We start from the raw sequence: 72,089 nt of genomic DNA, 5'->3' as shown, positions 1-72,089 counted from the left end.
GCAAAAGCTAAGAGAATTCAGCACCACCAAGCCAGCTCTACAACAAATGCTAAAGGAACTTCTCTAAGTGGGAAACACAAGAAAAGTAAAGGACCTACAAAAACAAACCCAAAACAATTAAGAAAATGGTCATAGGTACATACATATCAATAATTACCTTAAATGTGCATGGATTAAATGCTCCAACCAAAAGACACAGGCTTGCTGAATGGATACAAAAACAAGACCCATATAAATGCTGTCTACAAGAGACCCACTTCAGACTTAGGGACACATACAGACTGAAAGTGAAGGGATGGAAAAAGATACTCCATGCAAATGGAAATCAAAAGAAAGCTGGAGTAGCAATACTCATATCAGATAAAATAGACTTTAAAATAAAGAATGTTACAAGAGACAGGAAGGACACTACATAATGATCAAGGGATCAATCCAAGAAGAGGACATAACAATTATAAATATATATGCACCCAACATAGGAGCACCTCAGTACATAAGGCAACTGCTAACAGCTATAGAAGAGGAAATCGACAGTAACACAAAAATAGTGGGGGACATTAACACCTCACTTACACCAATGGACAGGTCATCCAAAATGAAAATAAATAAGGAAACAGAAGCTTTAAATGATGCAATGGACCAGATAGATTTAATTGATATTTATAGGACATTCCATCCAAAAACAGCAGATTACACTTTCTTCTCAAGTGCGCACGGAACATTCTCCAGGATAGATCACATCTTGGGTCACAAATCAAGCCTCAGTAAATTTAAGAAAATTGAAATCATATCAAGCATCTTTTCTGACCACAACACTATGAGATTAGAAATCAATTACAGGGAAAACAATGTAAAAAACACAAACACATGGAGGCTAAACAATACGTTATTAAATAACCAAGAGGTCACTGAAGAAATCAAAGGGGAAATCAGAAAATACCTGGAGACAAATGACAATGAAAACACGATGATCCAAAACCTACGGAATGCAGCAAAAGCAGTTCTAAGAGGGAAGTTTATAGCTATAAAAGCCTACCTCAAGAAACAAGAAAAATCTCAAATAAACAATTTAACATTACACCTAAAGGAACTAGAGAAAGAAGAACAAACAAAACCCAAAGTTAGCAGAAGGAAAGAAATCATAAAGATCAGAGCAACAATAAATGAATTAGAAACAAAGAAAACAATAGCAAAGATCAATAAAACTAAAAGCTGGTTCTTTGAGAAGATAAACAAAATTGATAAACCATTAGGCAGACTCATAAGAAAAAGAGGGAGAGGACTCAACTCAATAAAATTAGAAATAAAAAAGAAGAAGTTACAACAGTCACCGCAGAAATACAAGGCATCCTAAGAGACTACTACAAGCAACTCTATGCCAATAAAATGGACAACCTGGAAGAAATGGACAAATTCTTAGAAAGGTATAACCTTCCAAGACTGAGCCAGGAAGAAACAGAAAATATGAACAGACCAATCACAAGTAATGAAATTGAAACTGTGACTAAAAATCTTCCAACAAACAAAAGTCCAGGACCAGATGGCTTCACAGGTGAATTCTATCAAACAATTATAGAAGAGCTAACACCCATCCTTCTCAAACTCTTCCAAAAAATTGCAGAGGAAGGAACACTCCCAAACTCATTCTATGAGGCCACCATCACCCTGATACCACAACCAGACAAAGATACTATAAAAAAAGAAAATTACAGACCAATATCACTAATAAATAGAGATGCAAAAATCCTCAACAAAATACTAGCAAACAGAATGCAGCAACACATTAAAAGGATCATACACCATGATTAAGTGGGATTTATCCCAGGGATGCAAGGATTCTTCAATATACACAAATCAATCAGTGTGATACACCATATTAACAAACTGAAGAATAAAAGCCATATGATCATCTCAGTAGATGCAGAAAAAGCTCTTGACAAAATTCAACACCAATTTATGATAAAAACTGTCCAGAAAGTGGGCATAGAGGGAATCTACCTCAACATAATAAAAGCCATATATGACAAACCCACAGCAAACATCATTCTCAATGGTGAAAAACTGAAAGCATTTCCTCTAAGATCAGGAACAAGACAAGGATGTCCACTCTCACCACTATTATTCAACATAGCTTTGGAAGTCCTAGCCATGGCAATCAGAGAAGAAAAAGAAATACAAGGAATCCAAATCGGGAAAGAAGAAGTAAAACTGTCACTGTTTGCAGATGACATGATACTATACATACAGAATCCTAAAAATGCCAGCAGAAAACTACTAGAGCTAATCAATGAATTTGATAAAATTGCAGGATACAAAATTAATGCACAGAAATCTCTTGCATTCCTATACACTAATGATGAAAAATCTGAAGGAGAACTTAAGGAAACACTCCCATTTACCATTGCAACAAAAAGAATAAAATACCTAGGAATAATCCTTCCTAGGGAGACAAAAGACCTGTATGCAGAAAACTATAAGATACTGATGAAAGAAATTAAAGATGATAGCAACAGATGGAAAGATATACCATGTTCTTGGATTGGAAGAATCAACACTGTGAAAATGACTATACTACCCAAAGCAATCTACAGATTCAATGCAATCCCTATGAAATTACCAATGGCATTTTTTATGGAACTAGAACAAAAAATCTTAAAATTTGTATGGAGACAGAAAAGACCCCGAGTAGCCAAAGCAGTCTTGAGGGAAAAAAACGGAGCTGAAGGAATCAGACTCCTTGACTTCAGACAATACTACAAAGCTACAGTAATCAAGACAATATGGCACTGGCACAAAAACAGAAGCATAGATCAATGGAACAAGATAGAAAACCCAGAGATAAACCCACGCACCTATGGTCAACTAATTTATGACAAAGAAGGCAAGGATATACAATGGAGAAAAGACAGTCTCTTCATCAAGTGGTGCTGGGAAAGCTGAACAGCTACATGTAAAAGAATGAAATTAGAACGATCCCTAACACCATACACAAAAATAAACTCAAAATGGATTCGAGACCTAAACGTAAGACTGAACACTATAAAACTCTTAGAGGAAAACATAGGAAGAACAGTATTTGACATAAATCACAGCAAGATTTTTTTGATCCACCTCCTAGAGTAATGGAAATAAAAACAAAAATAAACAAATGGGACCTAAGGAAACTTCAAAGCTTTTGCACAGCAAATGAAACCATAAACAAGACGAAAAGACAACCCTCAGAATGGGAGAAAATATTTGCAAACGAATCAATGGACAAAGGATTAATCTCCAAAATATATAAACAGCTCATGCAGCTCAATATTAAAGAAACAAACAACCCAATCCAAAAATGGGCAAAAGACTTAAATAGACATTTCTCCAAAGATGACATACAAATGGCCAAAAGCACATGAAAAGCTGCTCAACATCACTAATTATTAGAGAAATGCAAATCAAAACTACAATGAGGCATCACCTCACACCACTTAGAATGGGCCTCATCAGAAAATCTACAAACAACAAATGCTGGAGAGGGTGTGGAGAAAAGGGAACCCTCTTGCACTGTTGGCAGGAATGTAAATTGATACAGCCACTATGGAGAACAGTATGGAGCTTCCTTAAAAAACTAAAAATAGAATTACCATATGGTCCAACAATCCCACTACTGGTCATATACCCAGAGAAATCCATAATTCAAAAAGACACATGCACCCCAATGTTCATTGCAGCACTATTTACAATAGCCAGGTCATGGAAGCAACCTAAATGTCCATTGACAGATGAATGGATAAAGAAGATGTGGTACATGTATATAGTGGAGTGTTACTCAGCCATAAAAAGGAACAAAATTGAGTCATTTGTAGAGACGTGGATGGATCTAGAGACTGTCATACAGAGTGAAGTAAATCAGAAAGAGAAAAACAAATATCGTATATTAATGCATGTATGTGGAACCTAGAAAAATGGTACAGATGAAATGGTTTGCAGGGCAGAAGCTGAGACACAGATGTAGAGAACAAACATATGGACACCAAGTGGGGAAAACCACAGGTGGTTGGGGATGGTGGTGGGCTGAATTACGTGATTGGGATTGACATGTATACACTGATGTGTATAAAATTGATGACTAATAAGAACATGCTGTATAAAAAAATAAATAAAATTAAATTTAAAAATTTAAAAAAATAGCAAAGAGGACAAAGCAGGGAAGTAAAAGCATCTCTTCTTACCAAAATAAATAAATAAATAAATATACTCAGTGTAGACAGGACACCTTCAGATAAATGTTCCAATGTTCCAGTGCAGAAAGAACATAGCCAGGTATAAATGTACTTAGTGTAGACAGATCACTCTTGGGTCTTAATATCACAGTGTAGACAGGATATGGTCAGGTCTAAACATACTCGGTGTAGACAGAATATGGGAGATCTAAATCTACTGTGCAGACAGAACTTGGTCAGGTTTAAACTACCTTAGGGCTGCTCTCCTAGGAGGACAGGTCATACAAGTGGGGTCTCTCATCTCTGGACAGGGGGCTCACTCTCATGGTACATTGCTTGGAGACTAAATCAACATTGGGCTCCACACTTCACCCACATCAGGAAATGGAACAAAATCTCTCTGTCATTAAACATTTTGGCATGCAAAACAAAAATGTTACCAGTTTCTCTGGCCACATTATGGTTGGGATCCAGGGAAGAGTAAAATATGACTCCATGTTGGATCTGCTTCTTTTACTTTAACTTTTGCTCTCCGTTGCTTTTTGTTACTATAATCACTAAAAGGATGTTGACTATAGCCATTGGCATACATAATGGCCTACTTTGGGTAATCCTGCCCCTCTGCCTGAATGTTAAAGTGCCTTTGTTCCACTCACAGGGAGACATTCTGACCTTACCCACCTGTGAATAGCTGCAGAAAAGAAGAAATTAAGACATCCCCTCCCCGAGGCTGACCAAAACCAGGAGATATTTTGCAAGACTTATGGCCTTTTTACTTTACTTCCACATATCCTCCCCCTCTCTGTTCTATAAAATAAACTGGCATCCAGACCCCAATAAGATGATACTCTAGGACATTAGTCCACCATCTTCTCAGATGCCTGGCTTTCCAAATAAGTCACTGTTCCTTGCCTTAACACCTCATCTCCTGATTTATTGGCCTGTTGTGTGGTGAGCAGAGTGAGCTTGGACTCGGTAACAAATTTGGCTTAGCCAGCCAGGAGCCTTCCTGCTCGTGGCTAGCCAGTCCTGGTCAGGGAATTTTAGGGCAAGGCCCTAGCAGCTGCTGGGACCATTTGTCCTGAAGATCTTCTCTTCAAACTCCATGAAGCAGCACCTGCTACCCCAGCGCTTGGCAGTTGAAGCAAGGAAACTACAAACTTATGCTAGTTGATGGACTCGATTTTGGAGGGTAAGTCACTCTGGTGTGCACCCCAGGAGCATATTCCCCCCTCAATTTTGGCTTTCCCTTTATGGGACAAGCCAATTTGTTTGGTCAGGGTACCTGTTGGAGAGGAGAATTTTTGTTGGACTCTACCTGATTTGGGAAGCGGTTTGTTGGTTTTGGTTTTGGTTTTGTGTGCATCAATGCTGGAATTTATTTTTGGCTTTTGTGTTGGAATTTGTTTGCGTCTTTTGTGTTTTGGTGTTATCAAACTTATAAAAATGGGAAATACTCCATCTATCCTGAAGGAGAGCCCTTTGGGGCATATATTAGATAAATGGGCAAAACATAGCTGTGATGGTGGACTAAGAAAGACATGATGTACTATTGTAATAGGGTGTGGACTGAATATATGTTAGGATAGAAGAATGATGGCTCCTGAATGGCTCACTCAATTATTATATGATCTTGCAATTGGAAGTGTTTTGCAAAAGAGCAGGGAAAAGAGATGAGATTCCATGTGTAGAAGCTTTTATGCTATTGCATCAGGAGGAAAAGGAATCAGAGGGCTGCCGCTTTATGGTGCAGTGGTCTGAAAGAAAATCCAAGAGGGGACCTAGACAAAAGAGCTTAAAGAAAATTCAGGAGATAAAACAAAAACCAAATGAGGATCCATCCTCATTTGGATTTCTACAGTTTCTAGAAAGGATTTACCAAGATAGAGTTTCTAGAAAGGATTTATCAAGCTTATAGGCAGTATACAGATACAGACCCTGAAGCCCCTGAGAACTTAAGGATGGTAAATATGACCTTCATCGGGCAAAGCACCCCAGATATAAACAGAAAATTATAGAATTTAGATGGTGCATTTGGAATGAACACTTCTCAATTAGTAGATGTTGCTTTTAAAGTATTCAACAACAGAGAACAATGACAGAAGCAAGAAGATGCAAAATGAAATGCAGCCTTTCTGGCAGTAGCATTGAATTCCCAGAAGGGGGGTAACCTAAAGGAAGGTAAGCCAACACTGGGGAAGGAACAATGTACTTACTGCAAGGAGGAAGGGCACTGGAAAAAAGATTGTCCTAGACTAAAGAATAATAGAAGGAGGACAGGAGCCTCTCATATGTTAAAAAGAGAGGAACACTCTGTTAATGAATGAAGAGGCCAGGGGACTCCCTTGGGCTTGACACATCTGATTCTAATTTCCCCACAGGAGTCCTGGGTAACTCTGACAGTGGGGAACAAGTTGATTGACTTTCTAATAGATACGGGTGTCACATATTCTGTGGTAAACACCAAGGTGGCACAGAAAACATCCCAGTCTAACCTGGTCAAGGGAGTTTCTGGAGAAGTACAAAACCATTCGTTCTTACAATCTCTAGAATGCCAACTAGGGGACCTCACCCTGAAACATCCAGTGTTCAATCCCCCTTTTAGGGTGAGATCTCCTTTGTAAAAGGAATGCTGGAACACCTAATCTAAAACAATATCCTGAGACAAGAGTCCCAAAAGGGAATTCAGCCAATTTTGGAAAAGTTTTTGAAAACAGGACTGATTAAACTTTGAAGGTCCCCATATAACACCCCTATCCTACTGGTCAAAAGGCCAAACTCAGCAGAATATCGCTTTGTCCAAGATTTGAGGGCTATAAATCAAGTAGTCCAAGACTTAAACCCTGTGGTGCCTAATCAACACACTCTGCTCACAACTATTCTGGGAGAATACGGCTGGTTCTCAGTCCTGGACTTAAAAGATGCCTTTTTTCTGCATTCCTATTGCAGAAGAATCACAGCAGCTAAGAGTAAAACGTTCCAAAGTAGGTAAATGGGTATGTCAGTCCTTCAATATCATTGAGGTAGCCACCTAATTCTTTGAAAAAACTGTTCTTGTTTTACAAATCTAGTCTTTACAGGGCCAGAGGTGTGGCTCCAAAAATAATCCGAAACCCACCAATCCTTTTACCACTCCCCAAACCTTCCCTATTTATCTTAACAGGCTTGTAAGTATTAAACAAAGGGGAAACAAAGTCATCCTAGGGGAAACTTGCCTATATCTTTAAGATGCAAATGTCCTACCTGGTCTTCTCAGGAACCCTTTACCTCTGCCATCTTTTTAAAACGCAAATTTTGAAAAGAGGGTAAAGTAATTTAGAAATTGACTTGTCAAGGATAAATAGAAATCCTAAGTGTCTTTTCCATAAACATTAGTAAAAAGATTTAGCCATCTAGACAAGTGAGCTTGATTTGTTCCATTGCCAGGAACCCAATTTTAATCCAACCGCTTTTGTAAACTGATGGATTTTACATGCTGTACCTGACTCAGGGCTGAAATTTTGAAACGAGAACTATGTCTCTCTGTTTGTGTGTTTGTATGTGTCTATGTGTGTTGTAGATGTATGGTATTACCAAAATTAATTCGTAAAAGAGCTCTACCTAATTGACTTTTAAAAAATTAAGTGCTTATATAAATACTCAGGAATATAAAACTGGACAGAATGAATTTTAGGTTCACATGATCTAGAAAATATTCAACATTAAACTGATATCTGGTACTGAAGGTGGCTTAAGCTTGTTGATCTAATTAATATAGACATGTCTTCAGAGTCATTAATATTAAGCATAATACTTTTTTGTACGTAGGAATCAAATAAGACCTTATTACATCTGTTGCAAGGAAAATAACTTGATATGATGAAACTTTAAAGTAAATGTAAACGAGATAAGAGCTTTTAGGTAAACTCTATACGAATAATTATGTTCTGAAAATTATCTAAAGTAGTCTCTCCAGATTTGGTGACTATTACTTGCCTCTTGGTTTTCACTAGAAATTAAGGTTTTTAAGAGTTGGAGATTCTAATTTAAATATGTAATTAAAACTACTAAAAATAATGAAACATTTCACTATATAATAGGAAAGTGAGATATATGTTTTGAGTAAAAAGGAGTTTTATGCATGGTCAGGCTGAGATTGGATTAAACTAAATTGGGTAAATAGATTTTGTTATTAAAAGTAGACTGGTGCAGGACCAGATTTTGTGCCTCTTTGCTAAGAGAACAAGTTTACTTAGAATGCTGCTTTTGATAACAGATTGTGTGAACTATCTTGCCTTTGAGCTGTATTTGTTCTTAAATTTTCTATCTGACCAAATGTTTAAAATTTTTTTTTGATATTTTTGATGATTTTCCTATCAAATTCTAATTAAAGTTCTTTTGACTTCAGCTAGCTTTGGGATGCTTCAGAGGGCCCCTGAGAGCCTTCCCTATTGTGTAGGTTTTGCCTATGGCAGAGTGTTGGTTGGGATTTTCCCTTTTGAACTAGCCTTGGTCATTCATTCAGCTTCATCTCCAATGGGGCATTGGTTGGGGTTCTTCCCTTTTGTAGTGATGGGGCACTGGTTGGGAATCTTCCTTTTTTGGGGCTAGGGAACTGTGACCCTGAGGCACCTCCAAGGCGGGGGGGTGGGGAATATATATATATTAAACTGACTAGAATTGGTTGGTATGCTAAATTACATGGAAAGCATTGTCAAATGAATGATAAGCCTCCTCAGATTGTACAGTATGAATAAATGTTATTGATATAGACATTCTAAAAATTATATAAAGTTTCTGAAATTTGTATATATCCTGGTATAATTTTATAGTTTTAGTTGTTATCTTAAAGTGTTGTATGTCACAACAACTTGGATAAGCTTCTTTGCCAAGAAGAATTGTAATCAGATCTTTAATCTTATCTTTTTAAGACCTTTATCATTCATAGGCAGCTAAGGTGATGCTTTGCAAAACTGTCACATCTTCAAGAAGGCTCATAGGGACTTCCCTGGTGGTGCAGTGGTTAAGAATCTGCCTGCAGGGGCTTCCCTGGTGGCGCAGTGGTTGAGAGTCCCTGCCGATGCAGGGGACATGGGTTCGTGCCCCGGTCCGGGAAGATCCCACATGCCGCGGAGTGGCTGGGCCCGTGAGCCACGGCCGCTGAGCCTGCGTGTCTGGAGCCTGTGCTCCACAACGGGAGAGGCCACAACAGTGAGAGGCCGGCGTACTGCAAAAACAAACAAAAAAAAAGAATCCGCCTGACAATGCAGGGGACACGGATTTGAGCCCTGGTCTGGGAAGATCCCACATGCTGCAGAGCAACTAAGCCCGTGTGCCACAGCTACTGAGCCTGCGCTCTAGAGCCTGCGGGCCACAATTACTGGGCCCACATGCCACAACTACTGAAGCCCACACACCTATAGCCCATGCTTTGCAACAAGAGAAGCCACCACAATGAGAAGCTCGCGCACCACAACGAAGAGTAGCCCCTGCTCACAGCAACTAAAAAAAGCCCGCACGCAGCAACGAAGACCCAATGCAGCTAAAAATTAATTAATTAATTAATTTAAAAAAGAAGGCTCATAAAAAGAAATTTTTTAACAAATATAAGTTTCTGATAGCCTTTAGATAATACCATTAGACAGGGTAACAAATGACAAAACTAATGGGAAAACTGATTACTTCATCTAGATCAACAGGAATTAATTACATGGGACTGAGTGAACTGATAAATATAATTTATAATTTTATGACTTTGGGAAATATACTAGCCTTAATCTTTGTTTTCCAGAAAGACCTTTTCTCTTATGCTATGACCTACAACAAGTTGATAAAGTATACCCTTGTAAACAAAGGTGAAACATTTAGCTTTTTCTCTCTACCTGATCCTGCCAGAATTTGGCTTCTCCAGCTAGCTCTCCTGTGGACTTGATGGTTTACTGTAACTGGTTTACAACTAGTTATATTAAGCATTGTTTTAATTTGTCCTTTGTTTCCAAATTGTTTATGTTTTGTGTCTCCCTACTGCACTATGACTTTGTCAGTGTTACTAGCTGCATTACTTATATACTGTCTATTTTATAAGATTGTTGTCTCTTAGAGTACCTAGTATGTAACCAGGTTTCCAACACAATTGATGATAGCTCAACATCTTGAGGAAATAGATCACATTTATGACTCTTATAGAATAATTATAATACTGTGATTCTAAGTATGTGAGGAAGTAATAAGGGAAAACATTTTCTGGATCATAATAGACTAGAAAGACAGAGAATCTTTAATTATCACCAGGGCTTAATCTGGAAATTAGCACCTGGAGTGGCATATCAACAAGAATTTTCACCTGATCTTGGATGAGCCTTCCCAGTGCTGTGGGACAAAATTTGGTCATGAAATGTCTCCCAAATATTGGTCGAATTCCAGACCAAGAGGAGGATCTGAGAAATGGAATATTTCCTGCCACAATCATTGGTGATTGCAGCCCTCCAACATGAGCTGTTGAGCCCTGTGGAAGGAAGAATGCCTGCCATCTAGCAGCCATCAGACTGCAGCCACTCCCTATGGTGAACCTTGAGGAAACTCAGGATGTGAAATACAGGATTCAGGCCCCAGATAGCTGAGGTGCATATCAAAGGAATGATTTCAGCGAGCCCAGACTCTTGCAGTTTTCCCATACAAAGAAAACTGCTAAACTCCTTAACCTGAGATTGTAATTTCCTTACAGTTGGACAAGGGTGGGTTAATCTACTTGTTTAATCCTATTCAACTGAACAACACAGCATCAGGTTCAAAGAGTTGGGAGTTTCACTATTTACTAAAAATTCTAAGAATTATTCCCTGCACAAGGCTGATCAATTCTATTCCATGATCACCCCTCGTCAACCTTACACCTCAGGAAGCAGTTAGAGTGGTCATCGCCCCTTTTCCCACAAGATTGTGGAATGAACATTGACTGTGGGGAATTGTGACAGGGAAGAGCAAAATTTCACTACATGTTGGATCTGTTTCTTTTACTTTAACATTTGTTTTAGTTGCTTTTGTTATTATAATCATTAAAAGGATGCTGTCTATAACTGTAAGCATACATAATGGCCTGCCTCGGGGAACCCTGCCCCTCTGCCTGAATGTTAAACTGAAGTGCCTTTGTTCTGCTCACAGGGAGAGGTTCTGACCCTGCCCACCTGTGCATGGCTGCAGAAAAGAAGAAGTTATCACATCCCCTCCCTGTTGCTGGCCAAACAGGGAGATATTTTGCAAGACTAATGGCCTTTTTACTTTATTTCCTTACCTCCTCCCCCTCTCTGTTCTATAAAAGAAACTGGCATCCAGGCCCTGAGAAGATGGTACTCTAGAACATTAGTCTGCCACCTTCTCGGATGCCTGGCTTTCCAACTAAAGTCACTATTCCTTGCCTCAACATCTCGTCTCCCAATTTATTGGCCTATCATGTGGTGAGCAGAGTGAGGTTGGACAGCTGCACTGCAAGCCTGGGCAGAACAGTCCATCCCACGGGTTGACTCCAGACGTAGCACATTCAGGGTCACCGAGAGCCCCACACTCAGGTCCTGCTTCCCAGCAGCATGTGTGTGTGTGTGGGCCTGATGGCTCCTATGGCTTCTGGTCAAGTGACTTCCTGCACTAGTATGATGCCCAGAATGGGCACTGCACTGTCTTCTTCAAGGGAAGCCATCCAAGTGGAGAACCCACAGGCTGAACTCCTTGCACACTGCCCCATCTCCACCCAGTGACCCACCTGTCCACCAGGGGCCCATATCCCATGCCCACCACCCCTGTGTGCATGGTGCCTGCTCTTTCAAAAGCAAAGTCTCACATGAAGGAGACCCAGTGGGGGCTGTCAACTCCCCAACTCTTGATGCTGAGTTTGAGGAGAATGAACCCCCTTCACTGAACAGTAGGACACTCTGAGGAAAGAGGTGCTGACCCCATCAGAGTCGGGGCTGTGCTGAGCAAGTTACTCCCTGAATATTATAAGACATGAGAAATTAACGTAGACACTACCTGTGTCCATTAATGGCTGAACAGAAAACCAAAACATGGTCCATCCACACAAAGGAATGTTATTCAGCCTAAAAAGGAAGGGAATTCTCACACAGGCTACAGCGTGGATGACCCTGAGGGCATTATGCTCAGTGACATAAGCCAGACACAGAAGGACAAACACTGTGTGATTCCACTCACACGAGGCCCCTGGGGCAGGCAGATCCACAGAGACAGATGAGAGTTTCACCTTCCGTCATTCTTGGGGTGTAACCTGCACTTTTAAGCAACACCCAGGGGTCCTGTGCAGAGGCTGAACGCCCACCCCACACGGTGCCCAGTCCCCCGTGAAACCAGAGCCCAGAAGGAAAGGTGAGACGGGCCTGCCTGTTTACAGGACCAGTGTCCTACGGTCTCATGTGAAAACACCTCGCTGGTCCGCGTCCTGTGAGAGCCACTCCCCAGGGCACCACGTGGGCAAGACCGAATGGTCAGGGCCACGGTGCTGCCTTCAGTTCAGGCCCACTCATGGTAGCCGTCTAGCTGGAAAGTGTGGAGGCTCCAGGAGAGGGTCCTTCCCGCCTCTTCCAGCTCCTGGGGGCTCCAGGCGTCCCTGGGCTTGTGGCTGCATCCCTCCCATCTCTGCCTTCATCTTCTCATGGCTTCCCTCCGTGTCTGTGTCTCCACTCATCTTATAAGGACACAGTTACACAGGATTGGGGCCACCCTAATGCCTTTGTCTTACCTACTTACACGACCAGGCCCTACTTCCAAACGAGGTCACGTCCTGAGGCCCTGGGGTCAGGAAATGGATGTCTCCCTGTGGGGTACACGATACCCCTTCACTCTGAGATAACAGATAATGTTGCCCAGAAAACAAGCAAGCCCCTTACCTAAGCCAGCCCCTGGAAGAGATCTGAGCCCTCCTGGTCTTGGAAATTGACGTGGGCAGGAGAGTGCAACTCATGACCCGAGTGTGAAGAATGCCAGGAAGCACCCGTGTGAGGGTCCAGTTCACAGCAGCAGCACTGGACCAGCTGATGAAGTCCAGCAGGGCAACTCTGTCCTCCTTATAGGACTCAACCTATGTGGTCTGGGGGTGACAGGCAGCAGTGAGCAGTGAGCAGTGTGATTAAGTGTATGTGATGGGTTTGCAGTGAGCAGGTGAGCATACGTGTGTCTGACATCAGGCACATGTGGGGTCAGCAGTGAGCACACATGTGTGAGAAATCAGGTACATGTGATGCACCAGTGGTGCAAACACACGTGATCAGGTGCACCTGGCATCTTGGCGGGCAGGGCACCACAGGGCTGCAGAGCTGCCACAGGTTCGAGCCACCGACCCTGCCTGGTGTGGAGCATCCTTCCCCCACTACATGCCCCAGCAGCTCCCATGTCCCCAGCTATGTCCCCTTCAGTGGCTGCACCTGCACAGAGTATGTCCCCTGGGCAAGTACTACTTGAAGAGGGTCACCTCCATGGTGATGGTGACCTTCCTCTTCAGCTGCTTCAGCGAGGGCCACCCCCACCTGCGGCTGCTCTGTGCCAAGGCATCTGGCCCACGGAGAGGTGGTCCCTGCACCTGAGACCAAGGAGAAGGACTTGAGGGGCTGCGTTTTCCCCCACCAGGAGCCCCATATCTGGGGGGCCAGTAGAGGCATGTCAGACACACAGGGCCAGACATTCTGGTTCAACTTCCCCCAACACAGTGGGTGAAAGGAGAGCCATGTGGGACCTCAGACCACGTAGGTCAAGGCACGTGTTGAGGACCTTCTCACCACTGTCGACCGGCCCATTCAGTTTGCTCTCCTCTGACATGTTGTTTATGACTGGCCCAGTTTTCTACTGGGCTATGTATTATTGGGACATATGTATGGCTATTGATTATTGAGTTATTTTACACATGTATGTGTGTATACATCACTATATATATATATACACACACACACACACACACACACACACACACATATACATATATACACAAATGCATAATGTCATGTATCCACAATTATAGTATCATACAGAGTATGTCTCTGCCCTAAAAATCCTCTGTGCTCTGCCCATTTGATGCCCCAGCCCCTGGCAACACCATCCTCTTACTGTCTCTGTAATCTGCCCTCCCCAATATGTCATTTGGTTGGAATCACACAGGATGTAACATCTCAGACCAACTTCTTGTTCTTCTTTTTTTATTTGAAATTGTCTTTTCATTCCACGTCACTCAGAGACTTATTCCAATGCAATGGACTTTGATGCCTAGAAGTCTCACTGACTACCCAGCATATCCATGTTTATAAATAGATTATTAATTTTTTGTTTTATTTACTATGATCATAGAGTTCTAAGGGTTGCATTTTTTTCTTAATTGTTATTACAATTATAAGTAGTTCCAACTCATTAAAACAGTATATATATTATTACACATATTTAATAATTATTAAAGATAAATGCTTTTTGGTTTTGTTTTTTTTTTTTTTTTGCAGTACATGGGCCTTTCACTGTTGTGGCCTCTCCCGTTGCGGAGCACAGGCTCCGGACGCTCAGGCTCAGCGGCCATGGCTCACGGGCCCAGCCGCTCTGCGGCATGTGGGATCTTCCCGGACCGGGGCACGAAGCCGTGTCCCCTGCATCGGCAGGTGGACTCTCAACCACTGCACCACCAGGGAAGCCCGATAAATGCTTTTTGGAAACATATCTTTTAATAGAATGAATGTGACTTTTCCCTTTTATTTTTTATATGCATTCAAGGATGACCATGACTATTTGCTAGGAAGAGAAAAGATTCAGAAATTGGATCTATTCCTAGTTTGTATCTTTTACACATTAGCACTGAGACACCTTGTTCAGATAAGAGTGGGAGTTTTGTTTTAAAAATGTCACTTATTCTTTCCCAATTACCTACCTAAATATTACACAAAATATTTGGTAATCTATCAGCTGACGATGTCATTAGCTTTTCTTTCAATCTTGCTGAAAGCAAACCATGGAAAACTTTCAAGAGGATTTATGAGAATCCCTTCTCAGTGTCTAGGAAGCAGGACAAAGCTTTCATTAGGCTCAGCAATTGAGCAACTGTCAATTTGACCAGCTACTCTTTCACTGAGAAAGTCTTGCTTAACCTGATGGCCCAGGAAAGTTGGAACAATTGAACAGGCCTGGTTGGAGTCTCTGATAGTTAAGACTCATTTCAATGTGCACTGCAAGAAGTGCGTGCTTGTGTTGAGGGGAGGCTCACCAAACCGGTGAGAGGCAAACTGCAGGCAAACAGCAGCCCCACCGAGATCAGAATAAGATGACGGAGCTGGGGTGAACTTGGTTCCTATTTAAGTCACAGAAACAGGAGAGATCAAAATGTCACTTCTCATTAAGCCGCTGAACATGCAATGATGCATTATTACCTAAAACGCTGGGATACTTTAATAGCTTTATCGAGGTGTAATCGACATACGACACATGCACATGTTTAAAGTGTACAATTTGATAGGTTTGGAAACACATGTACCCCATCAAGATAATGATTATACTGTCAATGAAAAATTAATCAATGGTCAATCTAAGAAAGAAATGGAAATCTTTATTCCAGCCAACCTGAGGATTATAACCCAGGAGACAGTTTTTCAGAAAGGTCTGAGGACTGTCCTGAAGAGGCAAGGGGGGAAGCCAGTTTATATGTGATTTTGATGAAGGGGTGCGCGCAGCCAAGCACACAGCTTGGTAGGAGGTCACTGCTATTCACAAGGAACAGATACCTTAACGGTTTTAGTGCTTTTCTAAGTGTGGGAAGAGGCAAGAATCCAGGTTCATAAAAATTTTCTCCTGAAAATATAGAACTCTCTGCGGGCCAGTTTTCCCAGGGCACAAAGTGCCGCATCCTGATTGTTGTCTGAATTCCTTTCAGCGTGTCCTGTAAGTCAGAGATTGTGGTGGGTGATGACAATTCTTGTAGAACTGGTTGGTGGGCAACATTCTTCATGTTACAACCCCTCCCTTTTGGTCTTAATTTTGACCAAGGTTTGGGAGACTTTTAGTGACCAATTTATCTCACGGTGCTAGGGATGCTCATTCCCAGGTCAGGCGAGGATTTCCTGGATAGGCCACTCAATGTGCTGTTACTGGACTAGGCCCTGTTAACAGTAGCCCAAAGCCTCTGGGCCGCCTGTCCTACTAGTCTGTTATGGTCCAGGAAATGGTTCCCTCTTGTGGCTTCTTCCCATATCTAGAGTTACACTATTAAAATCACTGATCTTATAGAACTATGTATTTGACAATTGTTTTAGGTCACGTAGTCATCATTATTTTTATCGGACGCTCGGTCACACATTTGGTAATGCAAGAAAGAATAATCTTGTAAAATAGGCAGAATACAAGTAATATAGCTAGTGACTTTAATAATGTCATAAGTAAGTATTTAAGCTAAGAAGTTCTTTTAGGTGCAGCCCAGTATCTCCCCAGGTCGTCTGACCTGTCTGTTCTGCACCAATCATTATCTTTAAGGGAAATGATATAATGGCCTTATCCGTAAAGTCCACCAAAGACGTCTGCACGTACAAGGTGAGTGGTGGGTCATTGTGACCCCTTACAGGATAAGGAAAGGAATGCTACCTTCTAAGGAGTTACACGGCTGTTGCCAGAAGGAGAAAAACTGATTTTTGTGTGTGAACAGATATTTCTGTCACTGGGGAGGTCAGGTGAACACATAGTGCAAATGCACATGCATACTAGTAGGGAGGGAGGGGGCCAAAGGGCAGAGAAAAAGCTTATGTTTTTAATTTGTCTTGTCTTGCCTTAAAATATGAGTTTTTATTTCATCCATACCTTCATCCCCAGAACTTTCCTCCTGCTCTCCCCAATCCAGGCAAACTTGGATCTGCTATCCATCACTACAGATTACTTTGCACTTTCTGGAAATGTACATGTGAGTGTGGGGAGTGGCTGTATCAAACTTTGGTTTTTAGCTTCAGAATAAGTAACTAAGAAGACATAAAGATTAAAAATGCCTTCAGCGCTTCCCTGGTGGCTCAGCAGTTGAGAGTCTGCCTGCCAATGCAGGGGACACGGGTTCGTGCCCCGGTCCGGGAAGATCCCACATGCCGCGGAGCGGCTGGGCCCGCGAGCCATGGCCACTGAGCCTGCGCGTCCGGAGCCTGTGCTCCGCAACGGGAGGGGCCACAACAGTGAGAGGCCCGCGTTCCGCAAAAAAAAAAAAAAAAAAAAAAAAAAAAAATGCCTTCAATGACTTTATCACGGTCAAACTTCAAGGCAGTAGAGAGGCATTTACTGCAGGTGGGACAGGGCAGATCAGGTCAGCAGGTAGAATACACTGTATTAATAGAAAAGTGTACAGATAGATACTCTATTAATAGAAAGTTATAGACATTTTCTAAGGTTTGATGAGGACCAGCCACACATGAAACTAAACAAAAGAAGCTCTAGCTGCTCCAGGAAAGCACGCCCACCAGGAAGAAGTCACAGAGCACTTTGCTCCAGGGAACAGCCGCAGCCCTGGACAGCATGACAGTTGACAACCCATCCTGTCCTGACCTTCCTGGGATCTTTCCTTTCATGTAGAGAAAAGCTGAAAAAAACTGCTTGTATTAAAAAAGTGACACATTTTTGTGTTCACCCCTCTCACCAGCGCTGTGGACACCTTGTCCAAGTGGGCTCCCACTTGGGGGCAGTGGTTCTCATGTAGTTGGAGGATAGATGAGGCACACGTGACAGAACTGTCCTGGCTCCACCAACAGCTTATTTCCTGCCTTCCCTTGAGGCCACCTGTCCCATCTCCTGTCCTCGCCCTTAACACAAACATCCCCAGGCCAGGAAAGGCATGTGCCTGCTGTGGGCTGAATTGTGTCCTCAAAATTCACATGTTAAGTCCTGACCCCCAGGATCTCAGGATGGGACTGTGTTTGGAGAACAAGGTCTTTAAAGAGGTGATGATTAAGGTAAAATGGAATCACTAGGGTGGGCTATACTCCAACGTGACTGTGCCCTTATAGGAAGAGGTGATTAGGACACAGACACAGAGGGATGACCATATGAGGACACAGGGAGAAGACGGCCGTGTACACACCAAGGAGAGAGGCCTCAGCAGGAACCAGCCCCACTGACACCTTGCTCTGGAACTTCCAGCTTTCAGGACTGTGAGAAATAAATGTCTGTTGTTTAAGCAGCCCTGTGTGTTGTATTTGTTATGGTAACCAAGTTATGATGTCTTGCATTTATGGGGCCTTAAGGATTTAATGTCCTAGGAAGGGGGGACTGCACCAGAGTCCCTCCGCACGTGAGCTGCTCTGCAAGCAGGGGCTCCAGGAAGGCCAGTTTCAGGGGCAGCTGCAAAGTGACCCCCTTACAAACCATGCACTCTCCTGCACCCTGGACAGGGGGCACATGTCCCTGTTTGGGAACCTCTGGTCTCAGCTGGGTTCTCCCAGGCACACGTGGAGTGGTGCACTTGTGCTCGACACAAAGGTTGGGGTTCTCAGGCACATTGTGGCAGTGCCCTGAGCTGCCAGGCCTCCTGCAGGAAGGGCTGCCCTGTGCCCCCCACCTTTCCTGGGAAGGACCTGCTCGTGATTTTCTGAGCCAAGAATCTGACTCTGTTCTACTTTACACACAAGTTATTTCTATATGCCGTTAAGATACGCTAAATTATGCAGGAATATAACAATGATGTGATTCTAGGAAAGGTTGTTCTCATAGTTATTCAGAACTTTAACAAGAATTCTCCAACATTTTAGAAAATTGTATCTCCTGGCTCAGAGTTTCTGAATTGCCAGCAAATGCACCAGGATTGCTGTCACAACAGTAATTCAAATTATATACAAGGATGTCTATTTGCTCTCATTTACAAACATTAAATATAAAGGTTGAATTCAGTTGAATGTTATCTACCTTTTCTTCATCTAAATTGAAGAAAAATTCAAGCAAACATCTGATTATTTAGTGTAGTTGAAGCCAAGCACTCACCTGTTAAATTATGTATTATTTCATTAAAATATATTTCCCTTTAATGCTCCTCTGTATTGTAACTATAACTGCATAGATACATAAATATAATTATATTTAAATTACATGTGTATAGAGATTACGTTACCTCTGCATTTGATTTCAGAAAGTGAGGGGAGTGTCACAAAATACTTGATACAAAAGGAGTGAGGGACTGATGGGCTGACAGAACCCCTATGACATAGCATTTCATTCCTGCTAAGGTGCTAGAATCGAAAAGACAGACAATAACAAGGGGAAAAATTGGAACCTTCAAACACTGCTTGTGGGAATGTGAAATGGTGCCAGTTTTGGAAAACAGTCTGATAGTTTCTCAAAATGTCAAACATGGAGTCACCACGTGACCCAGCAATTCCACTCCTATGTATAAACCCAAGAGAAAGGAAAACACATGTCCACACAAACACTTGTACATGCATGTTCATAGCAGCATGATTCACAACAGCCAAAAGGTGGAAACCATGAACTGGTAAATAGAGAACAGATACACACAATGTGCTCCATCCACACAATAGAATATTACTCAGCCATGAAAAGGAGTGAAACTCTGACACAGGCTACAACGTGGATGAATCTTGAAAACATGATGCTCAGTGAGAGACGCCAGGCACAGAAGGACACTGTCTTATTCTGCTTGTGCTGCCACAGCAAAATACCAGGCTGAGGGCTTAAACAACAGAAATGTATTTTCTCCAATTCTGGAGGCCAGAAGTCTGAGATCAGGGTGTCAGTATGGTCATGTTCTGGTGAAGCTCTGTTCTTGGTTGCAGATGGTGTCTTCTCACTGTGTCCTCACATGGAGGAAGGGGCCGGGGGCTCCCTGGGGTCTCTTTATAAGGACACTGATTCCATTCATGGGGGCTCCACTCTCATGACCGCATCACCTCCTCAAGGCCCCATCTCCTAATACCATCACCTTGGGGGTTAGGATTTCAACATGTGAATTTTGGGGAGGACACAAACATCCACCCCCAAATAACCACAAACTGTATGGTTCCATTTATAGGAAACATCCAGAATAGGCAAATCCAGAGAGACAGGAAGTGGGTTAGTGGTGCCAGGTGCTGGGGGAGGGGAAGAGAAATGGGAAGTGACTGCTCATGGGGATGGGGAGGGGTTCTCCTTTGGGGGACTGAGAATGCTTTGGAACCAGATAGAGGTGGTGCTTGCACAACATTCGAACGTGATAAATGCCACTGAGTTGTCCACTTTCATGGTAAATGGTGAGTTTTATGTTACATATATCTTACCACAATTTAAAAAAAAAACATCGTTAATCACATCAACAACTTGACACCACAGGGAACTCGCATTTCTGCTGAAAGACCCCATCTGCTTGCCCACGTGGTTCCTGGGTGACCATGTGGGGACCATGGAGTGTAAAGGAGGGAGTGAATGACCCCACACCGGGACGGTCCAGAGGCAGACCCAGGGCTCAACCCAGGTGTAGACGCAGCCCCAGCAGCGCAGGACAGAATCCACTGGGAGGGCTGGCCAGCTTTATCATCAAGTGTGAACAGCCTCCTGGGGCCGGTGGCCGTGCACTGGTGACTGACTGACCGCAGCCCTGGACGCTGGGGCCTGTGGCCTGACTCCTCTCAGCCCGAGGCTGGGGCCTACCAGGTGAAGTGGACGACACTGCCGTCAGTCCATGGTCGCTGCTGAAACACGGGCACGGCTGCAGAGTAAGACCAGAGCACCTCCAGTTACTTGAGAACCTCATGGTAGAAACGTGATTTTTATATAACGCACAGGAGCCGTGATAGGTTATTTTCTTAGGTGAGCTGATAACACCGCCCCGTCCACATGGGACACCCGCTGCCCTGCTCACTTTTCCCACGGTGCTTGGAGTTGAGCCCTTCCGCCCCTCCCCCAACAGAATTGGCCTCCAAGGCCTCCTGGGGGTCCTCCCTGAACCCTGAGGATGTGTCCTGCCTGAGACTCCTGACACAATATGCTCCTGCTCAGGATGGCCAGCAGAAGTCACGCAGAGGTCTGAGCAGTCAGGTCCCAAAGCAGCAGGACATGACCCTGGACACAGACGTGTCCACCCTGCACAGCGGGGTCCCTACGAGCAAGCGTGAGGTCACTTCTTAGGGCCACGACCCCTGTGCCTTCGAGGTGCAAGGCCCGCCCCACTGCCTGGCCCACGTCCCTTTTTCTGCGGCCCCTGCGGGACTCAAGCCTGCACCTTCCCCAGACCTGCATCCCCCGTGTAAGGCTGTCAGCATAACTGATGCCGTCCTGGGTCCGTACAGCTCCTCCTGTCCTTCACTGACCCTACCCGGGACTGTACTGTGTTGTCTGTTACTTCTCTGTCTTCAAGGCCTTTCTAGTTAATAGAGACTGTTTAATAATCATTAGGACCAGGTGGTCTCTATGGTTTGTTAGTCCCCAAACAATGAAAACCTTTGCTGACGCGTTCCCGGCGCCCATGAGAACAGTTACCCATTCATAAACCTTGACTTAGGAATGCACGTACTGTTTCCAAGCAACCCCCTGTGTTAACTATAAATTGTCCCAATGACCCCGTGGCCATGCAGAGCGCAGCTGCACATCCTTCCGATTGTCCCCCAATCCTGATACCACCTTGTAAGTTACCTGATAATAAATTGATCCATTGATTACCTGGAGCTGACTGCCTCTGTGTTTATAGACCCAGCCTTGGAGGGAGGCCATTGGTCCGAGGACGGTGCCAGGTCCCGGGCACTGGGGGCAGGGCCAGGTTCAGCCACTGGGGGCGGGGCCGGGTTCAGGCCTGCAAAGAGCAGCCCGGATATTCACGCCAGTGGTTGAGTCTACTGGTCTCTCCGTCCTCCCGTGGAGCACAGTGTTCACTTCCCCGTGCTGCCCGGGCTGGCCTATCTCCTGTCAGGTGGTAAGCTCTTTGTCACAACCACCAGCACCCCAGCTCCACAGCCTCTGTCCAGCCTCAGGGCTGATGCAGGACCATCCCCTGGGCTCCCATGCCTGCCCATCCTTGGGGGTGTCCTCGGACCACTTGTGCTGACAGGTGCCGGCTCCCTCCAGACGCTCCCAAACGCTTCACCCACGCAGGACCATGCCCCAGGACGCAGGAAAGGAAGCCCTAACATGGGATGTGGGGAGACATGACTGACCACAGGGTGACGTCAAGCTCATCAGGCAAGAGCAGCAGTATTCTGTCTCCTCGGACCCTTTCTCACCTGACCATGACCCGGCTTTGACCCCATGTCTCCATTGTCCCTCCACTGGCCTCGCTCTCGTGAGCAGAGCAGGACAGTGTGGTCAGTGGTTACAGGCTGAGACACACAGACACTGGCTGACCCGTATGCACCCATGCTGACCACATGGAACGGGCACTGCACCAGGGCCTGTGCGGTGTGGGTTCACCTGCCCACAGAGGGGCCGGGCCTCTGCTCCTGGCTCCAGAAAGTCACTTTGAGTCTGATGGGAGTGTCTGTGCTGTGTGGGCCTCGCTCCAGGCTGGTCTGTGCTGATGGCATGAGGCCTGGTGGGGCTTCCTGAGGCCCCCCCGGGAACTGAAAGCCGAGATCCGGCACATGGTGGTCCCGATGTTGACGTGACAGACCCCAATAAACTCTGCACCTCAGGATTCAGGTGGGCTTCCCTGGGTGGCCACAGCTGAAGGACCCCGACCCTGCTCCTCACTTCTGCCCTCGGCTGATTTTAATCTGCATCCTAAGCAACTCTGTGCCAGCTGCAAAGAGAGGGAGCTTGTTCATACACCCCTCCCAGTGCACGGGGCTCTCGTGGTCAGGCCCCTCCCAGGATATGGAGCTCACCCGGGCAGGCACCCTGGCAGGGCTTGGCGCATAGGAACCGTGCATGTAGCCCTCATTGCAGACCACTCCCAGCCTACCTGTTGGTCAGAGCTGACCCTGAGCACCTCAGAGCAGGACCTGAACTAACAAACAGCAGTTCTTGGACAGGTCTGTGATCCTGAGCTCTACTCTGTGTGGGCTCCCTCCACTGGGCTTTACAGAGGCTTCTACTGCATCCGGGACACCAGGCCCCTGTCTCCACCCACCACCCCTCCTCTCCGTGACTCCTGGATTCCTCTTGAGAGGAGAAGGTCTTTTTGAAATTGTCTCCCACTTATGGGCCAGTTAAAATGATTAGAAAACAAGCCAGAGCTGCAGCCCCTTGTCTACCCTGATCCTCAGGACCCCACACCTGTTCCTTGGACCGGGCCAGTGCAGCAAGGTCCATTTTCTGCAACTCTGAGCCAGCCAGCCCTCCCCAGGTGTGCCTGAGTTGAGGTCTGTATAAACAACCCCTCCAGGCAGCAAGAGTACTTGCAGCTTACCTGACGCCATACTTCCTGCCCTGTCAGTGGCTGTGGGGCTCGGCTGGTGGAAGGGAGTGAGGATCCATAGCCTTGCGGGTGACCTGCTGTGAGTGGGGCTCTGCTGGACCTTCCACAGGAGTTGCCGGGCTGCTACCTGCTAAGGAAGAGGAGTTGCCTGTACCTGCCACTGGAAGTTCTCCCTAGGCAGAGGTGAGGAAGCAAGAAAAAGGTAGTGGGGGCCAGGACAGGAGGGGTAACTCAGGTAAATGGAAAGCTTTCAGAAAAGCATACAGGCCAGGACCATCTCACATGGCCTGCAGGAGCTAACTCAGCAAGCGTGCTGTCACTGGCCCTTTCATCCAGCCTGTAAGGTGTTTGCACATATTTAGGTGTTTTACCTGGGATAAGGTTCAGGAGCAGCTGGCTTGGGGGTCAGCTCACGTTTACTCAGAGATGCCTCTGCACGGTCCACCAGCTTTGCAATAACACTCCTTGTCAGGGGGCTGCTGGCTGCATGGGAGACAATTCCCCACCTCTGACCAACTTCAGAATTGTTTACCGCTGGAGCAAGTGTCCTGATAGGGTTTTCATCTCTGTAACTAGTGGGTTCTTAATTAGCAACATGAACGGTGACATCAGAGGTCCTGAATTAGGATGGAAATACTTATCCCCAACATGTACAGGCATAAAAACCTGAGGAGGCCATGTGCAGCCGGCACCCTTAGGGATGGGCTTCTGACTGACCCCTCGACATTCTGGTGTCCAGCCACTGCTTTAGGATTTCTGAGGGCCCAATGCTGACTCTAAGGGTTCTGTAATCCAGCCTCTGTCTGCGTGTAGTGACATCCACACTTCCAGGATCCTACAGAGCAGGGTCTGTGTGACTGTTCTGTGTCTTCTCTAACAAATGACCACAAGCTGGGTGGTTTAAAACAACGGGAATTCATCCTCACCCAGTCCTGGAGACCAGATATTTTATTTATTTATTTTAAAAAATGTATTTATTTTTGGTTGCGTTGGGTCTCTGTTGCTGCACGCAGGCTTTGTCTTGGTGCGGCAAGCAGGGGCTACTCTTCGTTGCGGTGCACGGGCTTCTCATTGTGGTGGCTTCTCTCATTGTGGATCACGGGCTCTAGGTATGCGGGCTTTAGTAGTTGTGGCACGCAGCCTCTAGAGTGCAGGCTCAGTAGTTGTGGCGCACGGGCTTCGTTGCTCCATGGCATGTGGGATCTTCCTGGACCAGGGCTCAAACCTGTGTCCCTGCATTGGCAGGTGGATTCTTAACCACTGTGCCACCGGGGAAGTCCAAGACCAGATATCTTAGATCAAGGTGTTGCAGGGCTGAAGTCCTTCCAGAGGCTCCAGGATAGGGTTCTTTCTGTCTTTTCCAGCTTCTGGGGGCTCCAGGCATCCCCAGGCTTGTGGCTGCATTCCTCCCATGTCTGCCTTTGTCTTCACGTGGCTTCTAGTCTGTGTCTGTGTCTCTCCTCTTTTGTCTCTTATAAGGATGCTGTCATTGGATTGAGGGTCACCCTAACCCAAGATGACCTCACCTCGAGATCCTTAACTACATCTCCAAAGACCCTTTTCCCAGATATGGTCCTGTTCATGTGTTCTGGGGGGACACATCTTTTGGGGCCACCATTCAACCCATTATCTGTGTATAATATAACCCTCATTTTAGGAGATTACCAAGGTCCTGTTTAGACTGGCATAGACAGCAGCCATGTGGGTGGGGGTCTGGGGAGAATGAAGACCCTGGAATCACTAGGAAAGGATCAAGGCCTGGCTTCATCAGAAGGTGAGCTCTTCCACCATAAGGCCCATGAAAACAGCCACTCCATCCTGTCCTTGGAAGGAGACCTAGTGCCAAGTCCAGAAGCAGTTACCTTGCAAAGGTGGCTCTTCTGGGATTTCATCATCAATAGCATCATGTAACCAATAACTACAGGCTTGGAGGAATCGCTTTCTGGCACATGATCACAGCACTTTCACTTTAGGTGCAGCAAGCCTAGAATAGGAATGTTTGAAGGAGAAGAGTTTGGGAGATTGCAAAGCTTTGTTGTCAAGGAAACTGAGCAGGTTTGTCAAAGTTGTCAAGAAAACTTCTCCTTTAAGCTGAAGGCAGAGCTGGGGGAGTTGAACTCCAGGTATCTTTTAAAGGGGCTGCTCTGAAGCACTGTCACCTGAGTGGTGGTCTCAGTGTGAGATGGGGTTTGAGAAAAGTGTGTGAGGTTAAGCCTGACTTTCTGTGACAGCTGGGGAGGGGTTTGTAAAGCAACTTGACTTTTAGGGCAAAGGTTTGTTACTGGAACAAAAAGTGTTCCCCCCAAAATGGACTGAGGCTCAAGGTGTCTCTGTCCCCTTCATGTGAGAGTCCAGGGCAGGTGGGTGTCAGGGCCCAGGTTCTGTACACCTTGTTTCTCTTCCCTGCTTCTGGGTGGAGGGCTCCAACCAGCAGGGTGGGGTGACCACGTGGGCACCATGCCCTCCATCCTAGGATGCAGGCTGGCCAAGGGCCTCACCACCTCTACCACTTCCCGTTGGTAACACGAGACACTGGACCCCAGCTGCAAGGGGTGGGAAGGCTGGGAGGTACAGGGTAGCCATGAACAGGGAAAAGGAAAACAGGTTCTATTGGGCAACTGGGTGGCTCCACCATGGTGGGGTCACCTGGATGTCATGGTGGGGTCTCCTGGATTCTAGCGCACAGTCTGTGGGTACTGTGAAACGTGATTACACATCAGCATGAGCTCTTCCATGCTTTGTAGTTCTGGAAATCCTGTAGGAGGTGGTTCACGGCAGGTGAAACTAGTGGTCTCAGTGGAGGTGGTGAATCCAAAGATCTGCAGTTCAGACTGAAGGTGCCGAGTAGGGTGGTGAAGGTGGGTGTACATATAGGACAAAACTACCTCATGTGAATGTAGTTCAGGCATAATTCACACGAATGCAGCCATGTTAATGCCTAGCAGCTTCTATCTTGTGTCTCTCCTTGGGGACCCCCTCCTCAGTTCCTGAGGCTGCTGTAACTCACATAGAGAGGAATGAACAGTGGGTTCTGTCCAGTCTGAGACCTGATTTACCCTGTGTATGAGTCTGCTCGGGGCTGCCATAACAAATACCACAGAAAGGGTAGTTTACACATCAGACATCTCCCAGTCCTGGATGCTGTCTGAGATCAAGGTGTTTCTCCTGAGGTCTCTCTCCTTGGTGCTTAGACAGCTGTCTTCTCCCCAGGTCCTCACATGGTCTCCCCCTGTGCTTATCTGTGTCCTAATCTCTTCTTGTAGGACATCAATCCTATTGGATTAGGATCCACCCTGTGACCTCATTTTTACCTTGATCACCTCTTTAAAAATCCCATCTCCAAATACAGCCACATCCTGGGGTCCTGGGGGTTAGGGATTCAGCATGTGAATTTGGGGGGACGTGACTGAGCCTATACCATCTTCCTGAGGAACCAAGTGTGCTTCAGTCCTTCCTTCCCTCAAGTCACACGAGGTGATGTAATGGCTCAAGGAGAGGCCACTCGTGCAGAGTTTGTGTCCCAGCCGGGGAAGCCTCCTCTGCTCTCTTTGATCAGGCCGTGGCAGTGCCGGCCCAGTCCTGAGGTGAGCAGTTCTGGGGTTTCCTGCCGTGTCTCCCGGCCTGCTGAGGTGCTCATTGTCAGGGCACTCAGGAGCCAACAGCCTAGTGGGGATGCCGGGGACTCTCAGGGCCTTGGCAGGTGTCTCTCCCAGCAGATACCCTAGCGAAAGTGGGGAAACATTTGGGGGATTACAGGTGGGAGAGAGTCAGTCTCGTTTATGCATCAGAAAGAGCAGGTTGGGGTGGGATGTGAGACGCACCGTGCTGGCAGGGAGCTTTGCCAGGCCTGATGGAGGAACCAGGCACCAGATCGGGCTTGGGCCAGGGCTGTGGGCGTAGAGGGGAATTAGTGTGGGAACCGGCCACAGACTGTTGTCGAAATCTCGGCTTCCCTGTGCACTGAGGCCAAACAGAAATACGGAGACGGGTTTTGGAGGAAGAGAGAGATGGCTTTATGTTTCTGCCAGGCAGCAGGGAAGACACAGCTGGCTAGCGCCTGAAGAACTGGGCACCCCCTCCTTGAAAATCAGGGAAGATTTTATATGTGAGTCTCCCGCAGTCCGGGGTATAGGATAAGGATCAAAGTAGTGAAGGTCTTGCATTCCTCCTTTCCTTTGCATTATTTCAAAACAGTCATAGGTGGCATCAGGCCGCCCGGTAATTGGGGTCCGGCAGTCTGGTAATTGCGTCTGTTTGCCTCTGGTTTATCGGCCGGTGACCTTGTTCCTGAAATGAAAAACTATAGGGGGTGATTTGTTATGAGGGGCATATAGAATGTAAATGCTGGACATAATAAGGTTAGGGAGTGAGAGGCAGGGGATGTAACTCACACAGAGTCAGGGGTGATGGGAGCCGAAGGTAAATTACATAGTGTCAGGGAGTGAGGTTAGCTTTGTAAAGTACAAATCTAGTTATTACAGATTAGTGACAAAGTAAAACAAGGAGTGATGAACTCTTTCAGGCCAGGTTATGTTTCTTCTCTAGCCTGTTCGCTGTTCCCTTTGTTTTCCTTGTTCTCAGGGGAGGGAAAACTTCATTTCTATTTTTGCTGCAACAAGACTCTGGAGGAGCAGGTGACAGTCACTGGGGCACAAGGAGGGTGGGAGCCTGGGAGACCCCAGTGTTACCGAACAAAACGTGGGTCCGCTTGCCCGAGTGCAGTAAAGCCAGTCTACTGACACTGGGTGTGGTGAAGGAAAGTGCAGCTTTAATTGTAAAAGTGCCAATACAAGGAGGCCAGGCGGCCTGTGCTCTAAAGCCCCAAGCTCCCTGAAGGATTTCATCAAAGCAATTTTAAAGGCCAGGTGAAGGAGGGGGGTCGCAGGGTATGTGATCAGCTGGTGCACAAGTCTCTGGTTGATGGTGAGGTAACAGGCGGTTAATATTATAAATTCTTAGGCACCAGAAGCTCCGGGGCTACCTGTTCATGATCATCAAGTAGTTAATTTCTTCCACTTCGCGGTGGAGGAAGCGTGCATCAGACATTGTTATCCAGGTACTTCAGAGAGGACCTACAGCAGAGGATGTGGGGGAGCAGTCTGTCCTGGGAAGGTCCCGTAGGTTCCTGCTTGGTTACACCCAGTGCCTGGGCTCAGCAACCTGGGAAGGTGGGGCTGCTCCTGGGTGTGCAGAGCTGTGGGATCCCAGTTCTCTGAGGGGCCTGTTAGCCCCCAAGGTGAGATGGGGGTGCAGCGGCTGGACAGAGGCGTCTGGCCTGGGAGAGGGATCCAGGCTGGAAATGTCACTGGAATCATCGCAGGGAGGGAGAGGAAAGGCCAGTGGGGGCAGGTAGGTCACAGCAGACTACATGCAGGTGACTGCGGTCCTGTTGGGAGCAACTCAGAGCCAGAAAGGAGTGGCCATCAGGGGCTCAGCTCCATTCTCTTGTTCCTTTGTAAAACCGCTGTGTCAGAGTTTGAGACACCGCCAGGAGACGTCTGGGCCCAGTGCTGCCATGGCTTCATCAAAGGGCCCAGGGGGAACAGAGAACCACTGCAGGCCCCGTCCATGTCCGCACTGGGAATGAGCCCCATCGGGGCTCCTGGGCTCACAGACTTGAGGGAACCTCTGTCCTCAGGACGGGGCTTCCTCCCTCCTCTCACCTGCTGGTCAGAGGCCCAGGAACCCCCAACCTGGCTCCACCCCCAGGGCCTGGATTCTGGGACGGCTTAGGGGTAAGCAAGACCCTCATGCTCCTTTATCTGCCTGGGGGTGAGAATGTCTTAAACGCTGCAATTGACTGATTACGGAGTGCTGAATGTTTCCAGCAGGTATGGGTGGAAAGATGGGGCGTGAAGTTCCTGTGTCTGCAGGGTCTTCCCAGCATGAAGGTCTGTGTGTTTCCCCCGGCCAGTCAGCATCCTCCCTGGAAGCCCAGATCCAGGATTACGAGGGCAGAGGCTGTCCCCTTGCTTATCCGTAACCTCCCACTCCCACAGCAAGGCTGTGGCTGGCTCCCTGGCTCCCACCATCTGCCATTTATCTGTGCATTGCTCCTCTCCACGTTACATGTGCAGAGGTTTCAGAATTGTTAGCTACTACACCCTGGAAAGAACTTCGTAGAATAAAGCCCACTGTTTCTATACGGTCCATTTTGCCTTCAGTCTGCAGATTCCATTCATTTCCAAAGGTGACTTAGGTCAGCACCTTTTATCCCATCCCCTACAGTGAGTTGTTTCCGTATATTTCTAATACAGTTGGATTCTGTGACATTATGTATTCCATCCTGCAACACTCCTACATCCTAAATAACTAAATTTGAATAGATTATGATTGGCCCCTTGGGCTATGCACATCTGTGGGCTTAGACAAATGCATAGTGACAGGTATCCACCCTAGAGTATCACATGGACTACTTCAAACCCCCACCCCATGATCTGCTTATCATCTATGTAGCTTTGCCTTTCCCGGAATGTCATCAATGGAGTCATACTGTGTGCAGCCTCCGCAGACCGGATTCTTTCACTTAGCAGTACATGGTGAAGATTTATCCATGTCTTTCCATAGGTTGGTGGTGCATTCTTTTCTGCTGAGTAGTATTCCACTACACGTGTATGGGAGGGAAAACAATTTTCCCTCTACTTTTCTAGGTTTTTGGTTGAGGCCCCCCTGCCCCTGCAATAAAAGACAGATTACCAGGAGAAAAGCAGAAGTTTAATAACATGTATACCTTCTGAATACAGGGGGGGATACCACGGAAAACTGAGTCACTCCCTGAAATGACCAAAACCATCCCTTTAAATACCATCTTCAGCTAAAAACAGAAGAAAGATGCTGGGGAAGGGGGGAAGGCCAGTTATGGCAGGTTATCATGCACAGCACAGTAAACAAGAGTATGACTGTTTGCACATTTAAGTCAGGACTTCCCCACTGGAAAGAGTTACTTAAGATTATTCTTCTACTTCTGGTGCAAAGAGGGACATACCCTCAGAAATGGAGATTTCTCTGTTGTGAATGTCCTTCATAAAACGGCAATCTCAGTTTTCTGAGATTTTTTTAAAAATTTATTTTATTTTTGGCTGCATTGGGTCTTCGTTGCTGTGTGCAGGCTTTTCTCTGGTTGTGGCAAGCAGGGGCTACTCTTCATTGCGGTGTGCGGGCTTCTCATTGTGGTGGATTTGTTTGTCGCGGAGCACAGGCTGTAGGCGTGCGGGCTTCAGTAGTTGTGGCACATGGGCTCAGTAGTTGTGGCTCGTGGGCTCTAGAGCACAGGCTCAGTAGTTGTGGCTCACAGGCTTAGTTGCTCTGCGGCATGTGGGATCTTCCCAGACCAGGGCTCAAACCTGTGTCCCCTGAATCGGCAGGCGGACTCTTAACAACTGAGCCACCAGGGAAGCCCTTTTTTTTTTTTTTTTTTTAAAGCAGACCAATAATCCTTATGCCAGAGAGACATATTTTGAGGTGGCATATTCTACTGCATTCATCTTTTGAAGGGTATCCTGATTTCTTCAAGTTTTTAGCCATTATGGAAGTGCTGCTGTGCATAATTGCATCCTTGTTTGCATTTGGACATAGATTTTCAAAGCAGTTGGCTAAATACTGGAAGTGTGATTGTTGGATCCCAACGTGAGACTTGTTTAGCTTTGGAAAAAACTGCCAAATTGTCTTACAAAGTGGCAGCACATGCATCCCCCCAGCTATGAGGGAGAGTTCCTTTTGTTCCTCGCCCTCTAGCAATTGGTATTGTCATATTTTTGGAGCTTAGCAGGCCTAATAGGTGTGCTGTGATAGCTCATGATTTTAATTTGTAGTTCCCTAATGGTATGATGTTGAGCTTGTTTCTGTATGACTTTTACTATCTGTTTATCTTTTTTGGCGGGATGTCTGTTCAGATCATACTGTTCATGTTCATGCTGAGAGGAGCCCTGTCTCCTCAGGACCTGCTGGGGCTTTGGCTTCTAGAACACGCTGGGCTGAGTCCACGCTGATGGCCAGGCTTCAGGACAAGCCGGGGTCGAGTCCACACTAACAGAAGCCGGGTCTCCTCAGGACCCGCTGGGGCTTCAGCTTTGGGACACTGTGGGGTCCAGTTCATGCTGACAGGAGCCTGGTCTCCTTAGGACCTGCCGGGAGGTGATGCCGCTGAGGGAGAAGGTGAGGAAAAGTGGGCAGAAGGTTCCTGTGCGTGGCTGACCGCTGAGGGTGTCTGTCTTCAGAGGACCCAGGAGAGGAAGGGCTTGATGTGGAAAACTGGGTTTTGGGCCCCTTTTGTGTGTGGTGTAGACAGAGTGCGGTGTTCTTTGGCGTGTGGCGTCTGGTTTTCCCAGCACCATTTATTGAGGGGACTGTCCTTGCCCTGGTGTATGTTCTTGGCTCCTTCCTTGTGAATTAACTGACCACATACCTGTAGGTTGATTCCTGGGTTCTCTGCTCTGTTCCTCTGGTCTGTGTGCCTGTTTTTGTGCCAATTCCACACTTTTTGGGGGGACTGTAGCCTTGTAATCTAGTGTGAAATCAGGGAGGGAGACGCCTGCAGCCCGTTCTCCTTCCTCAGGGTCGCTTTGGCTCTTCTGGGTCCTTTGTGGTTCCACACACAACTTAAGATTATTTGTTCTGTTTCTATGGAAAATGTCATTGGACTTTTGGTAAGGATTGCGTTGAATGTGTACATTTATTTGTCTAGAATGCATATTTTTTTAAATTAAAAAAAATTTTGGCCCACACCATGTAGCATGCAGGATGCGGGATCTTAGTTCCCCAACCAGGGATCGAACCCACGCCCCCTGCAGTGGGAGCGCAGAGTCCCAACCCCTGGACGGCCAGGAAAGTCCCGCCTTAGAATGCATATTTTCACAGTATTCTTTTTTTTTTTTTTTTTTTGCGGTACGCGGGCCTCTCACTGTTGTGGCCTCTCTCGTTGTGGAGCACAGACTCCGGACGCGCAGGCTCAGTGGCCATGGCTCATGGGCCCAGCCGCTCCGCGGCATGTGGGATCTTCCCGGACCGGGGCACGAACCCGTGTCCCCTGCATCGGCAGGCGGACTCTCAACCACCGCGCCACCAGGGAAGCCCAGGATTTTTTTTTTTAATTCTTTTTCTGATGGTTCATTATCAGTGTATAGAATCACAAATGATTTTTGTGCATTGATTTTTTTTTTGTATCCTGCAGCTTTACTGAATTCATTTTTTAGTTGTAACAGTTATTTGGTGGTTGAATGTGGAAAACTAGAATTCAGAAATCCCACTGTTTCATCTACATCCAGGTCATCCACAGCACCCAAGACATAGTGGCTCCGAATACAATCTTCCCATGGTGCCTCTTGTGGTATGTGGACTCCTACAAGGGTGATTAGCATCCCCACTGTGGGTGAACTGGATCTGGGTAGGGCTCGGCCTCTATAACAGAGTTTGATGTCTGTATTTCTGGCTTGGTATGACATGGTTGTTTTGATAAGTACTTTATTTTCTAGTAAATTTCAAGTATATAAAAAACTTTAAATAGCAGTATAAAGTTTTCCACATTCACAAAATATTCCAATTTGTTTTACCCTGTGAGAGTGGGAGGGCCACTCTCCCAGGGAACCAGCACATAACCCCACAATGAGGAATAATTATGGTTTCCACATTATAATCCTATCCACAGACCCACTTCAACTTTCACCAGCTGCCCCAGCTTTGTGGAAATGTATTTTTCCATTCGAATCCAGTTTTCTCTTCTTGGAACCATCACTGGGGCTTCTCCTCACTTTAAAAACCTGGCTGGATTGAAAGTGTACAAGATGAGCATGATCTGGGTGGGTTTTCTGTATGGCTTCTTTCACTTGGGACGTTTTCACTGTTTATCCGCCTTGTAACATTGATCATTATTTCATTCATTTTTTCCATTGGGATTAAAAACACATAACATTTGCCATTTAAACCATTTTTTAAAACCTTTTTAAAAAATTATTTTATTTTCTATTTTTTGACTGTGTCGGGTCTTTGTTGCTGCACGCAGGCTTTCTCTAGTTGCGGCGAGCGGGACTATTTGTTGCCGTGTGCAGGCTTCTCATTGCGGTGGCTTCTCTTGTTAAGGAGCACGGGCTCTAGGCGCACGGGTTTCAGTAGTTGTGGCATGAGGGCTCAGTAGCTGTGGCTCGCGGGCTTAGTTGCTCTGCGGTATTCAGGATCTTCCAGGACCAGCGCTTGAACCCGTGTCCCCTGCAATTGGCAGGCGGATTCTTAATCACTGTGCCACGAGGGAAGCCCCATTTAAACCATTTGTAAGTATACAGTTCTATGGCCTTAAGTACATTCACATTGTTGTAAAAATATCCTCACCATCCACCTCCAGAACTTTATTTTCCGCATGTGAAACCGTAGCCATTAAACACTGACTCCCCTCCACCTCTGGCAACCTTATTCTACTTTGTCTTTGGATTGGACTTATCTGCATACCTCATACTAGTGGAATCATAGAACGTTTGTCCTTTTCGTGTCTGGCTGGTTTCACTTAGCATAATGACTTCAAGGTTCATCCACATTGTAGCATGTGTGAGAATTACCTTAGTTTTAAAGGTTGAATCATATTCCATTGCGTATATACTACACTGTACTTATCCATTCATCTGTTGAAGGATGTGTTGTGTTGCTTCCACCTTTTGGCTATTGTGAGTAATGTTGCTATGAATATGGGGTACAAATGTCTGTTCCAGTCCTTGCTTTCTAATATTGTGGATGTACACCCTGGAGTGGAATCAAGGGGTCATACATTTTCCATGTTTCTGAGGAGCCACCATACAGTTTTCCACAGCGGCTGTATAATCTTACTTTATTCCTTTACATGACAGAATAATGCAGCTTCTGGATCTACCTTATTTTGCTTATCCGTTTACCTGCTGACGGACATTTAAATCTTTCCTGCCCTGGGCTATTGTGAACAGTGCTGCTATGAATAACTGGTGTACAAGTTTTTGTTTGAACGCCTGTTTTCCATTTTTTGGGTATATATCTAGGGGTGGAGTTGTTGAACCACATGGTAATTATATTTTATATTTTTGAGTAAATGCTAAAGGTTTGTACACATAGAATGCACCATTGTACATCTCCACAAGTAACTTTTAAGGGTTCCAATTTCTCTACATTGTTGCCAACATTTGTTATTTTTATTTACGTATTTTAAAATTTATTTTAAAATTTGTTTTTATTCTAGTGTGTGTGAAGGGGCATCACACTGTGGCTTTAATTTGCATTTTCATTATGACTACTGATGTTTGACATCTTTTCATGTCCTTGTTGACCGTTTGTATGTCTTGCCTGGAGAGCAGTCCATGCAAGCCATTTGTCTGTTTCAAAAATTTCATTGTTTGTCTTTCTGTTGATGAGTTGGAAAAGTCCCGGGTATATTCTAGGTAAAGAGTCTTATGAGATATATCATGTGCCAATATTGTCTTCCATTCTGTGGGCTGTCTCTTTACTTTCTGGATAGCCTCTTTTGATGCACAAAGGTTTGTAATTTTGAGGAAATCCAATGTATCTATTTTTTCTTTCATTTCTTATGCTTTACTGTCAAATCTAAGAAACCATTGCTAAATTCATGGTCGGGAAGATGTAATTCCTTGGTTTATTTGAGAGTTCATTCAGTCATCCCTCGGCGCCCACTAGGCCAGACTTCAGGCCTGGGGCTGAGTCAGTGTGACGGTTCAGCGGTCACGGTTTAGGGTTATGGGTCATCGTTGGAGAGTCAGGGTAGAGGGTTGTGGTTAAAGGGTCAGGGATGAGAGTTTAGGGGTCAGTGGCGAGGGTCTAGGGGTCTGGGGCTAGGGTTGTTAGGGGGTTACGGTTAGAGGTTAGGGTTCTTAGGGTAAAGGTTAGAGTTAGGTTTAAGCACAGTTGGCCCTCATTGCCCTCCCCTCTCCTTCTCTGTGAAGCCTCCAGAATGGATAGGACTTGCCCAGGGTCAAACAGGAGTCAGGGAGCTGAGGTGAATAACTGTTTTTCTGGCCTCCCTTCCCCAAGTCCTGGGCTCTGAGAGAAGAATGAAATGTCTGTTCTTGTCTCGGACTGTTTCTTATCCACCTCAACCTCTGTCAAGGATTGGGGAGGGTGTCAGAAGTCATGCATGGTTTCCTTCTGCCCTCCTACTTGGGAAGGGTGATGCTGGCCCTACTCTGCCTGGGCAGTCCCAGGTTCCAGCACAGCCCAGACAGGAGGGCACTCAGTGGACATGTGTGGATTTATACAGGACTGGGTGCAGTGACCTGCCAGCCCCCGGATGCTGCCTTCTTGAGGGCTGGTGGGGCCCTCCTGGCACTGGAGGCATCCTTTGTCCCATCTGAGTGGGCATGAATAGATGATCAAGTCTCAGGCAGGACAGCCCTCGACCTCTGACTATCCAGGCAGGCATCTGTGGTCCTCTAGCTCAGTCCAGCCTGGGCATTGTCAGGCCCTCATGTACAGTTACGGAGCTGAGCATGATGCCGGGCAATTCAAGAGCTACCTGGGCAGTGTAGACATTCCTTTGAGAAGTTTCAACTACCAACATGCCTGTGGCTGAGAAAAAGGCCTCCCACTCATGGCCTCACAGGCTGCCAAGAGAGGTAGTAATCCTCTAGACATTGGAGTGTGGCCCTGACACAACACCCATGCAGCAGACCATGGCCCTGCAATCCTCTGTCCTTTCAGTCGTTACTAACTTTTGACATGCATATTCATTAAGAATCAAAGATATGGGAGCAACTGGACCTCCCAGTGTGAGGTTTACACTGCCACTGCCATTGTCTTGAAGAGCCATATGCATCCATGTGGCCTCTGGAAAGCCTGCCGACTATGGGTTCCATGGCATGGAAGAATTCTCGAGCCTCCCGTTACTTCATTGCACAAGAGTTTCCTTACCACCCTAGCATTTGGTTTCTTCCTCTTAGTAAAGGAGAGAGAAGAAACTGGAAAAGGAGCAGTATTGTTTTTCAGGGATGGGCAATTAATATGACCAGGGAGATGGCATAACTCAGGGCTCCCACCTCTCAGGGGCAGGAATGAGTTGTGTGTGTCTTCTGACGGCACATGGGCTGTTCTGGGCCAGCCTCTGAGATGTGAGGACCTGATGCCCAAGGAAAGAGACTTGAGTTTACCACCACCAATGATCCTGACTTTTCAGCAAGTGAAAGAACTTGCAGTCTTGGGAGGGACAGTAAGAGCACTGGATGAGTCGCTGCAGCCCCTGACCCTAAGTGAACCTCTTTCTTTCTTTTGTGTCAGATTCTGTGCTGTGCAGTGAGCTGTCATTGACATAGAATCTGTTGCTTTCTCCCGGCCAGCATCTGTTCTCAGGCCCAAGGGCCTCAGTTTTCCTTTGGGAATTACATCTCACCTGCTTCCAGTCCAAACAGTTGCAGAAGGATGACCCCATGTTCCACCCAGCTCGAAGATGGGTTTACAACCCACATCTAGCCAGTCCCATTTTCCATCTTCTGGTGATTGGTCAAGGATGAGAAGGCAACTCAAGCCAGACCAAAGGCATTTAAAACCATGACTTTCTTGGAATCCAAGAAAAGGAGAAACTCTTTCTCGGAAAATGGATGGTGAGTGGTTGTCAGCCTAGAACTGCTGTTGGCCCAAGTGCAGTGAGAGAGCCTGTGCCTGTGAATGGGGTCCCCCAAAGGCACTGAGCGGGACAAAGGTTTGGAGAGAAGCAAGGTCACTCTGAGAGAGTGTGAGCCACTGGACCTGCCAGGTCCAAACCCATTCTTCAACTTGCCACTTGCAAGTATTAATGTATTTCTACCCTTACAATAAATACTAATTTATTTTGCTTTCATAAGTGTGTCCAGTCGCCGGGAAAAGAAAAAGTCCTGGTTGATACATCTGAGTCAATAATCCCTGACCCTTCCTCAGGTGTCCTCACTGGGTAGGTGTGGCTGTGGGAGGTGAAGACCCTGGGTGGGGTCATATACTAGGGGAGCTGGCAAACAGCTCTGTCCCTGCTCCTTCCCTGTCCCGGGAGAGGGAAAGCCTGGAACAGTGATAGGATAGCCAGTAGGGGAAGAGGTTCCTCAGTGGTTAATTGGCCTTTTTGTGTTTTCCTTAATTTAGGGTCCATTTTGGTAATGTGTTTTTACAAAGAAATCCCCCTTCTCCTCTAGATTTCCAGTTTGTTACAGTAGGTTTCTCTTATTTGATGTTTAATTTTTCCTGTCTAATTTTCTACAGAACCATGACAAATAATGAACAAATACTGATACTTTACTATTCACTGAAGTCCCTATTCACGTTCCCTTTGTTATACCTTTCCTTGTTCCAGGATCTCAGAGGACATGGGGTCATCATGTGTGTTTAGTCTCTTCTGGGCTGTGACAGTTGCTCAGACTCTCCTTGTTTCCATGACCTTGACAGCGTGGAGGAGGGCTGCTCAGGTATTGTATAGACTGCTGGGCGCTGGGATTTGCTTGGTGGCTTTGTCGTGGTTAGACTTGGCTTTGAAAAAGCAGGCCACAGAGGTGAAGTGCTTCCTCTTCACTATATATCAAGAGGACGGACTCTTAAGGGAACTTCTCCCTTATATTCTTAATTTTGGTCACCCAGCTGAGGTAACGTTTGTCAGGTTTTACCACAGTGAGGTTAATTTTTTCCCATGTCCATCCTGTGTGTCTTATGTAGGAGGAAGTCATAATGCAGAAACCACACTTGAGGAGAGAAGGGTTAGCTTCACATCCTTGATGGACAGCTGAGTGGCTATATACATTGTTTAGAAGCTTTCTGCATAGGAGATTTCTATTTAACACCATTCTTCAAAAACTATGTAATTTATTTTTACCAGTTTGGACACGTGAATAATTATTGTAAACTTTTGGTTATAATCCAGCACTACATTATTAGACTGCTTAGTTCATTCTTGCTTTGGCTGTTGAGAGCTTTCTCCATTTGCTCTTGTTTTCATTTTACATAATTTTCCTTTTGTGGGTTTTAAAAATTTTTGGTACTTCTTTACTTTCTGATATTTTAAGATTATCCTGCTTCATATGTTTACTGTCTCAGTCCTACCATCAGCCCTTTCTTCAAAGAGCCCTTGTTCCTTTTATTAGCGAATGGTATTAAAAACTTACATGTGGGAGCTAAATATGCTCGGCTGACAGTGCATGGAAATATGTGCATGTATCCCAGCCTGTGCATATACACATAATCATAAAGATTTCCATGTGGAACTACGTGCAGGCTAAAGAGAGTCTATACTGATATCTCCAACCGGATCTGTTATGACATGGATATTGTAACCTTCTCCCTTTGTTTGACTGTAACATCCAACTCCAGTGGTAAGAAACCTGGCTTCCACCATTTGTCATTTATTACATTCAGTGCTTGTTCCATCTGACGACTGATATCGTAGTTTCAGTACTGTTAGCTGCTACCCCTCCTGGGAAAGAACATAGAGTCCACTGTGTGTGTATGACACATTTTGTCTTTGGCCTACAGATTCTGTACATTTCCAAAGTTAACTTAGGTCAGCCCATTTGTCCCACTACCAACAGCGAGTTTTTTCATACATTTCTGAATCAGTTAGCTTCTTTGTTACATTCTGTATTCCAGTCTTTGACACTCCCATATCCTAGGTAGCTAAGTTTGGATAGATTGTAACTTACTTGTTGGGTTGTAACAATCTGTGGGTGTAGCCAAATGCAGTGACAGGTATTCACCACTGAAGTATCATATGGACTATTTCAACCACATATTCCATAAACTGCTTACCATGTCAGTTTTGCCTTTTCTAGAATGTCATATAAAGGAGGTCATACAATGTGTAGCTCTTCAGGCTGGACTCTTTCACTTAGCAATGTGTTAGGTGCATCTATTGTTTTTTTTTTGCACGGGTTGATGATCCATTCCTTTATATCTCTGAATACTATCGCACTGCATGTATATGAGAGGAAAAATAATTTTCCTTCTACACTTCTATGTTCTTTATTGAGATCTCCTTTGTAATGAAAAAGAGACGAACTGGAGAAAACAATCAGAAGTTTAATATATACTATGTGTACCTCCTGTATACTTGAAAGATACCCAGGAAAACTGAGTCACTGAAATGGCCCAAGCTGCTACCTTAAATGCTATCTTCTGCTGAGAAGAAAAGAAAGATGTTAGGGAATGGAGGCAGCCATTTAAGGGATATTATTAGGCAAAGCCCAGTAAACAAGGGTTTGGTTGTTACAAAGATTTACATCCAGGCCTATTTCATTGACAAGCTTTTTTGTTTTTTTTAAACATTTATTTATTTGGCTGCGCCGGGTCTTAGTTGCGGCCTGTGGAATCTTTAGTTGCGGCTTGCGGGCTCTTAATTGCAGCATGCGGGATCTAGTTCCCTGACCAGGGATTGAACCCTGGTCCCCTGCATTGGGAGCATGGAATCTTAACCACAGGACCAGCAGGGAAGTCCCAACAAGCTTTTCTTGATATTTAGTCATCATTCAATTCCTGGTCCAGAGAGGGACATACCCTTACAAATGGAGATATCCTTAATAAATGTAAATTTTTCTCCTAAAAGAGCATTTTCCACTTGGTTTTGAAAGATTCTCCTGGGTCTGCTGTTTCTCAAATTAATCAGTCCAAAATAATCCTGTTTTCAAATGGGCAGCATATTTTGGGGTGGTGTATTCTGCTCCCCTTGACATGTATGTGCCCTAATTTGCTTATGAATTCATCTACAGAAGGACATCCTGATATCTAAGTTTTTAGCGATTATGAATAGAGCTGCTGTGCATTACTTGATGCTAGTTTTGGTTTGAACACAGTTTTTCAAAGCAGTTGCCTAAATACAAGAGGTACACTTCCTGGATCCTAAGGTGAGACTTTTTGATTTGGAAAAAACTGCCAAGCTGTCTTCCAAAGTTGGTTGTACGTGCATCCACCAGCATCTTGAGTTTATTCTTTTCCATTGTGTCTTCAGTTTCTTTATCAATGCTTTATAGTTTTCTGAGTATAGGTCTTTCATGTCCTTGGTTAAATTTATTCCTAAATAGTTCGTTCTTTTTGATGGAATTGTAAATGGGATTGTTTTCTTAATTTTTCTTGCTGGTGGTTCATTATTAGTGTATAGAAACAAAGCTGATTTGTGTATATTGATTCCATATTTTGCAACTTTACTGAATTTATTTTATTTATTTATTTCGGTACTTGGACCTCTCACTGTTGTGGCCTCTCCCGTTGCGGAGCACAGGCTCCGGAGGCGCAGGCTCAGCGGCCATGGCTCACGGGCCCAGCCACTCCGTGGCATGTGGGATCTTCCCGGACTGGGGCACGAACCCGTGTCCCCTGCATCGGCAGGCGGACTCTCAACTACTGCGCCACCACGGAAGCCCTGAATTTATCTTTTAACATATTTTTTGAAGTAATGTGAAAAATTGCAATACCAAAACCTCACAGTTTCTACTGTACCCCAGGTAATCCCCAGGACCCAAGACATGGTAGCTACTAATATACTCTTCCCACGGTGCCTCTTAATACCATGCAGACTCCTACAGGGGAAATAAGTATCACAACTTTGGTTGAACTTGGTCTGGGTAAGTCTTGGCCTCTATAACAAAATTTGATGTCTGTCTTATCTGATTTTCTGTCATGATACTGACATGGTTGTCTAGAAAAGTAATTTACTTTCCAGTAATTTAAAATGTACAGAAAAATTGCAATAATGGCAAAAAGTACTCACGTTTGCCACTTCACACAAAATGCTCAGTGTGTTTTGCCCACGGAACCAGCACATAACCGCTAAATGAAGAAATCCTGATGTCCACATTATAATTTAATACTCAGCCCCACTTCAACTTTCACCTACTCTCCCAACTGTATGAAAATGTCTTTTTCCATCCTGATCCAGTTTTCTTTTTCTGGACCCATTACTGAGTTTCCCCCTCATTTGGACAACCGTGATGGATTTGAAGCAGACAAGATGAATATGGGATCTAGGTGGCCTTTTCTGTATGGCTTTGTTCACTAAGAATGTTTTTAATGTTTATTTTTGTAACAAATATCAGCGCTACACTTTTTTTTCATTTTCATTAAAAATACAAAACACGACTTTAGCATTTAATTCACTTTACGTATACAGTTTTGTGGTATTAACTACCTTCATATAGTTGCACAAACAAGTTAACTAACAGGTGTACCTCCTGTGTGCATGGCAGATACCCAGGAAATTGAGTAACACCCTGAAATGGCCCAAGACATCACCTTAAATACCGTCTTCATCTAAAAGGAAAAAAAAGAAAGGCTATAGTTGTTTCTGTCTACATCCATTTGATTGTATATGGTTTCCAATTGATGTTGTATAACTAGTTGTGGAGAAGTCATGCGACAGGTGGCTCCATTTCAGTTTGAATTTCCAGATTTAGTGGATTCTGCAGGCTTGATGCAAGGTTTACAAACTTCATATTGGATCAGGACATCCCATCGTGTAACTGGTATTCATGGTTTGTTCAACAAAGTTCTGTGTGATATGAGTTCATCCCGGAGTAATCCAGGTTAGTTTCTGTTACACATTTGTCCCAGGATGAAAGGACAAGAGAAATAAGGCCTAATTTATAAAAGTGCCTTCAAACTAATTGATACTGAAGTATAGTTGACCTACAAAGTTGTGTTAATTTCTACTGTACAGCAAAGTGATTCATATATACATATTTTTCATATTATTTTCCATTATGGTTTATTACAGGGTATTGAATACAGTTCTCTGTGCTGTACAGTAAGACCTTGTTTATCCATCCTATATATAATAATTTGCATCTACTAATCCCATACTCCCAATCCATCCCTCTCCCCTGTCTTCCCCTTGACAACCGCAAGTCTGTTTTCTATATTTGTGAGTCTGTTTCTGTTCTGTAGATAGGTTCATTTGGGCCTCATTTTATAATCCACATATAAGTGATATCATATGGTGTTTGTTGTTCTCTGTCTGACTTACTTCACTTTGTATGATAATCTCTAGGTCCATCCATGTAGCTGCAAATGGCATTATTTCATTCTGTTTATGGCTGAATAATATTCCATTGTATATATGTACCACATCTTCTATATCCATTCATCTACTGAGGGACATTCAGGTTGCTTCCATGTCTTGGCTATTGTGAATACTGCTGCTGTGAATGCTGGGGTGCATGTATCTTTTCAAATTATAGTTTTTTCTGGATATGTGCCCAGGAGTGGGATTGCTGGTTCATATGGTAGTTCTGTTTTTAGTTTTTGAGGAACCTCCATACTGTTTTCCATAGTGGCTGCATCAATTTACATTCCCACCAATAGTGTAGGAGGGTCCCCTTTTCTCCACACCCCTTCCAGCATTTATTTCTAGACATTTTAATTATGGCCATTCTGACCACTACGAGGTGATAACTCACTGTAGCTTTGATTTGCATTCTCTAATGATTAGCGATGTGGAGCGTCTTTTCAGGTGCCTCTTGGCCATCTGTATGTCTTTGGAGAAATGTCTATTTAGACCTTCTGCCTATTTTTTAATGTTTTTTCTTTTTTGAGTTGTATGAGCTCTTTGTATATTTTAGAATTAAGCCCTTGTTGGTCGCGTCATTTGCAGGTATTTTCACCCAAACAGTGAGCACAAGTTCTGGAACAACAGGATACCCACATGCAGAAGAATAAAGTTGGACCCTTACCTCCCCCCACCCCATATACAAAATTAATGCAAAATGGACCAAAGGCCTAGATGCAAGCACCAAAATTATAAAACTCTTAGAAGAAAACATGAGAGTAAATCTTCATGACCTTGGATTTGGTCATGATTTCTTAGATCTACCAAAAGCACAAGCAACAAAAGACAAAATAGATGAATTGGATTTCCTCAAAGTGAAAAACAGTTGTGTATAAAAGGAGCAAGGAATAAGATAATCCACCATCCAAAATGGCCCAAGATGTTTGCAAACCATGTATCTGATAAAGGACTAGCCCAGCAGCCAAGCCCCCGGTGGTCCAGGGGAGTGTCTGTGCGGCCCCTCCCGTCCTCGGTGATCAGGGGATTTCAGGCCCCACAGCACCCGAGGGGTGGACACGGGTCATCCTCAGCACCCTCAGGGAGTGAGTGCTGGATGGTTTTGAGCCCAGATGCACTCCCATTACTGCCCTCAAATGCTGAAGGCTTCATCATGCCTCCAGAAGGACACAGTATTTGCAAGTCTTTGAGAACCAAGAGAACCGTCTTCACTTTTCGGAAAGGGCATCTTATTATTTCACAGCATGACCATTTTCAATCTGGCTCTCAGGGGTGCCCTCCCACCTCCCCGATTTCTCTGAGAGTGGCCATGGTGGTTTGGCTGTCCCCAGTCCCCACACCAGGTGACAAGGCCAGTGGGGCCAGACCCTGGTGGTCCTTAGCTTCGCTGGAGACTAACCCAGACTCTCAGCCTGCGATTGAACGTGGATGCCCCTGCTTCTCCCCATCACCTATTCTCATCTTTTCCTCTGTCTCCCTTCCTCTTGCTTTTCAGTCTCAGGTTTATCTGACGGCCACCACTCACAGCTCCCGCAGAGCCCAGAGATTTCTCCTGGAAGGAAAGGTTCTGGAAAATCAGAGGAATAAATAAAGGATGCAGCTGATTCCCGCCTTGTGCTGACGCCCAAGAGGGTGAGGAGAGTCAGTGTTTTCTCATTAGAATTTTAAATCCTCCAAGTAATAGATCATTGTGGGGGGTGGACATCCAGTGTTCTCCTGCTCATTCTAATAATGTCATTCCTGGATTTTAATGTGGTAAATAATTTAAATTATAAATATGCTGAGGGGGATATCCATTTAAAAAATGTTAGAGGTAACTCCAAGGGATTTACAACAAACAAGGACACAGAACCCTGTGTCCAGACACTGGCTGAGAGGCTCCTACCGTGAGCCGCAGTCCCCTGGAGGGCGGAGTGGCCATGACTCTCCTCCCGCAGGTGAGCCCACACAGGCACATCCCACGTGGGACCACTGCATCGCAGAATCTTAGAGTAGCTGATGGCAGGCAGCTGGCTAGAGATGCGGACGAGAGAAAACTGCCCAGCAGCCTGGGACAGCCCTGGGGTGAGGCCTTAGGAAGGGCCAGTGTCAGAGATAACTTGAAGAGAGTTCAGGCTGTTAAGGACATCGTCAGAGATGCACTTAGGGACATATTCAGGGCCTTAGTTATGGACAGGATCAGGGCATTATTTAGTGACAGCTTAGACTATAAGGGACAGCATCAGGGCCTAAGTTAGGGACAGTGTCAGTGCTTCACTTAGAGATAACGTGAGAGCCTTAGTTAGACACAGTTCAGGCTGTTACTTAGGGATATCTTCAGGGCCTTAGAGCCAGCATCATGGCCATAATTAGAACCAGTGTCAGGGCGTTAGTTAGGGCCAAAACTAGGGTGTTAGTTAGGGAAAGAGGTCATTAGTTACAGTGTCAGGGTTTTAGGTAGGGACAGCGGCAAGTCCTTAGTTAAGGTGTGAGGCCTCACTTAGGGGCAGCGTCAGGATGTTAGTTAGGGAGAGTCAGGACATTAGAATTTCAGATTCTGAGGTAGAGACAGCATCAGGGCCTTAGTTAGGGACAGCATCAGAGACTTACCTAGGGACATATTCAGGGCCTTAGTTATGGACAGGATCAGGGTGATACAGAGGAACACCTAAGGGTATTAAGGACATCTTCAGGGCTTCAATTAGGGACAGCATCAGGGTGTTAGGGAAAGAGTCGGCCGTTATTATAGACAGTGACAGTGCCTCAGGTAGAGACATCATCACAGCCTTTGTTAGGAAGAGGGTCAGGGCCTTGGTGAGGGACAGGGTCAGGCCAACAGTGAGGGACATCTAAGGCTATTAGGGACATCGTCAAGGCCTTAGATTGGGCCAGCATCAGGGCTGTAGTGTCGACCAGTGTCAGGGCATTAATGAAGGACAGAATTAGGGTGTTAGTTAGGGTAAGAGTCAGGTCATTAGTTACAGACAGTTTTAGGGCCTCAGGTAGAATCGGCATCAAGGCCTTAGTTAGGAAGAGCATCAGGGCCTCAGTTAGGTTCAGCATCAGGACGTTAGTTAGGGCCAGCAACAGGGCCTTAGTTAGGGACAGTGTTGTCAGGCCCTCAGCGATCACTTGAGGGCCATCGTAAGAGACAGCGTAGGCCGTTAGTTAGGGACACTACAGAGACTTTCTTAGGGGTATATTCAGGGCCTTAGGAAGAGAATCAGGGTGTTATTTTGTGACTGCTTAGGCACTAAGGGACAGCATCAAAGCCTAAGTTAGGGAGGGTGTCAGCGTCTTGGGGATAGTGTTAGAGACTTTGTAAGTTACAGCTTAGGCCATTAGCTAGGGACAGTGTCAGGGGCTTATTAAGGGCAGTGTCAGAGACTTAATGAGGGACATCCTCAGGGCCTTAGTTATGGACAGGATCAGGTCCATACTTGGGACCAGTGTCAGGCCGTTATTTAGGGGCAGTGTCAGGGCCTTCTGTAGAGACAGCATCAAGGCCCTTAGTTAGGAAGAGGGTCAGGGCCTTAGGACAGGGTCAGAGACGTCCTCAGACACATATTCAGGGCCTTAGTAATGGACAGGATCAGGACCCCAGTGAGGGACATCTAAGTCTATTAGGGACATCGTCAGATACGGTCAGCGTCATGGCCGTAGTTAGGAACAGTGTCAGGGTGTTATTTAGGGACAAAATTAGGATGTTAGTTAAGGAAAAAGTCAGGAAATTAGTTACGGACAGTGTCAGCTTCTCAGATAGAGACTTCAAGGTCTTAGGGCATCAGCATCTCAGGTAGGAGCTGTATCAGGCCGTTTCTTAAAGACAGTGTCAAGGCCTTAATTAGGGAGAGTGTCAGGGACTCAGAGAAAAACTTGAGGGCCTTAGTAAGAGACACTTCAGGCTGTTCATTAGGGACATCATCAGGGCGTTAGTTATGGACAGGGTCAGGGTATTAGTGAAAGACAGCTCAGGCAATTAGGCACACCGTCAGGGCCTTGGGTAGGGGCAGCGTCACGGAGTAGTTGGGGAAAGAGTGAGGCCGTTAGGTAAAGACAGACTCAGGGCCTTAGTTAGAGACAGTGACAGGTTCTTCATTAGGGACACTGTCATGGCCTCAGTTAAAGATACCTTGAGGGTCTTAGTTAGAGATAGTGTCAGGGACTTAGTTATGGACATCATTAGGGCCTCAGTTAGAGGTAATTTGAGGGCCTTAGTAAGAGACATTTTGGGTCATTAGTGACATTGTCTGGACCTTAGTGCCATCTTCAGTACATCATTTACGGGCCGCATCAGGGCATTAATGAGGGACAGCTCAAGTTATAGGGACCGTATCAGGGTCTTGGTTAGGGACTGTGTCAGGACCTTTGTTAGGGAAAGAGTGAGGCCACTAGTTAAAGACAGACTCAGGGCCTTAGTTAGAGACAGCCTCAGTCCTTAATTAGGGGGAGTGTAAGGGCCTCAGTTAAAGATAAGTTGAGGGCCTTTGTTAAGGACAGCCTCCAGGCCTCAGTTAGGGACAGGTTCACAGCCTCGGGACTAAACTCAGGGCCTTAGTTAGGGACAGCATCAGGGATTTAGTTATCATAAGAGGCTCGACATTAGCTAAAGACAAGGTTAGGTTGAGGTCTAGGGATAGCGTCAGGAAATGACCTAGGGATAGTGTCAAGGCAATAGCTACTTAGAGCATCATTGTCTAATTTAGGACCAGTGTCAGGGCTTTAGGTAGGGACAGCGTCAGAGCCTGACTTAGGGAGAGCGACAGGGCCTGAGTGAGGCCTAGCGTCAGGCCCTTAGCTGGAGACACTGTCAGGGCATGATGTAGGAGCAGACTCAGGGCCTTTGTTGGATCAGCAATAGGGTCTTAGTTAAAGACATGATCAGGGCCTGAGGTAGTCAGAGCATCAAGGCCTCAGGTAGGCATAGCTTCAGGGCCTGAGTTAGACACAGCCTCAGGCCTTCACTTAGGGACGGCGACAGGGCTTTCTTAGGGACAGTGTCAGGCCCTTGGTTAGAAATGGGTCAGGATATTAGCTCAGGATAGTGTCCGGATTTTAGTTATTGCTGGTAGCAGGGCCTATATTAGGGACAGATTCCGGGCCTTAGTTTGAGACAGTGTCAGGGCCTTAGTTAGGACTAGTCTGGGCCTTAGTTAAGGAGAGCGTTAAGGCTTCAGTGAGGATAAGAGGCAGGAAATTAGCTCAGGACAGAGTCAGCTTCCAGGCCAGGGATAGTGTCAGGAAATGAGCTAGGGGTAGCATGAGGATGTTAGTTACTGAGAGCATCAGGGCCTTAGTTAGGACCAGTGTCAGGGCTTGATGTTGGGGTAGCGTCAAAGCCTAACTATGGTACGGCAACAGGGCCTAAATGAGGCCTATCTCTAGGGCCTGAGTGAGGGACAGTGTCAGGGCAAGACCTAGGAGCAGGATAAGGGCCTCTGTAGGATCAGCATTGGGGTCTTCGTTAAAGACATTCTCAGGGCGTCTGTTAGGGACATCCTCAGGGTGTCACTTAGGGACAGGGTCAGGGCTTACTCTGGGACAGTTTCAGGACCTTGGTAAGACATGGGTCAGGATATTAGCTCAGGATAATGTCAGGACTTTAGATATTGATGGCCGCAGGGCCTTAGAGACAGTGTCAGGGCCTGACTTAGGACGAGCATCAGAGCCTTTGTAAGGTACAGTGTCAGGTACTGAGTTAGGTGTTGTGTCAGGGCCTAAGTTAGGACCAGCCTCCAGGCCTCAGTTAGGGACAGGTTCACGGCCTCGGGACCAATTTCGGGGCCATAGTTAGGGACAGCATCAGGGATATAGTTAGTATAGGAGACTCGACCTTAGTTAAAGGCAAGGTTAGGTTAAGGTCTAGGGATAGTGTCAGGACATGACCTAGGGATAGTGCCAAGATCTTAGTTACTTAGAGCATCAGGGCCGAATTTAGGACCAGTGTCAGGGCTTCAGGTAGGGACAGCCTCACAGCCGGACTTAGGAAGAGTGACAGGGCTTGAGTGAGGCCTAGCGTCAGGGCCTTAGCTAGGGACAGTATCAGGGCATGACTTAGGAGCAGCATAAGGGCCTCGGTGGGATCAGCCTCAGGAGCTTTGCTAAAGCCATTATCAGGGCCTCTGTTAGGGACAGCCTCAGGGCCTCACTTAGGGACAGCGTCAGGGCTTACTTAGGGACAGTTTCAGGACCTTGGTAAGAGATTGGTCAGGAAATTAGTTCAGGATAGTGTCAGGACATTAGATATTGAGGGCAGCAGGGCCTTAGTTAGAGACAGTGTCAGGGCCTGCGTTAGGACTAGCATCAGAGCCTCTGTTAGGTACCGTGTCAGGGCCTGAGTTAGGAATAGTGTTAGGGCTTTAGTGAGGGACAGTTCTGGGCCGGATTTAGGACAAGCATCTAGGCCTTAGTTAGGGACAGTGTCAGGGCCTTGGGCCTAAATTCAGGGTCAGTGTTAAGCACAGTGTAAGGTCTTCAGTTAGCGTAAGAGGCAGGACAGTTGCTAGGGACAGGGTTAGCGTAAAGTTTATGGATCGTGTCAGGAAATGACCTAGGGATAGTGTCAAGACCTTAGTCACTGAGAGTATCAGGGCCTTATTTAAAACCAGTATCATGGCTTCAGGTAGGGACAGCGTCAGAGCCTGACTTAGGGAGAGTGACAGGGCCTGAGTGAGGCCTAGCGTCATGCCCTTAGCTGGGAACACTGTCAGGGCATGATGTAGGAGCAGATTCAGGGCCTTTGTTGAATCAGCAATAGGGTCTTAGTTAAAGACATGATCAGGGCCTGAGGTAGTCACAGCCACAAGGCCTCAGGTAGGCATAGCTTCAGGGCCTGAGTTAGGCACAGCCTCAGGCCTTCACTTAGGGACAGCGACAGGGCTTTCTTAGGGACAGTGTCAGGCCCTTGGTTAGGAATGGGTCAGGATATTAGCTCCGGATACTGTACGGATTTTAGTTATTGCCGGTAGCAGGGCCTGTATTAGGGACAGATTCCGGGCCTTAGTCAGAGACAGTGTCAGGGCCTTAGTTAGGAGTAGTCAGGGCCTTAGTTAGGGAGACCATTAGAGCTTCCCTGAGGATAAGAGGCAGGAAATTACCTCGGGACAGAGTCAGCTTCCAGGCCACGGATAGTGTCAGGAAATGAGCTAGCGATACAGCGTGAAGACATTGGTTACTGAGAGCATCAGGGCCTTAATCGGGACCAGTGTCAGGGCTTGATGTAGGGATAGCGTCAGAGTCTAACTAAGGCACGGCAACAGGGCCTAAGTGAGGCCTAGGTTTAGGGCCTGAGTTAGGGACAGTGTCATGGCCTTGGGACTAAATTCAGGGCCTGAGGTATTCACAGCATAAGGGCTTCAGTTAGCTTAAGAGGCAGGACAGTTGCTAGGGACAGGGTTAGGGTAAAGTTTAGGGATCGTGTCAGGAAATGACCTAGGGATAGTGACAAGACCTTAGTTACTGATAGTATCAGGGCCTTATTTAGGAGCAGTGTCAGAGCTTCAGGTAGGGACAGCATCAGAGCCTGACTTAGGGAGAGCAACAGGGCCTGAGTGAGGCCTAGCATCAGGCCCTTAGCTGGGGACACTGTCAGGGCATGATGTAGGAGCAGATTCAGGGCCTTTGTTGGGTCAGCAATAGGGTCTTAGTTAAAGACATGATCAGGGCCTGAGGTAATCACAGCGACAAGGCCTCAGGTAGGCATAGCTTCAGGGCCTGAGTTAGGCACAGCCTCAGGCCTTCACTTAGGGACAGCGACAGGACTTTCTTAGGGACAGTGTCAGGCCCTTGGTTAGGAATGGGTCAGGATATTAGCTCAGGATACTGTACGGATTTTAGTTATTGCCGGTAGCAGGGCCTATATTAGGGACAGATTCCGGGCCTTAGTTTGAGACAGTGTCAGGGCCTTAGTTAGGACTAGTCTGGGCCTTAGTTAGGGAGAGCATTAAGGCTTCAGTGAGGATAAGAGGCAGGAAATTAGCTCGGGACAGAGTCAGCTTCCAGGCCACGGATAGTGTCAGGAAATGAGCTAGGGATAGCGTGAAGACATTAATTATTGAGAGCATCAGGGCCTTAGTTGGGGCCAGTGTCAGGGCCTTAATCACGACCAGTGTCAGGGCTTGATGTAGGCAGTGTCAGAGTCTAACTAAGGTACGGCAACAGGGCCTAAGTGAGGCCTATCTTTAGGGCCTGAGTGAGGGATAGTGTCAGGGCATGACCTAGGAGCAGGATAAGGGCCTCTGTAGGATCAGCATTGGGGTCTTCATTAAAGATATTCTCAGGGCCTCACTTAGGGGCTGGGTCAGGGCTTACTTTGGGACAGTTTCAGGACTTTGGTAAGACATGGGTCAGGATATTAGCTCAGGATAATGTCAGGACTTTAGATATTGACGGCAGCAGGGCCTTAGAGACAGTGCCAGGGCCTGACTTAGGACAAGCATCAGAGCCTTTGTTAGGTACAGTGTCAAGGACTGAGTTAGGAATAGTTTTAGGGCCTCAGGGACAGTGTCAGGGCCGGATTTAGGACAAGCGTCTAGGCCTTAGTTAGGGACAGTGTCAGGGCCTTGGGACTAAATTCGGGGTCTGAGTTAGACACAGTATAAGGTCTTCAGTTAGCGTAAGAGGCAGGACAGTTGCTAGGGACAGGGTTAGCGTAAAGTTTATGGATCGTGTCAGGAAATGACCTAGGGATAGTGTCAAGACCTTAGTCACTGAGAGTATCAGGGCCTTAATTAGAACCAGTGTCAGGGCTTCAGGTAGGGACAGCGTGAGAGCCTGACTTAGGGAGAGCCACAGGGCCTGAGTGAGGCCTAGCGTCAGGCCCTTAGCTGGGGACACTGTCAGGGCATGATGTAGGAGCTGCATCAGGGCCTTTGTTGGGTCAGCAATAGGGTCTTAGTTAAAGACATGATCAGGGCCTGAGGTAGTCAGAGCATCAAGGTCTCAGGTAGGCATAGCTTCAGGGCCTGAGTTAGGCACAGCCTTAGGTCTTCACTTAGGGACAGCGACAGGACTTTCTTAGGGACAGTGTCAGGCCCTTGGTTAGGAATGGGTCAGGATATTAGCTCCGGATAGTGTCCGGATTTTAGTTATTACCGGTAGCAGGGCCTGTATTAGGGACAGATTCCGGGCCTTAGTTAGAGACAGTGTCAGGGCCTTAGTTAGGACTACTCTGGGCCTTATTTAGGGAGAGCATTAGGACTTCATTGAGGATAAGAGGCAGGAAGTTAGCTCGGGATAGAGTCAGCTTCCAGGCCAGGGATAGTGTCAGGAAATGAGCTAGGGATAGCGTGAAGACCTTAGTTATTGAGAGCATCAGGGCCTTAGTTAGGAACAGTGTCAGGGCCTTAATCAGGATCAGTGTCAGGTCTTGATGTAGGGACAGCATCAGAGCCTAATTAAGGTATGGCGACAGGGCCCCGTGAGGCCTATCTTTAGGGCCCGAGTGAGGGACAGTGTCAGGGCATGACGTAGGAGTAGTATAAGGGCCTCTGTAGGATCAGCCTTAGGGTCTTCGTAAAAGCCATTCTCAGGGCCTCTGTTAGGGACATCCTCAGGGCCTCACTTAGGGACAGCGTCAGGGCTTACTTAGGGACAGTTTCAGGACCTTGGTAAGACGTGGGTCAGGATAGTAGCTCAGGATAGTGTTAGGACATTAGATATTGAGGGCAGCAGGGCCTTAGTTAGAGACAGTGTCAGGGCCTGTGTTAGGACTAGCATCAGAGCCTCTGTTAGGTACCGTGTCAGGGCCTGAGTTAGGAATAGTGTTAGGGCATTAGTTAGGGACAGTTCTGGGCTGGATTTAGGACGAGCATCTAGGCCTTAGTTAGGGACAGTGTCCTGGCCTTGGGCCTAAATTCAGTGTCTGTGTTAGGCACAGAGTAAGGGCTTCAGTTAGCATAAGAGGCAGGACAGTTGCTAGGGACAGGGTTAGGGTAAAGTTTATGGATCATGTCAGGAAATGACCTAGGGATAGTGTCAAGACCTTAGTCACTGAGAGTATCAGGGCCTTAATTAGAACCAGTATCAAGGATTCAGGTAGGGACAGCGTCAGAGCCTGACTTAGGGAGAGTGACAGGGCCTGAGTGAGGCCTAGCGTCAGGCCCTTAGCTGGGGACACTGTAAGGGCATGATGTAGCAGCAGCATCAGGGCCTTTGTTGGATCAGCAGTAGGGTCTTAGTTGCTAAGCAACATCCAGGCTTGTAGCCCTTCGGAGTCACTCTGTGTAGGCCGCGTGTAGTGCAACACACTGCAGTGTTTTGGGGACAGCTTGATTTACCCAATACTCCCACATGTTCACAAACACCTTTCTAGCATGTCCAACATGCCGGGGAAGTCTGACTCATTGCCCTAGTCTGAGCTGCACTAAGAGAAACACTTGGCTTCGCATTCCATCTAAGACCTCCTACCTGAAGTCACCCTGCCTCCAAGAATAAGTCGGCTTGCGTTCCTACTGCAACTGAAGCCCAGTTCTTCGAGTAACACTGCAGGCTTTTGAAGAGGCACAGGCCCGAATTCCTGCCTAGGGCGTTCCTTGGTTGACGTAGTTCACTAGATGCAGAACATCTTGCTTGGAGGAGTTGGTTCAGGGAAGGAACCAGTTGTAATCTGTGTCTCTTTTGACTTGTTAGAAACCACAGGGATGTATGCTGCGTGTGCCCGTGGAAATGGGGGCCTGATGGAACTAGCCGTGCTTTCCCATTTTGAAAGCTCCATGCATGTTGCCTTGAAGCTACCTGAAATTCACTGCTGTTGACAGAACTCTAGCCACTGTAGGCATGGCTCTGCAAAGAAAGTGAGTTTCCTCTAGCTAAACAGGGTTCTTCCATGGCTGGGGTGGGGCTCAGCCTGCCATGCTCTAGAGCTAAATGGAAACTCAACTTGAGTACTTGCCTCAAGGTAAGGCCCTGAGTAGACATGCAGAAAGGGAGGCATGCGGCTGTTTCCATGAGGTCTTCATCGGGGTTCTGCCTTATTTTAAAGAAGTACCCTTTTCAGGATTGCTATGCCCCTTGGGTGTGCATCCTTTTCCCTCCAAGGTCACTGAGAACCTCCAGACCTTCTGTGGGCCTGCTGACCAAAATCGAGGCCCATAGGTCCCTTGGAGGTCCTCTGTGTATGACGAGTGATGGGCAACACATTGCACGTTACTTAAGGAGAGCTACATTGCCAGAGCACTCGAACAGCATCAGGACCACATTTATAGCCAGTCCGAGGTGCCATGGAAGTCTTCATCATGGCTCTCGTCTGAGCTGCCAGGAGAAAACACTCTGCCTAGAATTTTTCGAAGACCTCGTACCTGAAGTCACTATACTCAGGTAGGAAGTCAGCATCCTACCATGCTGTGTCGCTAATGGGACATTAAACGAGAGCACTTGCCTCGAGGTAAGGCCCTGAATTGCCAGGCAGTAGTGGAGGCGTGCAGCAGTTTCCATGAGGCCGTAGCCACTGCTCTGCATTATCTTAATGGCAGTATGCTTTTCAGGACACCTAGGAGCCTTGCGGGGGCACCCTCTTCCGGCAGGAACAGTGAGTACCCCCAGCCCCCCCTGGGCCTGCTAAGTAACTTCCAGGCTCGTAGCCCTTCAGAGTCACTGTGTGTATGCTGAGTGTAGGGCAACACACTGCACTCTTTTTTGGGACAGCTTGATTTCCCCAGTACTCCCACAGGTTCAGGTAAACCGTTCTAGCACGTCCAACATGCCATGTAAGTCTGACTTATTGCCCTAGACTGAGCTGGACATAGAAAAACACTCGGTTTCCCATTCCATCTAGGACCTCCTTCCTGAGTTCACCCTGCTTCCAGGATACGGTCGGCATGTGTTACTACCTGAACGAAAGCACAGCTCTTCATGTAACAGTACAGGCTTTTGAAGAGCCACAAGCCCGAAGTTCTACCTAGGGTGATCCTTGGTTGATGTAGTTCACTAGATGCAGAACACCTTGCTTGGAGAAGTTGATTCAGGGAAGGAACCAGTGTGTAATCGGTGTCTCTTTCGACTTGTTAGAAACAACAGGGATATATGCTGCCTGTGCCCATGAAATGGGGGCCTGATGGAACTAGCCTTGCTTTCCCATTTTGAAAGCTCCATTCATGCTGCCTTGAAACTACCTGAAATTCACTGCTGTTTACAGGCCTCTAGACATGGTAAGCATGGCTCTGAGAAGAAAATGAGTTTTCTCTAGCTAAACCGGTTGCTTCCATGGCCGGGGTGGAGCTCAGCCTGCCATGCTCTAGAGCTAAAGGGAAACTCAACGTGAGTACTTGCCTCGAGGTAAGGCCCTGAGTAGCCAGGCAGAAATGGAGGCGTGCATCTCTTTCCATGAGGTCTTATTCGCGTTCTCCTTTATTTTAGAGGGAGTACCCTTTTCAGGACTCCTAAGCCCCTCGGGTGTGCATCATTTTCCCTCCAGGATCACTGAGTACCTCCAGAAATCTTGTGGGCCTGCTGAGCAAAAACGAGGCCCGTAGGTCGCTCCCTCGGAGGCCCTCTGTGTATGCCAAGTGATGGGCAACACACTGCACGTTCCTTAAGGAGAGCTACATTTCCAGAGCCATCGAACTGCCTCAGGACCCCATTTGTGGCCAATCCGACGTGCCATGGAAGTCTTCGTCATGGCCGTTGTCTAGGCGACCATGAGAAAACATTCAGCTTAGAATTCTTCGAAGACTACTAACTGAAGTCACCCTATTCAAGGAGAAAGTCAGCATCCTACCATGCTCTGTCGCTCACGGGACACTCAAAGTGAGCACTTGCCTCGAGGTAAGGCCCTGAATTGCCGGGCAGAATCAGAGGGGGGCAGCAGTTCCCATGAGGCCGTAGTCACTGCTCCGCATTATCGTAATGGCAGTACGCTTTTCAGGACACCTAAGATCCTCGTGTCAGCACCCTATTGCCGAAAGGAACAGTGAGTACCCCCAGGCCCCCCTAGCCCTGCAAAGCAACTTCCAGGCCCGTAGCCCTTCGGAGCCACTCCGTGTATGCCGAATATAGGGCAACACACTGCCCTCCTTCATGGGACAGCTTGAAATCCCAAGCACTCCCAGAGTTTCACGAACACCGCTGTGGCACGTCCAAAATGCCGGGGAAGTCTGACTCATTGCCCTAGTTTGAGCTGCACTGAGAAAAACCCTCGGCTTCGCATTCCATCTAGGACTTCCTGCCTGAAGTCACCCTGCCTCCAGGAGAAAGTCGGCTTGCTGTCCGACTGCCACTAAAGCCCAGTTCTTCGTGTAACACTGCAGGCTTTTGAAGAGCCACAGGCCCGAGGCCTAGCTTCGGCGTTCCTTGGTTGAGGCAGTTTGCTAGATGCAGAGCACTCTGCTTCGATGAGTTGATTCAGGGAAGGAACCACTGGGTAACCTGTGTCTCTTTTGACTTGTTAGAAACCACAGGGATGTATGCTGCGTGTGCCCATGGAAATGGGGGCCTGATGGAACTAGCCTTGCTCTCCCATTTTGAAAGCTCCATGCATGCTGCCTTGAAGCGACCTGAAATTCACTGCTGTTGACAGGCCTCCAGCCACTGTACACCTGGCTCTGGGAAGAAAATGAATTTCCTCTATCTAAACCAGGTGCTTCCATGGCTGGTGTAGAGCTCAGCCTGCCATGCTTATTGCTAAAGGGAAACTCAAAGTGAGTACTTGCCTCGAGGAAAGGCCCTGAGTATCCGAACAGAAAGGGAGGCATGCAGCTGTTTCCATGAGGTCTTAGTCGCTATTCTGCTGTATTTTAAAGGAAGTACCCTTTTCAGGACTCCTAGGCCCCTTGGGTGTGCATCATTTCGCTCCAGGATCACTGAGTACCTCCAGACCCCTGTGGGCCTGCTGAGCAACATCGAGGCCCATAGGTCGGTCCCTCAGAGGCCCTCTGTGTATGCCAACTGATGGGCAACACAGTGCATGTTCCTTAAGGAGAGCTACATTTCCAGAATTCTCGAACTGCCTCAGGACAACGTTTCTGGCCAGTCTGACATGCCATGGAAGTCTTCGTCATGACCGTCGTCTAAGCTGCCATGGGAAAACATTCTGCTTACAATTTTGCGAGCCGCTCGTACCTGGAGTCACTCTGCTGAAGGAAAAATTCAGCATCCTACCATGCTGTGTCGCTAACGGAACAATCTGCATGAGCACTTGCCTCAAGGTAAGGCCCTGAATGGCCGTGCAGACGCGCAGGCATGCAGCAGTTTCCATTGAGGCCGTAGCCGCTGCTCTGCATCATCTTAAGAACAGAACGCTTTTCAGGACACCTAGGAGCCTCGCGTGGGCACCCTATTCCAGGCAGGAGCACTGAGTACCCCCAGGCCCCGCTGGGCCTGCTATGCGACTTCCAGGCCCATAGCCCTTCGGAGCCACTCTGTGTATGCCGAATACAGGGCCACACACTGCACTCCGTCATGGGACAGTTTGAAATTCCCAGCACTCCCAGAGCTTCACGAAAACCATTCTAGCATGTCCAAAATGCTGGGGAAGTCTGACTCATTGCCCTAGTCTGAGCTGCACTGACAAAAACCCTCGGCTTCGCATTTCATCTAGGACCTCCTCCCTGATCACCCTGCCTCCAGGAGAATGTCGGCTTGCTGTCCGACTGCCACTAAAGCCCAGTTCTTCGTGTAACACTGCAGGCTTTTGAAGAGCCACAGACCCGAGGCCTAGCTTCGGCGTTCCTTGGTTGAGGCAGTTTGCTAGATGCAGAACACTCTGCTTCGATGAGTTGATTCAGGGAAGGAACCACTGGGTAACCTGTGTCTCTTTTGACTTGTTAGAAACCACAGGGATGTATGCTGCGTGTGCCCATGGAAATGGGGGCCTGATGGAACTAGCCTTGCTCTCCCATTTTGAAAGCTCCATGCATGCTGCCTTGAAGCTACCCGAACTTCACTGCTGTTGACAGGCCTCTAGCTACTGTATGCCTGGCTCTGGGAAGAAAATGAGTTTCCTCTATCTAAACCAGGTGCTTCCATGGCCGGGGTGGAGCTCAGCCTGCCATGCTCTAGAGCTAAAGGGAAACTCAACGTGAGTACTTGCCTCATGGAAAGGCCCTGAGTATCCGAACAGAAAGGGAGGCATGCAGCTGTGTCCATGAGGTCTTAGTCGCTGTTCTGCTGTGTTTAAAGGATGTACCCTTTTCAGGACTCCTAGGCCCCTCGGGTGTGCATCATTTCCCTCAAGGTTCACTGAGTACCTCCAGACCCCTGTGGGCCTGCTGAGCAAAACCGAGGCCCATAGGTCGGTCCCTCAGAGGCCCCCTGTGTATGCCGAGTGATGGGCAACACAGTGCATGTTCCTTAAGGAGAGCTACATTTCCAGAATTCTCGAACTGCCTCAGGACCACATTTCTGGACAGTCGGACCTGCCATGGAAGTCTTCATCATGACCGTCGTCTGAGATGTCATGGGAAAACATTCTGCTTACAATTCTTTTAGGACCTCGTACCTGAAGTCACTCTGCTCAAGGAAAAATTCAGCATCCTACTGTGCTGTGTCGCTAACAGGACACTCAGCATAAGCAGTTGCTTCAAGGTAAGGCTCTGAATGGCCGTGCAGAAGCCGAGGCACGCAGCAGTTTCCATGAGGCCATAGCCACTGCTCTGCATTATCTTAATGGCAGTACGCTTTTCAGGACACCTAGGAGCCTCGCGTCGGCATCGTATTGCCGGCAGGAACACTGAGTACCCCCACGTCCCCCTGGGCCTGCTAAGCAACTTCCTGGCCCGTAGCCCTTCAGAGCCACTCTGTGTATGCCGAGTGTAGGGCAACACAGTGCATGCCTTCTTGGGACTGCTTGAAATCCCCAGCATTCCCAGAGGTTCACGAACACCGGTCTAGAACGTCCAACATGCCGGGGAAATCTGACTCATTGAAAACCCTCTGCTTAGAATTCCATGAAGACCTCGTACCTGAAGTCAACCTCCTCGAGGAGAAAGTCAGCATCCTCCCATGCTGTGTTGCTAGTGGGACACCCAGTGTGAGCCCTTGCCTCGAGGTAAGGCCTACTGCGTGCTGTGACCCATATCACCTGTGAGGACACAAGCCACAAGCATATGTTGTGTCCTGTTAGCCTCCCAGCCAGTCCCTGAAGGTGAGGGTGGCCCTGCAGACCCCAGCCCTCTCCTCCATGTCTTGTAGGTGGAAGACCCACTTCTCCTTGCCATTCCAGAAGCAGTTCTGGGGCTGTCCTGGGAGGGCTTCTGGGGTTATGCAGGCTGAGCCCCTGTTGCTATCTACCCACTTCCCCACAAGAGCCTCCAGAGCAAGCAGTTTGCCCTGTTGCCTGAATGACTGCCCAGAAATTTTCTCAGGAAAGAATCAGGGGTTTTTGTAGCAGCGTCTGCAGGCAGCTCTGCATCTGGGCCCACGTTCACATCTTCTGTGTAAACACCGAGAGCCTTCCCTGACATATGCCCCCGGCTGACCACCTCAGCATGCCGACCACAGGCCCCAGTGCGGGCGTCAGACTGCCCCCCCCGTCTCAGCCTCCGCCTCTTGTTGTCAGAGCTGCTCCAGGCCCTGCTCAAGCCCCGTGCACCCAGCTTTCACAGGGATGTCCTGCACCCCCACCTTCAGCAGGAGTTCACCTAAGTATTTAAGTGAAGGGGTCCAGAGATAAGAAAGGATGCTACAAACAAACAAACAGATGGAACCAGCTGGGACCAAGATGGCAATGAGTGTGACCTCCAACCGACCCAACCGAGTGACCCAACCGAGTCTCATCACATGTTGAATTTACTATATCAGCATATTAAGTGACACACCCACCGGCGGCCATGACTGGACATGAAGGACCAGAAACGGGTAAAAGGAGGTGGTACCTCAGCCCCTTGGAGGAAGCCCCACCCCTTCGCCGGAAGGCCTCTTCATCCCATCACTAGCCTCCCTCCTCCTCCCTTTGTCTTTCTTCTTCTTTTTTTTTTTTTTTGCGGTATGCGGTCCTCTCAGTGTTGTGGCCTCTTCCGTTGCGGAGCACAGGCTCCAGACGCGCAGGCTCAGCGGCCATGGATCACGGGCCCAGCCGCTCCATGGCATATGGGATCTTCCTGGATCGGGGCACGAATCCATGTGCCCTGCATTGGCAGGCGGACTCTCAACCACTGCGCCACCAGGGAAGCCCTCTTTGTCTTTATTCTTTAAAATTAAACCTCTCTCTCCAGGAGGGCGAGAAGGCGATCTGTGAACTCAGTTCCCGCTTCTCCACTCTTTGGCCACTGAATGGAGCCTGTGCTGTGTTGGTCTTGGCTTTGGTTCTGTTATTTGCCTACTTGAACCCACGTGGGAAAAGGAAACCTCCCCCACTGAGGCAGAGCGCCTCGCAGGCTGGGGCCCGAGCAGGGTCCACATGACTTCACCTGGTAACAGTCTGTAAGGGGACGGTGGTCTCTGCCCGCAGGGTGGGGGAGGGAACACCTACAGCCACAGCACCGGCTCCGTGGACGGCACGGCCCCTCGTGGGCCTGGACCTTGTGCTCTCGTCCCCCCACGCCTGACACCCCTGACAGTCGTGACGTGGTGACACTGGCTGCTGGGCCTCCAGTCAGGAGGGACCAGAGGCAGCACCTGGTGCCAGGTGAGACGTGCCTTTTCACGGGCAGGGGACATAGGAGATATTAGGACTTTGTGTCTAGAAAACAGACCAAATGGCTAGAAGGTGATCTGAGCTGTGGACTTGAAACCCATGTGCGCGGTGAGGGCTCCCACTGGACGCTGGCTCGGGAACTTCCGCACAGGCAAGACCACACCCATGCTTCCCGCCCGACCCCTTCAGGCCTCCCTGTGGGCACAGCTGGACCTGCGACCCTCAGGCTCCCCGACCCAGAGTCTGGAGGGCTGATGCTGGCAGGGCCTGGGGACGTGAGGGATCCCTCCACCAACGCTGCTTGGCCCCTCCTGCCCAGTGAACAGGGGAGGGAAGCCCCGTGGAGTCTGAGGCCCAGCACAGGCGAAGCTCGCACCACCCCCCGGACCCCCAGTCCCACCCTGCTTCCTCAGGCCCACCGCCTGCCCCTCCTGGTGCCCGCGTCCCACCGACCCACATTCCCGGTGTGGACGTCCACGTGCACAAGCCGCTCCATGTCCTGTTCCCACATGGGACACACCCATCCCTGCTTCTCCCTAATGATGGCCCGGACCCCGAATGTTCTGGGCAGGAAGAGGGCCGAGGAGGATGCCGGCCTGTCCCGCCTGCCTCCAGGGGGCCCAGACACAGGGCTCGTGGGCTGCTGGGCCTTAAGGTCTGGATGCTCCCAGGTGTGGGATGAACCTGCCACTTCCCACTGGAGATGCTCCTTCCGAGATTCGGGAAACGGGGGGACCCACCAAACGGAGCCCGTCCCCAGGCTCTGCTGCAAGTCTGCTTGGATTTGCTCTCCCGATCCTGAAGACAGACCTGCGGGAAACAGGGCCTGCGATTCCCATACTGACGGTGTTCTGTGGAATTTCCACTAGACCCCTTTCTACCCTGTTCTGAGCAAATCACTAGTCAATCTATGCTACCATCACCCCATGAGCAGACCGGGAAGCTGAGGCTCCGAGAAGCCAAGTAATCCAGCCGGAAGCACAGCTGTGGGACCATGGAGTGGGGTCTGCACCCGCCGCCCGCCCAGGGGGACTGCCCACTCCTCGCAGCTTCCACGCCTGTTCCCTTCACCCCCTCCCCGGGCCAGCTCACAGAGCCTCCTCTTGGGGGGATTCACTTACCTTCTTCTAACAGTATCCGTCTCACTGTCCTGTTCTGGGATCACCCGGAAGGCTTGTCACTGAAGCACGATCAGCCTCACGTCACCAGGGCAGCTTTCCTGGATCACACTCACCACCTGCACGTCCACTCCCAGCTCAGACCCAGAAAGGCCCCCTCGGCCCCGAGCCCCATGGCTCTGCCTGGGCTCCCACCCCCTCCTGCCTGGTCTGTCCCTCTCATGTCCCCTGCAGCGTCACCAGGAGCTCCCACCTGCCCCAGACAGGCTGTCTGCTCTGTCCTGGGGAAGCCTCCGTGGTGTCAGGTGGAAGACACAAGAGGTACCCGTGGGGCCTCCCTCATGCAGCACAGTGGCCAGCACCTGCCTACTGACCTCATCACTCTAGATGGACAGGGGTTCAGGGGGCCCGTGGCATCTCCCGGTTCTCATTTCATCCCAGCACTGCCCACAGGGAAGTTGCTAAGCAACTCTGTGCCGGCTGTACAGAGAGGACGCTCATACACACCTCCCCCTCCCAGAACACGGGGCTCTCGTGGTCAGGCCCCTCGCAGGGTACGGAGCTTACCTGGGCAGGAACCCAGCAGCCCACGGGGCTCTCGTGGTCAGGCCCCTCCCAGGATACGGAGCCCCCCTGGGCAGGTACCCTGGCAGGGCTGGACACACAGGAACCGTGCACATAGCCCTCATTGCAGAGCACCCCCAGCCCACCTGTCGGTCAGAGCTGACACAGAGCACCTCAGAGCAGGACCTGAACTAACAAACAGCAGCTCCGGGACACGTCTGTGACCCTGGGCTTCACTCTGTGTGGTCTCCTTCCGCCTGGTCTTCCAGAGGCTTCCACTGCAGCCGGGGCACCAGGCCTCTGTCTCCACCCACCACCCCTCCTCTCCCTGACTCCTGGGTTCCTCTCATTAGGAGAGGGTCTTCTTGAAGTTGTCTCCCACTCACGGGCCAGATAAAATGATTAGAAAACAAGCCAGAGCTGCAGCCCCTTGTCTATCCTGACTCAGGAGCCCACACCTGTTCCTTGGACCTGGCCAGTTCAGCAAGGTCCATTTTCTGCAACTGTGAGCCCCTGAGGGGTGATGATTGGCTGACCTGGGCAGCCTTACCGTGCCGGCCAGCCCTCCCCAGGTGTGCCTGGGTTGAGGTCAATATAAACACCGCTCCAGGCAGCAAGGGCCCCTGTAGCTGTGCCTGACGCCATATTCTCTGCCCCGTCAGCAGTGTCGGGGCTGGGCTGGTGGGTGGGAGTGAGGGGCCACGGCTTTGTGGGTGGCCTGGTGTGAGTGGGCTCTGCTGGACTTTCTGCAGGAGTTGCCAAGCTGCTACCTGCTAAAGAAGAGGATGTGTCACGCGTAACTGCCACTGGAATTTCTCCCTGGGCAGAGGTGAGGAAGGAGAAAAGCAGTGGGGGCAGGGACAGGAGGGGTATCTCAGGCAGGGAAATGGAAAGCTTCCAGAAGAGCGCCCGGGGCCAGGACCATCCTGGCTGGCCTGCAGGCACCAAGCCGGCGGTGTGCTGTCGCTGGTGTGGCTCCACGGCCCTTCCTGTAGGCTTTCAAGTCCTTGTACATATTCAGGTGTTTTACCTGGGAAGAGTGGGAACAGTTCAGCAGCAGCTGGCCTGGGGCTCAGCTCACGTTTACTCACAGACGCCTCGGCCCGGTCCCCCAGGCTTGCAATGAGGACACTCCTTGCGGGGGGGCTGCTGGCTGCATGCGAGACGATTCCCCACCTCTGACCAACTTCAGAATTGTCTACCACTGGAGCAAGTGCCCTGATAGGGTTTTCATCTGTATAACTGGTGGGTTCTGTTTTTTTTTTCTTTTTTGGTTCAAGGTAGGTTTTATTCCTCTTTTTTGTACTTATAGATATAAGCATGGAAATAATTCATTCATATAAATACATGTATGTGAAGGGAATAACTTTTTTCCGTTTTTTAAAAAATTTTATTTTTCATTTTATTTTATTTATTTTTTATACAGCAGGTTCTTATTGGTTATCTATTTTATACATATAAATGTATACATGTCAGTCCCAATCTCCCAACTCCTCCCACCACCACCCCCCCACAGCTTTCCCCTCTTGGTGTCCATACATTTGTTCTCTACATCTGTGTCTCTATTTCTGCCCTTCAAACCGGTCCATCTGTACCATTTTTCTAGGTTCCACATATATGCGTTAATATACAATATTTGTTTTTCTCTTTCTGACTTACTTCACTCTGTATGACAGTCTCTAGATCCATCGACGTCTCTACAAATGACCCAATTTCATTCCTTTTTATGGCTAATAGTCCATTTTATATATGTACCACATCTTTATCCATTCGTCTGTCTGTGGGCATTTAGGTTGCTTCCATTACCTGGCTATTGTAAATAGTGCTGCAATGAACATTGTGGTGAATGTGTCTTTTTGATTTATGGTTTTCTCTGGGTATATGCCCAGTAGTGGGTTGCTGGATCATATGGTAATTCTATTTTTAGTTTTTTAAGGAACCTCCATACTGTTCTCCATAGTGACTGTATCAATTTACATTCCCACCAATCGTAGAAGAGGGTTCCTTTTCTCCACACCCTCTCCAGCATTTGTTGTTTGTAGACTTTCTGATGATGCCCATTCTAACAGGTGTGAGGCGATACCTCATTGTAGTTTTGATTTGCATTTCTCTAATAATTAGTGATGTAGAGCAGCTTTTCATGTGCTCCTTGGCCATCTCTACGTCTTCTTGGAAGAAATGTCTATTTAGATCTTCTGCCCATTTTTGTATTGGGTTGTTTGTTTTTTAATATTGAGCTGCATGAGCTGTTTATATATATTGGAGATTAATCCTTTGTCCATTGATTCATTTGCAAATATATTCTCCCATTCTGAGGGTTGTCTTTTTGTCTTGTTTGTAGTTTCCATTGCTTTGCAAAAGCTTTTACGTTTCATTAGGTCCCATTTGTTTAGTTTTCTTTTTTTATGGCATTACTCTAGGAGGTGGATCGAAAAAGATCTTGCTGTGATTTATGTTAGAGTATTCTTCCTATGTTTTCCTCTAAGAGTTTTATACTGTCCGGTCTTACATTAAGGTCTCTAATCCATTTTGAATTTATTTTTGTGTATGGTGTTAGGGGGTGTTCTAATTTCATTCTTTTACATGTAGCTGTCCATTTTTCCCAGCACCACTGATTGAAGACACTGTCTTTTCTCCATTGTATAGTCTTGCCTACTTTGTCATAGATTAGTTGACCATAGGTGTATAGGTTTATCTCTGGGCTTTCTTTCTTTTTTTTTTTTTTCCTTTTACACCTTTATTGGACTATAATTGCTTTACAATGGAGTGTTAGTTTCTGCTGTATAACAAAGTGAATCAATTATACATATGCATATATCACCATATCCCCTCCCTCTTGCATCTCCCTCCCACCCTCCATATCCCACCCCTTTAGGTGGTCGCAAAGCACCGAGCTGATCTCCCTGTGCTATGTGGCTGTTTCCCAGTAGCTATCGATGTTACATTTGGTAATGTATATATGTCCATGGCACTCTCTCACTTCGTCCCAGCTTACCCTTCCCCCTCCCCGTGTCCTCAAGTCCTTTCTCTACGTCTGTGTCCTTAATCCTGTCCTGCCCCTAGGTTCTTCATAAACGTTTTTTCTTTAGATTCCATACATCTCTGTTAGCACACGGTATTTATTTTTCTCTTTCTGACTTACTTCACTGTGTAGGACAGACTCTAAGTCCATCCCCCTCACTACAAATAACTCAATTTTGTTTCTTTTTATGGCGAGTAATATTCCATTGTGTATACGTGCCAGATCTTCTTTATCCATTCATCTGTCGATGGACACTTAGGTTGCTTCCATGTCCTGGCTATTGTAAGTAGAGCTGCAATGAACATTGTTGTATACAACTCTTTTTGAATTATGGTTTTCTCAGGGCAAATGCCCAGTAGTTGGATTGCCGGGTCGTATGGTACTTCTATTTTTAGTTTTTTAAGGGACCTCCATACTGTTCTCCAAAGTGGCTATAGCAATTTACATTCCCAGCAACAGTGCAAGAGCGCTCCCTTTTCTCCAGTAAATGCCTCTCCAGCATGTATTGTTTGTAGATGTTTTGATGGCGGCCATTCTGACTGCTGGGAGGTGATACCTCACTGTAGTTCTGATTTGCATTTCTCTAATGATTAGTGATGTTCAGCATGCTTTCATGTGTTTGTTGGCAATCTGTATATCTTCTTTGGAGAAATGTCTGTTTAGGTCTTCTGCCCATTTTTGGATTGTGTTGTTTGTTTTTGTGATATTGAGCTACACAAGCTGCTTGTAAATTTTGGAGATTAATCTTTTGTCATTTGCTTCATTTGAAAACATTTTCTCCCATTCTGAGGGTTGTCTTTTCGTCTTGTTTATGTTTTCCTTTGCTGTGCAAAAGCTTTGAAGTTTCATTAGGTCCCATTTGTTTATTTTTGTTTTTATTCCCACTTCTCTAGGAGGTGGGTCAAAAAGGATCTTGCTGTGATTTATGTCATAGAGTGTTCTGCCTGTTTTCCTCTAATAATTTTATAGTGTCTGGTCTAACATTTAGATCTCTAATCCATTTTGAGTTTATTTTTGTGTATGATGTTATGGAGTATTCTAATTTCATTCTTTTACGTGTAGTTGTCCAGTTTGCCCAGCACCACTTACTGAAGAGATTGTCTTTTCTTCATTGTATATCTTTGCCTCCTTTGTCATAGATGAGTTAGCATAGGTACGTAGGTTTATCTCTGGGCTTTCTATCTTGTTCAATTGATCTATATTTCTGTTTTTGTGCCAGTACCATATAGTCTTGATTAATGTAGCTTTGTAGTATAGTCTGAAGTCAGGAAGTCTGATTCCTCCAGCTCTTTTAATTTCCCTCAAGACTGCTTTGGCTATTCGGGGTCTTTTGTGTCTCCATACAAATTTTAAGACTTTTTTGTTCTAGTTCTGTAGAAAATGCCAGTGGTAATTTGATAGGGATTGCATTGAATCTGTAGCTTGCTTTGGGTACTATAGTCATTTTCACAATATTGATTCTTCCAACCCAAGAACATGGTATATCTCTCCATCTGTTTATATCATCTTTGATTTCTTTCACCAGTGTCTTATAGTTTTCTGAGTACAGGTCTTTTACCTCCTTATGTAGGTTCATTCCTCCATATTTTATTCTTTTTGTTGCAATGGTGAATGAGATTGTTTCCTTAATTTCTTTTTCTGATCTTTCATTGTTAGTGTATAGGAATGCAAGAGATTTCGGTGCATTAATTTTGTATCCTGCAACTTTACCAAATTCATTGATTAGCTCTAGTAGTTTTCTGGTGGCATCTTTAGGATTCACTATGTGTAGTATCATGTCATTTGCAAACAGTGACAATTTTACTTCTTCTTTTCCAATTTGTATTCCTTTTATTTCTTTTTCTTCTCTGATTACTGTGTCTAAGACTTCCAAAACTATGTTGAGTAATAGTGGTGAGAGTGGACATCCTTGTCTTGTTCCTGATCTTAGAGGAAATGCTTTTAGTTTTTCGCTATTGAGAATGATGTTTGCTGTGGGTTTGTCATATACTGCTTTTATTATGTTGAGGTAGATTCCCTCTATGCCCACTTTTTGGAGACTTTTAATCATAAATTGGTGTTGAATTTTGTCGAAAGCTTTTCCTGCATCTATTGGGATGATCATATTTTTATTCTACAATTTGTTAATATGGTGTATCACATTGATTGATTTGTGTATATTGAAGAATTCTTGCATCCCTGGGATAAACCCCACCTGATCATGGTGCATGATCCTTTTAATGTGTTGTTCAATTCTGTTTCCTAGTATTTTGTTGAGGATTTTTACATCTATATTAATCAGTGATATTGGTCTCTAATTTTCTTTTTCTGTAGTATCTTTGTCTGGTTTTGGTATCAGGGTGATGGTGGCCTCATATAATGAGTTTGGGAGTGTTCCTTCCCCTGAAAAGTTCTGAAGAGTTTGAGAAGATTGGGTGTTAGCTCTTGTCTAAATGTTTGATAGAATTCACCTCTGATGCCATCTAGTTCTGGACTTTCGTTTGTTGGAAGATTTTTAATCACACTTTCAATTTCATTACTTGTGATTTGTCTGTTCATATTTTCTATTTCTTCCCGGTTCAGTCTTGGAAGGTTATACCTTTCTAAGAATTTGTCCATTTCTTCCAGGTTGTCCATTTTATTGGCATAGAGTTGCTTGTAGAGGTCTCTTAGGATGCTTTGTATTTCTGTGGTGTCTGTTACAACTTCTCCTTTTTCATTTCTAATTTTATTGATTTGAGTCCTCTCCCTCTTTTACTTGAGTCTGGCTAAAGGTTTATCATTTTTGTTTATCTTCTCAAAGAACAAGCTTTTAGTTTTATTGATCTTTGCTATTGTTTTTATTTCATTTATTTCTGCTCTGATCTTTATGATTTCTTTCCTTCTATTAACTTTGGGTTTTGTTCTTCGTTCTCTAGTTCCTTTAGGTGTAGGGTTAGATTGTTTATTTGAGATTTTTCTGGTTTCTTGAGGTAGGCTTTTATTGCTATAAACTTCCCTCTTAGAACTGTTTTTGCGCATCTCATAGGTTTTGGATCATCGTGTTTTTGTTGTCATTTGTCTCTAGGTAGTTTTTGATTTCCTCTTTTATTTCTTCAGTGATCTCTTGGTTATTTAGAAACGTATTGTTTAGCCTCCATGTGTTTGTTTTTTACGTTATTTTCCCTGTAATTGATTTCTAATCTCATAGCATTGTGGTCGGAACAGCTGCTTGATATGATTTCAGTTTTCTTAAATTTACTGAGGCTTTATTTGTGACCCAAGATGTGATCTATCCCGGAGAATGTTCTGTGTGCCATTGAGAAGAACTTGTAGTCTGCTGTTTTTGGATGGAATGTCCTATAAATATCCATTAAATCTATCTGGTCTATTGTGTCATTTAAAGCTTGTGTTTCCTTATTAACTTTCTGTCTGGATGATCTCCATTGGTGTAAGTGAGGTGTTAAAGTCCCTTGCTATTATTGTGTTACTGTTGATTTCTTCTTTTATAGCTGTTAGCAGTTGCCTTATATATTGAGATGTTCCTGTGTTGGGTACATATATATTTATAATTGTTATATCTTGGATTGATCCCTTGATCATTATGTAGTGTCCTTCCTTGTCTCTTGTAACATTCTTTATTTTAAAATCTATTTTATCTGATATGAGTATTGCTACTCCAGCTTTCTTTTGATTTCCATTTGCATGGAATATATTTTTCCATCCCCTCACTTTCAGTCTGTATGTGTCCCTAGGTCTGAAATGGGTCTCTTGTAGACAGCATATATATGGATCTTGTTTTTGTATCCATTCAGTGAGCCTGTGTCATTTGGTTGGAGCATTTAATCCATTCACGTTTAAGGTAATTATCAATATGTATGTTCCTATTATTATTTTCTTAATTGTTATGGGTTTGTCTTAGTGGGTCCTTTTCTTCTCTTGTGTTTCCTACTTAGAGAAGTTCCTTTAGCATTTGTTGTAGAGCTGGTTTCATGGTGCTGAATTCTCTTAGCTTTTGCTTGTCTGTAAAGCTTTTGATTTCTCCATCAAATCTGAATGAGATACTTGCTGGGTGGAGTACTCTTTGTGGTAGGTTCTTCCCTTTCATCACGTTAAATTTATCATGCCACTCCCTTCTGGCTTGTAGATTTTCTGCTGAGAAATCAGCTGTTAACCTTATGGGAGTTCCGTTGTATGTTGTCATTTTTCCCTTGTTGCTTTCAATAATTTTTCTTTGTCTTTAATTTTTTCAATTTGATTACTGTGTGTCTCGGCATTTTTCTCCTTTGGTTTATCCTGCCTGGGACTCTCTGCACTTCGTGGACTTCGGTGGCTATTTCTTTTCCCATGCTAGGGAAGTTTTCAACTATAATCTCTTCAGATATTTTCTCGAGTCCTTTCTCTCTCTGTTCTCCATCTGGGACCCCTATAATGCGAATGTTGTCGCATTTAATGTTGTCCCAGAAGTCTCTTAGGTTGTCTTCATTTATTTTCATTCTTTTTCTTTATTCTGTTCCATGGCAGTGATTTCCACCTTTCTGTCTTCCAGGTCACTTATCCGTTCTTCTGTCACAGTTATTCTGCTACTGATTCCTTCTAGTGTATTTTTCATTTCAGTTATTGTATTGTTCATCTCTGTTTGTTTGTTCTTTAATTCTTCTAGGTGTTTGTTCCTTAATTCTTCTAGGTCTTTGGTAAGCATTTCTTGCATCTTCTCGATCTTTGCCTCCATTATTTTTCTAAGGTCTTGGATCATCTTCACTATCATTATTCTGAATTCTTTTACTGGAAGGTTACCTATCCCCACTTCATTTCGTTGTTTTTCTGAGGATTTATCTTGTTCCTTGATCTGGTATAAAGTCCTCTGCCTTTTCATTTTCTCTATCTTTCTGTGAATGTGGTTTTCCTTCCACAGGCTGCAGAATTGTAGTTCTTCTTGCTTCTGCTGTCTGCTCTCCAGTGATTGAGTCTATCTGAGAGGCTTGTGCAAGCTTCCTTATGCGAGGGACTGGTGGTGGGTAGAGCTGGGTGTTGCTCTGGTGGGCAGAGCTTTAATCTGCTTGTCTGTGGATTAAATAAAAGTTTAATAAAAAGTTTAATCCGCTTGTCTGCTGATGCATGGGGCTGGGTTCCCTCCCTGTTGGTTGTTTGGACTGAGGCGACCCAGCACTGGAGCCTACCTTGCTCTTGGTGGGGCTAATGGTGGACTCTGGGAGAGTTCACGCCAAGGAGTATTTCCCAGAACTTCTGCTGTCAGTGTCGTTGTTCCCATGGTGAGCCGCAGCCACACCCCACCTCTGCAGGAGACCCTCTAAAACTAGCAGCTAGGTATGATCATTCACCTACGGGGTGACTGCTCCTTCCCCTGGGTCCTGACGTGCACACTACTTTGTGTGTGTCCTCCAAGAGTGGAGTCTCTGTTGAGACTCTGAGTCTCTGAGTGCAGTTGAGACTCTGAGTGGAGTCGCACAGACTCTGGGTCCTGTGAAGCTTCGATGTTTTGTGGTTCTAGAAATCCTATAGGAGACGGTCCACAGCAGGTGAAGCTAATGCTGTCATAGAGGTGGTGAAACCAAAGATCTGCAGTTCCGACTAGAGGTGCTGATGTACAAACAGGACAAAATCATCTCATGTGAATGTAGTTCAGGCACGTTTAAAATGAATGCAGTCATGTTAATGCCTAACGTCTTCTATCTTGTGCCTCTCCTCAAGGACCCCCTCCTCAGTTCCTGAGGCTCCTGTAAGTCATGTACAGGGGAATGGAGAGTGGGCTCTGTCCAGTCTGAGCCCTGAGTTACCCTGTGTGTATCTTAGGATACTTTGTATTTCTGTGGTGGCTCTTGTAACATCATCTCTTTCAGTTCTGCTTTATTTGGGCCCTCTCTTTAAAAAAAATACTACTGTTGTCTTTTATTCTTTACAGAAGTTTAATAAGTGTTTGATCTACTACCCTTACTCTATGTATACTTTTTGCCGTGAGATTTTTACTTTTGTTTGTTTTCTTTTTACCGTCAATAATTAGTGAGAATTCTTTTAAGCTACCTTCAACATTGCTTATAAAGCTGCTTTATTAGTGATGACAGAGCTTTAAGGGAAGTCGTTTTCTGGTTGTAAACTAGAATGCAATGTGTCAGCAAAAAGCCCCTTAAGTGTATGTCTCATTACTTCTTGTTCTTTTTTTTCCTTTTTTTCTCTCTTTTTTTTCTTGTTCTTTTTTTAATTTTTATTTTTTATCAGAGCAAATTTGATTAAAATGTTTTGTTTGTTCTAGGTGTGTAAGATGTGGTTCTTTTACACATATACATGTATCTATACTTCTTCAGATCGTTTTCTCATGTAGGTTATGACACAATGTTGAGTAGTCTTCTCTTGGTATTCCGTAGGTCTTTGGTGATTATATATTTCACATGTGTTTCTATATCTATGTTAACCCCAATATCCTAATGTATCCAGTCCTCACACCTTTCCATTTGGTGAACCATAACTTTGTTTAATGAATCTGTGATTGCCTTTCTCTGTGGAAATATCTTCATTGGTATCAATTTTTAGCTAACACCTATAAGTGATATTATAGGATATGTGTCTTTTGCTGTCTGACTTAGTACAATTTGCCTGATTACCTCTAGAATCATCTACGGTGCTGCAAATGGCATTGTTTCATTTTTTTCCCTAGATAATATTCCATCTGTACATGTACCAGTTCTTCTTTGTCCACTCACCTCTTGATGGACTTTTGGTTGCCTCCATGTCTTGGCTATTGTAATACTGCTGCACTGCACATTTGCCTGCCTGTGTCTTTACAATTCTGTCTTCTTATGTTATAGGCCCAGGAGTGGGCATCCTGTATCATATGGTATCTCGGGGTTTACCGTTTAAATGCACCACGATTCTGTGCTCATTATTGGCTCTTTCCAGGTTACATCCCACTTAAAGTTGAGGGGTATGCATTTCTCCACAACACCTTCAGCATTTATTTATTTATTTATTTTTAATATCTTTATTGAAGTATAATTGCTTTACAATGGTGTGCTAGCTTGTGCTTTACAACAAAATGAATCAGTTATACATATACATATGTTCCCATATCACTTCCCTCTTGCGTCTCCCTCCCTCCCACCCTCCCTCCCCTCCAGGCGGTCACAAAGCACCGAGCTGATCTCCCTGTGCCATGCTGCTGCTTCCCACTAGCTATCTACCTTACGTTTGGTAGTGTATATATGTCCATGCCTCTCTCTCCCTTTGTCACAGCTTACCCTTCCCCCTCCCCATATCCTCAAGTCCATTCTCTAGTAGGTCTCTGTCTTTATTCCTGTTTTACCCCTAGGTTCTTCATGACATTTTTTCCCCTTAAATTCCAGGTATATGTGTTAGCATACGGTATTTGTCTCTCTCTTTCTGACTTACTTC

The sequence above is a fragment of the Delphinus delphis genome, chromosome X (genome assembly GCF_949987515.2).
Source record: "Delphinus delphis chromosome X, mDelDel1.2, whole genome shotgun sequence".
In the NCBI taxonomy this organism is placed as follows: Eukaryota; Metazoa; Chordata; class Mammalia; order Artiodactyla; family Delphinidae; genus Delphinus; species Delphinus delphis.
The sequence above is the reverse complement of the archived record's forward strand: the minus strand, read 5'-3'. Positions refer to the sequence as shown.